We start from the raw sequence: 72,089 nt of genomic DNA, 5'->3' as shown, positions 1-72,089 counted from the left end.
AAAAACACGGTAAGGGACCAATGCCTAAACAGCCATACTCCTGCTTTACTGATCACAGCCAGAGGACTCAAGAAGAATTGAAATGTTTGTGCACAATGACAAACAGGAAAATCCGAAGTACTTCATAAAACCTCAGAGTTATATTTTATGGCACCCTGCATTAATCTATTCTATATGGATTAGTAATATTAAAGCACTATACTTTGGCTGTATCAAGAAATACCACTTACTTTTATCAGCACCAACAGAAATACTGTTAAAATTGTTTAAAATCGCTAAAACTGGCAAACTGGACCATTCATTCAGAGAGACATAGCCACTGTGTTTAACATTTGTTATCAAAGTTAACTGAATTTTTCTGTGGATTTAAAAATGAATCACTTGCAAAATTGCAATATGCACCTGTATGTGCCCAAAACAGTTTTACAAACCTCAACTCCAAGAACATTAGGTTAAATGCAAATAAAAACAAAATCAGAAAGCAGTAATCACACTTTGTCCTATAATTAAATAAAAGCAGTATGAAGAAAATATATTAAACTACTTATTGCCTCCATTTATTTTGTAAATACATGCTCATTCAAAACTTTGAGACTAATGAAATAATTCAATGGTTTAAGCACAGTGTTCTTCATCAAATAAATGTAAAAATGTAGTTCTTTCATCAAATAAAGCCCAAGGATGAAAACCATTGAATCCCTCTGACCTTCAGTCCCTGAGAATGCACTGCATTGAAACCTGGCATTCTACTCTGATCAGCATTCACCATACGGAGTACTCTGACAAACCACTGACAGTAAACATTATTTGTCCCGCATCAAAAAAATTGGAGAGTCTACTGTGCAAAGTGGAAGCTATATATGAACAAAACCTACTCACCAATTTTACAAATGAACACTCGTATAATGGCAACACATTCCCCCTTTAAACCTGGATTGTTGTCTTACATCCTCATTAACAAGTGCTGTTTAAAAGAAAGGTGATCAATCTTAAATAAGCATGTATTTACAAAATGACCCCAAAAAGTTTGTAAGATAAAACAACGTATATGACGTTTCTAAATTTAATAAACATTTTATATATTGTCCCAGCTTTATTGAAAACGAAGCTAGTACTTCAGTCTTTATCAGTTATCACAGCTTAGGCTCATATACATCTAAAACCTGGTACATCGCCACACCACAAACACACAGATGAGCAAACTGTGAGATAGCTACAACTATAATGCCACATCACTAATGTTTTTGCAAGGTTATGAGATATTATCAATGCTGTTGCATGAAGCATGCACAATTATTGATGAGCGAAATGCAGAATCACGTTAGCAGTTACCACAGGAACAGCTTTGACCAGATCAGTCTTGTTACTAGTTCACTAAAAAGCCATGCTTGAAGATGAGATTATCGCACTGTGTGATGATTTTTTACTGTATTCCGACAAGAACAAAGATTAATAACAACACAGTGAGAAGGAAGCGTTGTTTTAACTAAGCTGGAATCCAGAGGAATGTGGCATGTCTCAGAGCTGTTTTTACCTGCACTAGGAAGCCGTACTCCAGAGTGGGGATATTCTTGCAGTGTCCGCCCGCCTGGGATGAGAAAAACAATTCAATCAGCTGCCGCGTTGTAATCTGCGCAGGGGCCCTGCCCGCCGGGACTGCCACAGTCTGATGGGTCAATGGAGACAAAGCATTATGGGAAAGGGCGCCAGCCAGCCACCACAGGCAGAGGGAGACGAGGGGGAGATAGAGGCTGGGAACAGGCTGAAGGGAGGTCTTCAAATTGAAGAGTGAAGGTGCTCTGCAATGTTTTGTCATTTATTCCCTGAGGTTTTGACTACAGAGCTATAGTTCTGCAATGTAGAAATATATACAGTCCTCATGGCTTTCTCTTTCGGTATAAAAGATGTGTTGAACTACACCATTTTATCAGATTTACTCTGCAGATTTACAATTATTAACTGTAGTCAGTTTTTATCTGCTCAGTTTAACAGCATCCATCAGTGGAAAACAATCAATCTCAGCACTGCAGAAATACTAGCATTGTAGAGCTGCGCAGGCAGGAGTGTATCAGGGGAGCGTAATTATATACCAACAAAGGGCACCTACACTCATCAGATAAAAGGGTACTGTACTGGTACATTTTAGTTCCCCAAGGTACAAACAATGTAATCGTACTCTCAAAAGGTATAACATGGTCAATAAAGCCAAGCTGTGTACATTAAATGAGTTTTCAAGGTACACTACATTCAGTTTCCCACGGGACAAGGACTATTCCAGAAAAAAGTAAAGTAAAAAGCCTAAAAAGTCAAAAAAGGGTGTATGGAGTCTATTGCAATACAAAATATTACCATGACACTCCCTAATATTCCTGAGAATGTCTAAGGCTGTCTACCTCTAAAATGAGATGCAAACACATCTTTTATGTGTAAATTAGAATATGTACTAAAATAAAAACAAAATGAGGTCATGCTTTCTTTTATACTCCCTTAAATTCTTATTATAATACAGTTAAGTTCCAAAGTATTAAGTAACTGTCCTGGTTAACATTTCCAGCTAAATTACTCTAATACAGGCTCCAGCTATAAACTAGGCAACTGTGTAGACCTAGTCCCGAAATGCTGTGTAACCACTGTGGGAATAAAAGAGGCCAGGGGTCAGGGGTCAGGGCAGTCTGACTAAATAATAAAATGCACAAAGCAGAAAAAGACAGCAATATATCCTACAATTGGATCAGAGCTTGGAGTTACAAGATGGAAAGCACAAACATACTTGCACTACATTTCACATTAATGTGTTTAAGGAAAGGAAATGAAATATCTCTCCTATAGAGTAGGGACCCTGTAACACTACACTCCTGTTTATACATAAGGCACTTTGTGTGTAAGACTTGGGGTTTATACCTACTTTTAACCCCACATAATGTCTCTTGGACATGTTTCCAGTCTAAACATGTGACATTCCAGGGAGTGTGTTTGCATTTACAGCCTTGCAAATCAAAGTATTTATTAAAATATTAGATATATTACTACATCCTTTATCTGCTTTATAGCTGTAAACTGAATTTCAAAGGCACTACTATGGGATGGTGTTCCTGCCTTGTGCCAAATGGTTCTGGGTGGACTCTGGACCCACCATGACCCTAAACAGGAAGAAACCATGAATGAATTATAGTGTCACTCCCACATTACTGTAAACAAGTTTGGAGTTTGGTTTGTACCACACCAGTTAAATGCTAAGGTTTATAAAAACTGTAAAATAAGGCATCTTCAACAGAGAAATGATCAGTTGTGAATTTAGATTCAATCTAAATGACTTCATTCTAAACTTGTCAAGGACGATATCAGACTTGAGGCATATCTGACCTGGTCTGGGGTCATACCATGTTTAAACATCATGCTGTTCTTCAGTACTCACATCTAACAAACCTTCTGTGAGGAATGCTGAGAGAACTGATCTATAATTAAGAGCACTTATCGGAGGGCCCCAGAGTGAGCAGTTGAGCTAAGAGAGGAGCTAAACAGGAGTGGAGAGGCAGGCAGGATAGAGCTGTATGTGAGAGGCGAGGGCTTTAAAAAAATAGCTTGCCGTCTGACCTGGCTGTTGGGGGGATAGCTAAACAGCTCCCCCTTGGGGTTCTTCATGGTGCACGAGATGGAGCGGTTCATGAGCCTGCTGACTCGCAGCTCAGGCACAGTCAGTTTGCCCTTCAGCATTGTGTCCTGGATCAGAGGAAAACTGGGAGATCTGAAAACAAGATAGAGCCCATGGTCAAGGTACGTTTACACAAACCCATTTATATGCTCACACAGCAGTGATTAAAAACATACACTTGCTAAAGTTTTAAATTAACAGGGGTACAAGCTTTATAGCTGTATATAAGCTTTATTTGTACATTGAATACAATCATGATTTTCTATGCTTATTCATGCATATTTAAATAATTAATCGGTACATAAAAGACATCCAGAAAAGCTGGTTATGACATGAGACATTCTAGTGGAACGTATTGTGTCAAAAGGTGGTGGGGGTGGGGGGACCAGATATCTGAAGGTTGAAGCTTTATAAATAACAAATAAAAATTGGCATATTTATATTTAAGATAATGGCAGCCTCTGGCTCTTTTCACTGTATAATAATCCAAGTCAATAAGTTTTATTAAAATGATCTATTATTTATCCAACCACTCTGTTTACATTACAGCGACTGACATTTTGATTAATCTGAGAGGTAACAATTTTACTGATAAATAAACTGAAATTAATGTCATTCTGAAATAATATAATTCTACATTCAATTATAAGATATATAGCCATTTCTCAAGTGTCAGTTTTCAGAAAAAGAAATTTGTTAAAAAAGCTTACAAAATAATGTCAGGAGGGAAAAAAATAAATGTGGAAATGACATTTCAGTTTTTGTAATATGTGCCTTTTAACACACCACAAAATTCATTGTGTTAAATGCCTGTATAAACATTTGTTATTGTAGCTGCAGCCTGATGAGCGAAAAAAAAAAACCATACACAACAGCAGGCCCGTGAATGAAGGACCTTCAGATCCAATTTGTGTGAGTGGAAATGTGGCTGAAGGCAGTAAGGATGTAGTAGAAATGACTGTCGTACTTGGGGATGGGGGAGAAGATGCTGAGGCCTGCACGGAACTTCTTAATGGTCCCTCCAGCCTTAAACCAGCTGTGTCTCTTCTCCTGCTGGGCTTTAAGGAACTCATTACTCAGATGTTTCCACTGCTGGGAGGTGAACGTGCTCAGGATCCTGGCGGGAAAGACACACTTACAGCAACTGAAAAACAGCTCACTATTTCAGCAAGAGCTTTTAAGTTTAAAAAAAAAAAAGGCATGGGGGCGGGGGAAGCTGATGCTGCAATTTTAAGAGTCACAAAGCAGAAAGATGCTATTTATGTTGCCTTTGTACTGTCATATAAGCACCAAAAATAAATCACAAGCGCCAGAAATACTCACTTTTTCAGCTGAAGTCCGAGGCTGAATCCGTCTTTATTGGAGGGTTGAAATACTTCCACTGAGGGTTCTGTGACAGATAATAATGATTAAATTAACACTATAATATTACCGCAGTTATGCAGATACAGGTTTGTTTTTATATAATATCAGTACTCCTATGTAATAATATATACCATACACTCACTGTTCTATCTGTTGCACTGTTTATCTTCTAGATAAGACCTATACTGTACCATGCACTACACTTGTCTGCAAATACTTTATACAAGTATATAAAGAAAAAACTCATTCATGCCATAAACACTCATTGTTGTAATCTTGACAAACAATATACAGTTTGTGTATTTATTTTAAAATAATATGACTTCTCATCTACATCCACTACATGGCCATAGTTAATGGGTGATTTACTACAAAACAAACTGTATAGATCTACACACACACACACACACACACAAATACACACACACTCCTGATTACCAGGTCCATCCAGGTACTGTGAGAGGGAGAATCGGAGTCTGAGGATGATGGGTTCTGTTCTAATGACCTTCCAGGCTGTGGCCACTTCCTCCTGCAAACGTAGTAGACATTTACTTCTACAACCAAACACAAGGCCCCCCCAGTGCCTAGGACCATGGACATTTTGACTAAATTCAGAGCAAAGAAAGACTACGCACATCCAAAAAACTGATGTTAATATGAAGGTCAATATCCACATCATCGATTGTTCCGTACTCTCTGTTAAAAAACAAAACAAAAAAATAAATAAAACAAAAAAGAACAGATGGTAGAACACAATTCAAATTTAGATCTTACAATAGGTGACCGACACAAAAAGCTATTTTTAACTGGAACATGAGCACAACCTTTTAAAACCTCCAAAACACCAGCAGCACTGCTGTTTCCAATACACTCATACCAGCCCAACCCACACAAACACACCACCACGACATCAGTGTCACTGCAGTGCTGAGATTGATCCAGCACCCAAATATAATCTGCTATGTGGTAGTCCTGTAGAGCTCCTAACAAGTGTGCAGAAACTAGGATGTCATTGTAATCTTTTAGCTGATCTGTGTATACACAAAAAGAGGTTTCACCTAAATAATGATGAATAACTATTTTCTTTTTTAATACTATGTTTAAACGCACATACACTATCACTACAGTACCTGATAGACACCGCACTTTCTGTGTAAATGTCTTTCACAGCCTCGATGTCGGCATCCAGTTGGGGATGGCGATACAGATCAGCAGCACAGCTGCCCTGCAGCAGAAGAGGAGGACACAGGATATATGGAACATACGCTGTTACATGTGAAGGGTGCATTCTAGTGCCATATGTAAAACTGTGAAGTGGGAATGTTTGCAGTCTACATTATCACAGTTCTTATTAAATAAGTTTAACAATTGTTAAACGTGTAATTAGTATTTGAATAAATACTTTCAAAAGTATCATACAACACAAGCTCAGAAGCACAACAAGACTTTTTGTAAATACAAGTAATATTTAACACAGCAGCATAATGTGCTTTTAACATGGATCACATAAATGTTGACATATAAAGGACATAAACACATCTGTACATATTCCACAACCAAAACCTCAGTCTTTATCATGGTATTCTGCCGAATCTGTGAGAGACTAGTTTTAAACCCAAACCAGATTTACTGGTGCCTTTTAGGCATCTCTGACTGAGAGATTAAGAGTTATCATCCTGTATGTTATAATGGGATTTCAAATCACATGAGCACCACTCCAGGGAAATCTGAGGAGCATCTAATCATCTTACTGCTGATATTTAAATTAATACATGTGTATGATGCACTGGACGTACGATGCATCTACTGCCGCTGACATTCTCCTTACTCTAATGTGTGCTCAGTCCAGTCCAGTTCAGAACAGAGAACTGGTGATGTGACGATCACAATCACACTTTAAAACATAACATGCCTTTTGAAAATTTGTCACAAATGTTCAAAATTAATAAAACTTATATGGGTTCTAATTATCTGTTAAAGAATATACAGCATATTCAAACACCAATCAATCAAACAATATTAAATGAGCATGATTAGCAGAGATGAAACATAGTGTAAATGTTTTTATTAAATCATTTATTAATACAACCACACCACAGCATTAAGGCTTTTGTATTAGCGTGGTTTATTGTGAATTGCATTTTTTTATTATTGTATTAATATACTTATTTAATTATCTAAAATAAATATGCAATATTACACTTAAACTGTTGGATTAAAAAACCAACAATGCTTTGTATTAAAAGTTAGGGTGTTATTAGTATTATATTTAAATATTCAATTATTATTTTTAGCATTGGTGCTAATCTTATTTCATATTTAACACATTTATGTTATAACATATATTATAAATATATTTCATGTTACATTCACAACATGGGCATTAAAATAACATAATTTATAATTTTCCATAGTAAATATGGCCTAATTTTCTAATTCTGCAATTTTGTTTCGTTTATTTACCTGAATTCCATACACGAACTGCTCCGGCTCATTCTCACCGTCCGATTCCTCATCTGTCCAACACTGGCCTTTGATGTCCTGAGGAAAACACCCAGCCATTTTAAAGACGAGTCTCAGATGCCCTCATTAGCCACCTTAACATTTTAATCCTCCTAAACGGCCTCTTGTTAAGAATGAAATTTTATGTGAGTCAAGAGACCCAGGCTGAGAGAGCTACGTGTCTGAATAACAGGAGAGGAGCTGGAGAAGCCGCCTTTTTGTTGCCTCCAGAACTGTCAGCTGCAGTTATTTCCTCCAGACAACACAGTCACACATTTCTCACTTTAAAGGAGTCCTCTGAAGAGTTTGTCTGGGATTTCAAAGGCAACAGACAGCACATTTATATACTTAACCACAAAGCAGCTATCACCTAGCACAGACAACTGCAGCTCGTTTTATGCCTCATGAAGTGCCAGAGTTCACTCTGTACTCTGTGTCTAATTGAAGATGCAGTCTTACCATTGGATCAGTCATTTATAGAGGCAGCTCTGTTCCACTGTTTCCATCCATTTCACATTAAAACCCAAGGCCAAAGATAGCTCTGCTAAGGTGGGGCTTGGAACTCTGTGCCTCCTGCTTCTCTCTGGATGACTGCAGACAAAGAGAAATACACAGAACCGAAATATTCATTTTTCACAGAATTACCGTCATCACGTTTATTTAATATCATCATGTTCATGAGTTATAATAAGTCAGAACATTTGAGGTTATTGAGGTTTGAAAGCTGCCATTCACAGGGGTTGGACAATGAAACTGAAACACCTGGTTTTAGACCACAATAATTTATTAGTATGGTGTAGGGCCTCCTTTTGTGGACAATACAGCGTCAATTCATCTTGGGAATGACATATACAAGTCCTGCACAGTGGTCAGAGGGATTTAAAGTCGTTCTTCTTGCAGGATAGTGGCCAGGTCACTACGTGATGCTGGTGGAGGAAAACGTTTCCTGACTCGCTCCTCCAAAACACCCCAAAGTGGCTCAATAATATTTAGATCTGGTGACTGTGCAGGCCATGGGAGATGTTCAACTTCACTTTCATGTTCATCAAACCAATCTTTCACCAGTCTTGCTGTGTGTATTGGTGCATTGTGGTCCTGATACATGGCACCACCTTCAGGATACAATGTTTGAACCATTGGATGCACATGGTCTTACTGGTGCAATGTACAATTAATGAAGATTGGCCACCAGGCTGCTCCAATTTAGCCATGAAACCTCCCACACTACAATGACAGGTGTTTCAGTTTCATTGTCTAACCCCTGTAAGTGTGGTTTAGATACATTTTTCAGCTTTATGAACATCTCTTTTTCTGAGGTCCTCATAAATCTCCTTTGTTTTCGCCAATATACAAATCCACTAACGTGTTCTGAAGATCTGAATTTGATAGAGCCCTGTCACACTCCACGACACGGTACCCACTCACAGTTCAATGTTATCCTATTAAATGAAAACACCTCACTATAATATCACCTTCAAATGAACAGCTAATCTGCCAGGTTCACACACGTGTGCTACTCACAGATCTATAATATTAAATAATTTTCTTCAATAAATGTGACCAAGTATAATATTTTTGTCTCATTTGTTTTCCATTGTGTTCTCTTTACTTTCTTTTAAGGCCTTGTGCGAAAATCTAAATATGGAAAATTTTAAACAGTTTAAACTTTAAATTGTGTGAAGATGCTATAACCTCTAAAAAAAAGTCACACTCAAACATTGCATCGCATTTAAAAAAGGGTGATTTAAAAAACATCCACAACAAGATCATTTAAGCATCCAAAACTATATTTTATAGCACTGCTGCAAAAACATCTCTTCTGGCACCATTTTAAGACTTCAAACTGAGACACTGGATGCTCATGATGATGAGGGGAAAAGGGTCTGACCTCAATTTAAATATGATTTAAGCTGATGGTAAGCTAACCGAGCCCTCCATTTTCATTTTAAATCAGTATTTCAGCACCCAAAGCATTTGTCTCTCCTTTCCCTAATCACACCACTTTATAATCGCTCTCTTTCTCCATCCTCTTAATCACTGACTCTCCACCTTGTGGAGATGTATCCTAGCAACAGACATCGCTGGCTTGTGTCACTGTTTCATGAATCATGCTGAAGTGTGTGGGGGAGTATGTTTGTGTGTGTGTGTTTGTTCTAACTGAGTTTTAATGGTCTATAGGCCTACTGCTGAAACTGAATATTATTCAGTCCTCATAAGCTTATTAAAAACTTCCGAATAATATCAGATACAACACATAATAGATTATTTTAGCAGGAATTATGGATTTAAACATATTATGTTCTTTCTTCTATAAAATTCACTCAATTTTTTAGTTATAAATAACAAAATATATTTTATAAAATGAGTGTATATGTTAAGTAGTTGGACAGGAAATTAAAAATGGTACACATATAGCCTCCTTTCATGTTTCAAATGTACCTTTTTGCTAGAATAGCTCAAGGTTGTTGTAAGAAAATAAAATCAGTTCTGATGATAAATCAATATTGTTGGAGACTGCTATCAGGGTAATATTTTATATTTTTGGCTGGATCCATTTCTGGCAGATGCTGATATTAACAGAAAAAGGTATCAGACCAGACTAGGTCCTGAAACTGAAATCTGTAAGTAGTATACCATTGTCAAACTTAACTCCCCTTATTAATTAATTAATTATCTGTAAGCGCTTATCCAATTCAGGGTCGCAGTGGGTCCAGAGCCTACAAGGAGTCATTGGGCGCAAGGCAGGAATACACCCTGGTGGGGCGCCAGTCCTTCACAGGGCAACTCACACACACACGCACACACCCCTACGGATACTTTTGAGTCGCCAATCCACCTACCAACGTGTGTTTTTGGACTGTGGGAGGAAACCGGAGCACCCGGAGGAAACCCACGTGGACACAGGGAGAACACACCAACTCCTCACAGACAATCACCCGGAGCGGGAATCGAACCCACAACCTCCAGGTCCCTGGAACTGTGTGACTGCGACACTACCTGCGGCGCCACCTTTATTAAAATAGTGCTCAATATTGTAAATAACAATAATAAATTCAGTGCTATTTTTTGCAACATGACTTAATTAATGAAACATTTGTCAAGTGAACTATTTCCACAAAACAACATGCTGAAATCAAAAGTACTGATTCAGATTGGCTGGCTTTTTAAAGGAGGATTAACCCAAAGTGGCCAATTATACAGAGATAATTTACATTCAGCAATCTTAACAGTCCAGTAACATAGCTGCTTTTCTAGATGGAAGCTAAAGAGATGGAAAATGATTACCTCCACCATGCCACCACATGCCCCAGAGAAAAAAATAAAAATAAAAAGGGTACAAATGTTTCTCACGGGAATAAGTGAAATATAAATATGTAATGAGAACACTTTCATAATATATTTGTGACTAAAAGGCAAAAGCATTCTCTTCATCTCCCAATTTCCCCATTATCCTTGTCCTCCCTCTTTTTTCTCCATCCTTCACCCTTGGCCTCTCATCCTGTCCTTCATCTCTCTCCATGTTAGAGCCATCTTGCTGCATCCATACAGTACCTTTACAGCTGTTTTCATGTAACATCGCCAAAGCCTCATTTTAAATTCATCATGCTACACTTGTTTACATGCTGAGGATCAGTGTTAATCCTGTTCTCCTGTGTAATGTGCTGCTGGTTAGTGTTGCATCAAAGGCCTGAAGAATGGTATTTGTTCCAGTGTATATGAGTTACAATGAGGAATGACAATAAAGGCCCTTCAGGTGACCTGACTCTGTAATCCTGTTTTTTTTTTCTACAAAAATAATGTCTTGCAATATACAGAAACACATTATATATCCAAATGTTTGTATACACTTCACATTCACAGTTACTACTCGCATTGTAAGGTTTAACACAAGCTGCTGAGATTTGATTGCATACAGCCACAAGAGAAATAGATGATCAGTTCTAAATCACAAATGCCACGGCAACTAATCTCAAAGTTATTAGATGGAGCTACTTCACTCCGAGGAGGCACCTCCAGTGCGATCAGGGTGATGTTTTGCATTGGGCATGGTGACCTTAGGCTTGTGTGAGGCTGCTTCAGAGTCTTATCTGATCTATTCCACTGACAAGGCATTTCTAATAACGTTACACGCGCTGAATGTCTCTGGATCACTCCATTTGGTGTGTGGATATTTTTAGACATTTAATAGATGATGCAGAATTTCAGCACAAGCAGCACAGGTTTCATAACCTAATGCCAACCCAGAGCCCCATGATGATCACAGTCTCTCCATCATTTCACCCCCACCCCTTCTGGGGCACTGCTATGATTTAACACAACCCCTCCCCCATTCCTCCTGCACATACCAATACAGTCCCATACTTGACCTTTCTCTCATTACAACTCCAGCTTTAAAAACTGAGACAATCGCATCCACCCCTCCCCCACCTCCTCTCCTCCTCCACAATGCCTTCCTCTCTTACCTTGGATGAAGATGGAGAAGGAGCCTCAATCCTTCGTTATTTCTCACTTTCCCTCTGTCCGTAACAACGCCTCCTTATCCTTCTCTCTCTTGGTCCACGATGATTATCAGTCGCCCAGAATAAGGACGTACGCGATTCACATTTCACATAGACATTATAAAAATAAAGCAAGGGCACTAAAATGATTTAAAGCGTACGCTGAAGCTGAAGCTGGAGCTGTACATCTCTCTCCCTCTCTCTGTCTCCCTGTGTTTATCTGTTGCAGATCCACCACCTCTCAGCGCTCCCTTTATTTGCCTGACAACACAGAGCGAAACGCGCATGCGTAGTGACAAGCAGCAGTCGGCATCACGTGACCGCCAGCTGACTGAATTGCCTCACTGACAGCAGACTGTAAAATATCAGAAAATATTATTGACGAATTACTTCGAGCATGCGACTATTGTCCTGATCATTTTTCCAAGACATATCCATAAGCAAATCTGCAGCACTTCCACATCTTTATATATTAATCCGAGTTCATTATAGTTTATTTTACATGAAAACAATACAGCTTATATATAAAGTAATAATAATAATAATTATTATTATTATTATTATTATTATTATTATTTATTTTTTAAAAAATCTTCACTTGACAGTTTCCTCAAAATGTTTCCTTCCTTGTACATTTTTATATGCAGCTCACCTGAGAAGTTGTTTTTGGATATTGCTTTACAGGAGCAATACATGTAACCTCCTCCATGCATTTTTAATTGCTTTTTTTGGGGCAGAAACCGTTCCTTTAAAATAATAATAATTATTTATTAATTTATTAATAATAAAAAACTATCTACAAACTTATTTTTAGGTGTTCCAACAGGTCTAATTTGCATAAACCCTTCTAATAAATCTTGTGAAAATATTAAGACAAAATATAAAGACAAAAAAAAAAAAAACAAAGAAGCTGGTCATAACGACATGTCATTTACTGACTGTTCTCATTCTAATTGGAGTTTACCCTGGATACTGTCTGATCTGCCTAACCAGGTAGGTGACCTCAACCTCAGTGACACAGAGAGAGAGAGAGAGAGAGAGAGAGAGAGAGAGAGAGAGAGAGAAGCCTCTGGCCAATGTAGTTCCTGCCTCAGATATGACTCATAAGTGTTATGTGCCATATGCTTCTTCATTTCCTCATACACTGCAAAATGGAAATAAATGGCACCTTTTGTCCATTATGCACAAACCTACCAGAAGAGCACTAATCTTGCTACTCTTCTGAAATCAGGTAATGATGTTGGAGATTACTTCACAAAGGCCACTCCAACTCACACCACAGATAATGATCATGCCAGAAATCATAGCAGAGCCAGAGTTTCCTGTTCATGTGGCAATGCTTCAGTTCAAACTGCAAACTGGAAAGCGGGGCATAGAATGTATTTATTAAAAATATCTGATTGTGACATTTTGATTATTGATCATTATCATTTATGTAGTTTCTTTATTTCTCAAATAAAATATTCACAAAATAATTGTATCAAAAAACACTACATTTATATTGATATGCTACTATATGGAATCTAAGATCAGTCATTTGGATAGATAAAAGTAGTCAAATTGTATTAATAAACATTTTGGAACATTTATATTCTTGCCCTTTTTTCATAGTAATGTGACGTAATATAAAGGGTAGAAGAAAAGAAAAGATGCAAATACAAAGCTTCCTTGTGATATATATATATATAAACATACATTCATACTTGCACAGTAGCATTACTTGTATATTATATTAAGTGTACTGAAATACTCCAGAGCTCGAGATGCTTTAAAACTGTTCTTATAGGAGAAGAACACACAGATCAGATTGATGCAAAGGCCAGTGTGGAGTTTCCATACCCTAAGGATTTGCGCTGGGATTGGCTGGTGGATTATAATGTGGAGTGACATGAAGGGTTTGTTCTGACGGTATGGGCTGATTGGATTGTAGCTTTGTCCCTCACCTTTAGAGGTGGGAGTGAAAGATAGGGTGTGAAGGATCATAGTAGTTTAGAAGTAGAGTTGACGATAGATAAGGACAAGGCAACATGGGCAGTGGGAGCAGTAGCACCAGTGTTGTACAGGGCGGGTGAGTAAGACCATAAAATGTTACCTGAGCATAGAAGGTTTATATAAAGGGTAGACACTATTACAGTGTTAACATGTGATTTTGGGTGATAGCAAGGGTCTGTTACACAAAAACATTGTAATATTACTCCATGTAGTTATCTCATCAATAAAAATGCACCTAGAGGTACAAATATGAGTGCATGAGTGTATCATACTGATATTACCCAAAGCAGGCGGTGTATGACATTTCTTTATCTGATTATAACTATGCCAGTGGCACGAAATCTGAGTCCACTTCATTTGGAATACAAAACATCATTTGTAAAAAATATTTAAATGTTGTATAATACAAGTCACCTTTTGTAACTGCTGATTCACTCTTAATCAGGGAGACCAGGAAAGAGAAAATATTTTAATGGAATCTATTACCTTTCATTGTTTAAATATTAGTAGTATTTTTCTGTATAACCAGGAGGGGGCGATGTAGTATGTGAAAAGATGTAAATCCAAGCTAATGATGCATGTGTTAAAGACACAGCCAGTTTGTTTCAAATATGGACAATGTTTCTTTTACTATCATAGAAAATAGTGCATATGTTTTAACTGCGTTCAGTTCTTGTGAAGAAAAAAAATTAAAAACCCAAAATATTATATGTATTGTCGTTTATACATATCATACATTTCAGTCACCACTTGTGCTCTGAAAGACACCTCTTTCAGCAGAAGAGGCATTGTGAACAAGTGGAAAAAAACCAAGCCCCCCCCCCCCCCCCCCCCCCACACACACACACACACACTAAATAAAGCTAGTGGACATCCACAATGTAGGGGTCAAACATTTAGACCTGAATTGTTCTCTCGGTGTATACCACACACGCATGCTCCCATTTGTGAAGAACACTGTGAATCATGCTGACCATCTCTTTTTCATCCACACATTTCTACAGAACAGCGCATAGTTTACACACAGTGTAGTTGCTGTGTGATTTTGTGTTCGGCTTTACAACTATCTGGGGACATATGCTATTAATTCGGGTGACCAGACGTCCTCTTTTACCCGGACATGTCCTCTTTTTTAGACTTAAAAAAAGGTCCGGCCGGAATTTCACAAACGTCCGGGATTTTGTTTTTCTAGAACTTACATAGAACTTCGCGAAGCTCTTCGTTAAAAAACTAGTCCCGCCCTCCCCTACTCCGATTGGTTTCGCTTGAGAAGGGGGCGTGGTGAAGTAGCTTAAAATCTTCTGATTGGACGGTCTGACTGTAAAGCTGCCGTTATTGGTCGATAACCTTCTCTGTAAACATTTAATTGGTCAGTCTGCACGTCAGTAGTCCTTGTTTACCTCAGGCAAAGCTCCTGTACCTACCCTCATCTCGAGCAGCTATGCCGAAACGTAAATGTAAGTTCTCGGATGAATTAAAAAAGAAATTCCTATGTTTTTCCATGTGTAGCAAATAAAGGTGTAAAGGACCTAAAAGCACACATAGGTTCAACCAAGCACACAACGGCAGCGAGGGGCGAGAGCTCATTTCTCTCATGTACAACTGTAACTGTCAACTTCTGTGGCCTTCTGCCATTAGGGTTAATTTATTATAAAAAGCTTCCTTGGCATACAGTAACATGCAGAGTAGATTTTTTTTTGACTGACTGTCAGAAAATATATGTAGTAATTTATGTTCTTGAGCAGGCCCAGGACCTTATTTGTCAGAGGATTTATGATGTGCCAAATAACTTTGCAGGGTGATAATACGTCTTCAGCTGACAGAACTAAAATGGCTGCTTGTTTACCACAGTGCTGGCATTTAACACTAGAGGGAGCTGTTGGAGCAAAAATGATTGGAGTACGTGCAAACAAGGAAAGGGAGGAAAAGAACATCTTAAACGCGGAGTAGCCGTTTTGTATGAACCGAGTATGAGACTTGTATCAATTCTGGACATTTCTACAGCGCATAACTTTACACATTTCGACTATATTATCGGCATATAGTTTAGGAACCTTCCTGCTATAAAGTCCACAACTCTGGGCTAAATTTAGTTAGCTAAAATCATGAATTCTGGTTTGTGGAACAGATCCTTCAACGGCACATATTAGGTCATTTTCAACTAATGCCATAGACCATACATAGAAGGCTATGACCTGTCTGTATAAACTTTACCATCACATACTGAAGAGTCTAACTGCAATTTATCTGTTTAGTCTGCTTACGGAAAGAGCAAACACGGAGCAAACTGAAGGTGCGCATACCACGAATGCCTGGCTAAGTCCCCTCCACCTCGAGTATTTTAACGTGAGCCGAAGTGGAAGAGATGACTGGGCGGAATGATAATGGACCCACAATGGAGAGCTTTACGCATGTGCGCGTGTACGTGCCTCCTGCTGCGTCTCACGCAGTGAGGAGGGTTTACATAGAGACGCATTTAATCCTATTCAGTTCGATATGATGACTAGTGTAGCACTTTTCACAACGTTTTTTAATAACATAGCTTAAGAACAATCTACCAAAAACCAGTGCAACTTGTCCACAAACTTGACAAACAAGACCATAGTATAATTTAATGATATTATATCGTAGAATGAAATGAACACCATTCATCTCTTATATATAGATAATATTTGTTTAGTATAAGATATTTATTAATTCTTCTAGACTTTTCTAAGAATGCTTAATGTTTTTGTACCCCATCCCTGCCAACACATCCACGTGGGGTGTATAAGGGCATCCCAAATATGTACCAGCACGTTGTACATGGGCTGAATGTTGGTCCCACGTAAGACTCCGTCCTAAAAACATACATTGTACTTTATTTCATACAACATACACGATTATATCATATGAATATATTAGCCCAGACGCACAGTAGGCATATTAACACAATGTAGCTGTGTCTTTTGTTATTTTTACCTTATTTTATTTTATGGGCCCACATCATCACCTAATCCCCAGTCCTGCTGCAGCGCATCACTCTGTTCACGCTTTCTGATTGGTTAAGGACCGCGTTACCCCATTTTGTACTCCCACAAGTATTATTCCACTGGTTGAAGCAGAGCAGACTGTGATGTTTTAATTGTCGTTTAGTATATTTAGCTCAAAACACTTAGTTAAAGAGCCATGTTTTATAACTAATAGTATATGTTTAATCAAGTGCGTTAATTGTAAAAATGTAAAAAATGAACATCTGGCTCTACATTTCCGCTGCGCACGAATACCGTAAAAAGTAGTGCCGGTCAGTTTGGAAATCACCTCAGGCACATGCGCGGCAGCAGCAGCGCATCATTCACTTCTTCTCGGTAACTTGGTGGAGGTAAGACGTGAAGAGCTTCTTAATTATCGCTCTCAGCTTTAAAGTTATATTTTCAGGCGTGTGGCACTGTGGCTAATTGTATCTTAATGTATATAAATGTTTTTTGTTTAATTAGTGGAATGGAATTGATTAGGTGAAAAAGGGCGTGTTTGACCCCTGGCGTATGACTTTCAGATTATGGTGAATTAATGTCTGATATTTATCCATGGCTCCGCTCCAGGAACCTCCACCAAGATTGGTGATATTCTGCAGCAGGTCTACGGCTCTCTGGTCTGAGGTTTGAGAGCGTAGAGAAGCCAGCTGCATCCAGAAGACCGTTTCCTGGTCTGTGTGCTAACATTAGCCTCATCTCACTGCAGCGGTGTGGCCTGTTTGCGCAGAGACGTGAACTGAGCGCTGTTTTACGAAGCATTTTCGGCAAAATGCCCCACTTCGGTTCAGCTTATTAAGATGTGGCCAGCTCGCTGATCACTATGTTCCTTTCCTTTTGGATGCTGTCCACTTGCCTTTCTGTCTGTTTGTCTTAAATATTTCTCTTGCTCTCCACTGGGGGGAAAAGTGGCGTAAAGTGAACGTGACTTCCAGCGCATCCGTCGCACGGCGTTTGCGCCACCGGCGTTGTTCTGCGCCACAGACAAACGTTATGCGACAGAGACATTGAGACATTATAAAGTCACGATTTTGGGGTAAGCAGGCAATTCCTGCTTTAATGAGCCTTCAAATATAATCCTGCTCATCCTAATTATTTATGTAAGCTTCGTATTGTAATGTGTGTATAACTATATATTAATAATTATGCATTTCCTATTGCAGTTACATTTGTTTCCTCATTGGTGCATTGTGCTACGGCAGCATTGCGGCGAAGAAAGAAGCCTGCTGTCCTCTCAGTGAAGATACACTGCCGTGTACTGGTCGTTAGAAAACCAGCCGGTTACAGCTTGTTCCACACACAGTTCGTTAACATCCTCAGCCATCTTTACCTGGCTACAAATTCATTCTTTTTAGCTTAAAATGGGTGTATGTTCTAAGTGTCTAAGACCAAATAATCATTGAATGTTCTAGAAAGGAAATAAGCCTAGTTCTAGATAACGCATCTTTCTGAATAGATCTTCTCCATTGAAAAAGCCAAGCTTAATTCCTCTCTGTAAAACTAACCAGAAATGATTGCTATTATTAGCCTATGTAGCTGTGCTTTTTGATTTTTGAGTGTATTTTATGTAATGTTGTGAATATTGGGCTTATAATACACAGTAGTTTGGCCCTGTTGATTTGTATGGACGATGGGGAAACGAGACCCTAAAGCTTTGCATGTATACGTCTCAGTTTTACTATTTCTAACAAATGATATTTTTGTTAATGTGACTTTTCTAAGTTGAAATCAGAGCTCTGAGGCCTGGATTACACTCCTGACATTAGATCAGAGTTAAGCACTGCTGTAGTTTTGTCTGTGGGCAGGGAAGGTACGTTATTATGTAATTGGCTCTGTTGGCTCTACACAGCGCGAGGGAGGAAGAGGAAGTTTGTGTTGCCCAAACACACACTCGGGTTTATTAGAGGTTTTGTGTGCTATTTAAACAGGGATATGGCTTCTGCTAATTGTAGGTGTTACTGCTTTGAAACATTTTCAAAAGGGCAGCAAATTTAAGGTTATATTTAGTTAGACACAAGTGGTTTTCCTCTTGGACACTTAAAAAAGGCACTTTAGTTCAGTGTGGAAAAAATTCTCAATCACTGAATGCAGCTTTTCAAAAAAGCCTTTCATTTAAGCGAACCCAGAAAGTATGAGTCAGCTTCTTAGAGGAAATATAGCATACCCTTGCGGTGACTCAAATGAGTCAATTGAACTCAAGGTGGAGATTGTCATTTGCCAGGTGTTAGTCATCCTGATAAATAGTAGAACTAGTAATGAATAACTACTGCAAGGGAATAATTATTCCAACTTTCCCTTAATGCTCGCCAGTACGTTTGTTTCTAGAGCTAACTGCAATGCTGTAGAGTCTAATATACCTCAGTCATACACCAACATTGTGTAAATTATTTGCAAATATTTCAGTCTTTGCTCTAGAAGGGGTTATGAAGTTTCACCATGGGCAAATATGGATCCGTCACTAATTACTTGATCCATGTAAAAAAGCCTACTGTCAGGAACTGAATGTATTCGTGAGGCTGAGGCATTATTTTCTGCCACCACTCAATACTTATGACCTTGAGCTTAACATGGGCGTACTCTTTGCTGCACCCATGCCTATCGCCATAGCAGCAGCAGCGATTCAGCAGTGGATCGGCATTTCAGCTTTTGATACCATGTCAGTTTTAATGATTTAGGGATATGTTATTAAAATTGACTGTCTTAATCACTTATGTACATCGGTATAATTTCAGCACAGGTATCGGTGTGTTATATCTCTAATTCATTATAATTTAACACATTTTGAGAAGCATAAAATTAGTGGTAGGTTAATCCTAGCTGTTGAGATTGGTTAAGTGTGTTTTTCTGTTTAATACCCACCCTGTCTTTAGTCCCCTCCCCACTGCATCACCAGGATGAAAAGCACTCGGCTACTCCCGTGACATTATCATCTGCAGTGTAGTATGAAAGATGATGCAGTGGATCAGGAGTATAGTCCTGGCTTTAGAGTGGACATGAAGCCAGAGATGCATTTATTTGCTTTTCTTTATTATAAATATTAATTTATTATCATTTATGTATATATTTTTTAATGTTGAGATAACAGGAAAACTCAAACTGCTTTAATGGATCGTCTTATCTATCTCGCCCTGAAGGTAGTAAAGCATTATAAACTCTAAAGCCAGGACGTAAATGGAAGCCTGTTACTAATATTAGTGCAATATGATCTTCTTGTGGTGGTCGTGCTTAGCTGCGATGGTCAGCACTAAACAAGTTCATGTTTACATTGACTCATGTTGGTCCAGGTTGTTAGGAAAGGCCGGCTCATCAAAACAAGTCCATGTGTGTTCGGCTTGTGTGGTTTATCCTCTCTTAAGAGAAGAGGATTTAGTTATCAGGCCTTCCCACAGTATGGAGGCGGCAAGTTTATTTCAGCAGAACTCCCAGTCGGGGGCCGTCTGACCTGGGAAAGGACACCGATTACGCTGGGGCTGCTTGAGAGGTCTGTACTAGCTGCCAGATTTGTTTATGGGTTTCAGAGTGGCAGGAAGATCTGCAGGTATGTGGTTTTAATCTCTGTAGTTGTAGTTATTGTTCATTGTGGTCTTTTCTGATTGAATGCATTTGACCTTAGTAACAAGGGAAACACAGCATGCCATATAAAGTCATGCCTTTCCTCTGCCCGTCATTGTTTTTGATATCCTTAGTCTTTTGCCTTGATTTCCACCCAGCAGAACCACTTGCTGAACAAGCTAGAATTGGGTGTTTTGTAACTGTGGTTTGTTCAGATTTATGTTGCACCAATCCATTAACCATAGATTATAAACCTGCGGTGAGTAGGGTTTTTGAGGCATGTGGCATGCTCCCAAGCTGCTACAGTTGGTAATTAAATGGCACCAGATCCAGGCTTAATTGTGGAGCACATGACTGATGAAATTAAAACTAGTTTGTGTCGAAAGCAACAAAGCTTTCATTCATATGGTATACTTTTTGGAGATCTATCAGCTGTGGGATTTGCTAGGATTGCTTTCAAGCTCCTAATGGACATTGCCCATTGAGAAACAATATTGCTGTCATAGCAACAGGTTTTTTTAATTAATGCTCTTGTCGCCTAGGTCTTTTTGAAAGTCTTTTGACATCAGGAATGGGCAGGTCATTGTGGACAAACTCTACATGTGCGTTGAAGTCATAACTCAGGCATTTATTACTGTATTTCCTGTCAGAATGGGCATTTCGACAAGCCTACTATGACTGTAGTTCATGTGCACCAGTGTATAGATATTCATCCTTGTCTTAGTCAGGGGTGTGTGTGTTCATTTTGATGTGAGATTCCTCACGTAGAGCAGCTCACTGACTCAGCCCCTCACCCCATCAGTTTAAACCACATGAACCATGGTTGCCGTTGGTAACCACAGGCCATCATGGAAAATTCTCTGAATAAGAGTGGCTTTTTAAGTCAGATGAGCATTTGAATTCACAAAAGTTTACCAGATGTATCCAAATCTGCCTACTTTGGTGCTTTCTCTTATTTTTAGGACCTCTCCCTAACCACCAAAGCTTTTCTTGAGTTGAGTCAGTGTTCTAGCAGAGGGAACCTGTCTGCTGTACATGAATATCTACAGCTATTGTAGATGGAAATCTACAATTTAACCACTTTTGGGTATTTGGACACTGGGCATTATTGCACAAATAAAATGAGTATCCAGTAAAAATTTCTTATTTTGTAATCTTCGTCAAGAGAATTTTTTATTAAAATTGCATGTAGCTGGTCAGGTGGTGATGTTAGGAAGCCCCCCCCCCTTTTTTTTTTTTTCCTTTATCAATATCACTCAAATTCTCTGCATTGTTGGTGCTATTTTAGGCTACATTTCATTACAAACTTTGAGGTTCTCTTCTGTATCAGCAGCAATTTGGGACACGATCCACTTGTTTACTTTACACATAAATCCAAATATGCCTTATTTGAGTATCAGAATACTGAGATGTTTGTTTGGTAGCGCACAGAACACATGTTCATGTGAAGTCTGGCTTTTTATGTCCAAATATATACCTGGTTAGTTAGTTAGAAGACTTCTGGGTTAAGTCATCACTGGCGTGTCTCTGGGATCAGAGCTAATTGTGGTTTGTGCGTGTCACGGGTAATCTCTCATGTTAGTCCTGTTTAAGGAGATGAATTCAGGTGAGTGTGTGTGTGTGTGCGCATCTCTTAACTAATTCACACATTAAAAAAGAAGGGGGGAAAAAGGTGCCTTATATCATGCCAAATGTGAAAAACTAAACTGTACTCACTGCCTTGTTGGCTGCTCTTTGGACTTTTTTTCCTCAGCCTCTGTACATTGGAGTGTTCTATGTGTGTAACCTTTTTCCACATGATAAGATGGTCTCACCAGTTGGAGTGGTTAAATTTTCCAGGGTATCCAGTGTGTATACGAGCTCATACTTTAGATACTGATGTCACTTCACACTGCTGTGTGCCTTTATCTGTGTTATGCATGTGTACATGAATCCTATAAAGACTTGCTTATCAGGAGTTTGATGGTATTTTATCTATAAGGATGTGTCATAGGAGCAGAACACTGCAGCTTTATCTGCATTTTTGTTTTAGTCTCCTTTTTATGAAATATACATTTTTCAATTATTAATGGTTTGCCACAATGCAAAGCAATGTAAAATATTCAATTTAATCAAAGCTCTTTACCACTGCTGCCCCAAAATGTTCTGCTGTTTTTTGTGCTTGTTAGTGACTATTGTCCATGAACTTGGTGTGTTCCTTTTCATGCCCAAAAGGTTTATACAGTGTAGCTGATGTATCTTCATTAGCACTAATTTCTTGCTCTCTCTGTGTTTTAGGACATTACCTGCCTGTTCTTCTTTCGCCATGCCTCACTCAAAGCCTCAGGATATGGGCACTGCCTTCATTCAGACGCAGCAGCTCAATGCTGCCATGGCTGACACTTTCCTGGAGCACATGTGCCTGTTGGACATTGATTCGGAACCCACTACTGCCCGCAACACAGGCATCATCTGCACCATAGGTCGGTAGTTCAAAGGCTTAAATAGCTCCCTGTTTTTTTTTTTTGTTTTTTTTTATTAGTAGGTTTTAAAAATAAGAGCAGTATTTCAAACGAGTGCCACAGGAAGGCAGTGTGTACCTGCAGCGCTTTGTCTCCTCTCCTTCCCTTAATGATTTTGTTGCTAGTTTTAGTGACTTTTCAGACCTAGTGAGTTATTTAAAAAACAAATAACCTGACTAGCAATTTGAGGCATTCAGCTTTGTTCAAACAGTAAATGGGTCTTATGAATGTATGACATGGGGCCAAAGGCATGATTGGACCCAGAAACGGTGAAACGTCACGTGTGGCATCACACTTAACAAGCAGATACCAGTGATTTTACCAACCTCCCTCAGCTTGTAGAGAAAGTACATTTCCTGGTGTTAAGTTTTGCCCTAGTATTGTATCAGTATCGAGATGTTTAGGCAGGTATCTAATCAAAAGTCATAGTTTTGGTATCGTGACACTAGTAGTAGTAGATTATTTAAGTTTTTAGTAACTTATCAGCATTAACAATCAATACCAATTCTACCAGTAATATTAGTATCTTACAATAAGTCATATGGTTTCAAATTTGTATTTGCTTCTAGCACAAAATTCTCTGCCTGTACCTACATGTATGGTGTCATTTTGTTTAATTGCTTCAGGGCCGGCCTCTCGTTCTGTTGACATGCTGAAGGAGATGATCAAATCTGGAATGAACATCGCTCGCTTGAACTTCTCTCACGGGTCACATGAGGTTTGAGCTTTTCTTTTGTTAAAGTGATAACACAAAACTGTATTTACGATGTGCAGTTGGAGGACTTAACCTCAGTCCTATTTTATATACTTTTCTCGGCCAAGGATTTATCTGCTTCAAATGATCTGTTGTGTAAAGAGTGGGCCAGAATGACCTCTGTCTTGGTTGTGGTGTGAAGTCTTATCTGTTCTGAACCCATACTCGCCACTTTGATGTTGTACATTCAAGCCAGTTTAGAAACATCTAGAACACAGGGAGAATGGTAGGATATGATTAATATTAAGTTTATGGACCAGATGCCTTGATTAATTAAATAAGACTTCAAACAGCTTAGTTCTCCAGCTACAATAAACAGCTCCAACAGGGTTTGTGGTAAATAGAAGAAACGTCTGCCAGTTATCAATTACAGAACAAAGATCATATTTCTTTTGTAATAAATAATATTTACATTTTTAATTACTTTTTTTTTTTGGTCAGGGTTAGGAAATGTAATGGGCAGAACCATTACTTGAGCTAATTCATGTATACCACCAGACTGTGATGTTACCTTGAAGCTCAAATATTGGGGACCTACTCATTACTCAAATAAAAACTGATATTTCATTATTTTTTTTTAAAATTGTGGTCCCTTGTAGTCCTCATTTAAACATTAAAAGTATAGAAATATATCCCTGACCCATTTATCAGTGTCATATTTTTAAACAGAGCTCTGATCGTCTGTCAGTAAGTAGAGGGCCGCATCCCAAAGTAATGCCATACTTCCTACAGAGTGCACAAGAGGATGATAAAGCTAATACGGACAGTAATTTAATGTGAAACATGAACACTACAGCTCAAATTTTCGACATGCACTTTATGAATGTAGAAACTGTTTGACAGACTGTGCCCTACACTCCGCCCACAAATTGATGGAGTGTGATACTTTGTGTGTTTCCTTGGCCTCACTGTCAGTATTCTGCTAGCTGCATTATGCATGGCTATCTGACGCCTCCTACGTGCCATGCCAAAGTGGCCAACTTGTGATTGGTCCTTGCGCGTCTAGGTCAATTTCCTTTTACTGCAGTAGTAGGCGGTTCTTGGCCATGTTGATTTCTGAAAGGTACCGGACTCTCTGTAGAGTTTAGTAATGCGAGACTAGGTGTTGGGTGACATTTGGGATTCGGCCTTGGCTTCACTGTGGCATGGAAACCTCTCACTGATCTCTCTTTATTAAACTTTAAACAAAACCAGAGATACTGTTTATGATGAAGGTTGCCATTAAACATTTTGAAAGAATCTGTTCCACAGATCAACGTCGCTAACAGATTAAGTCTGTTATGTACACAGAAGGGTGGGCTTCTAGTTGATGTAAGACTCTTTCCAGCACAGAGAGATGGAGCTGTCTATGAAATACATTTATCTATCTTTCCTGTTAGTTTACATTAGTGTTGAACTCTGAAACCAGAAAAACAGTTGCCAAAATGGTGCCAACTCCCCAAAAAAAAAAAAAATCATGTGACTGTTACACATGAATACATGCACTTTTAATTACTGCTCCAAATTGGAACGGCCTTTTATTGAACTCTTTCAACAGTAATTATATAGCCATGTTTGACCTAGTTGTAATGCCTAGACTATAGCCTTGGCTTGGTTTATGATGACATCGGCTTGAAAGCCAGTCCCCAGTAATGACCTGATTATGGCATGACATTCTGAACGCACACCCAGGTGCCTGTGACCTAAGCCAAATGTTTCACTGCTGATATGCAAAGACTTTGACCTCCAGATGAAGTGTTGTTTACATTGGCAAATTGAGTTTTCTAACGTAAGATGGGTATAAGTCTGAGAAATTTATGAGAACTGATGTGCGTTTAAGTAATCGTCTTTAAAATTCTCACCTCTTTCTACTCTAAGAAATAGATTCTAACTGTTGTATGGACTTTGACAAAAAGTTCGGATATGAGATGGGCTGATCTAACTAATTTTCTATAAATACTGTAATTTTTATGTAAGATCTTTTAAAATGTGCACAAGAAAATATGGAAGACGAGCTCATTTTTAAACTCTAATAATTACAAATATTAGGTATAGCAAAAACAAGGTAAATGAAGCATTATGTAATACCTCAGCATTGCCTGATATTACTGTTCCACTTGTACATAACATTTATAAAAAATTACAAGTTTGGTTCTTGAAATTCCTGACTGTGGCAAATGTTTAAAAACCTAAAGTCTATTATTTCATACTCATAGAATTATTCAACAATATGAAAGCATCAGCACTCCTAAAATTTCTGTCAGTAAAGAAACTTAAGCAATACACATGACGGACTTAAACTGATGGCAGCCTCAACCTTTCTAAAATAAAAGTGTATTAGTAAATCAATTACATCTTACTGCCTTGGCATGAATGTGCCCTTATGGGTAGATATGGCGTTAAATACTAACTAATTATTTCACACTCATTCATGAATATTCCTATACTCCTTTCAGTAATGTGTTTTTGATAATTTTATTTATTTTTATTTATTTTATTTTTTTTAAAACAGTACCATGGAGAGACCATTAAGAATGTCCGTGAGGCATGTGAGAGCTTTGAGCCGGGAAGCATCCACTACCGCCCTATTGGCATTGCTCTGGACACCAAGGGCCCAGAGATTAGAACTGGCCTTATCAAGGGGGTAAGAACATTTACAGTTCTGTGCTTTAGGATTTATCAAAATTGTTTGGGAATTGTATTATAGTTTAATGTAGTTGGTCATTTATATATGACACTTTTTTGCCTGTTGTGTTCATATACTGTATGCAGCATTTGCCTTTGTATGGTTAAATAAAGAAAAAAATTCTTTGCAGCTATATATTAGATTTCTGTGCTTTTCATTCTAGTCTCAATCATCTCCCAAACAAAAGTCTAGAAAGCATAAACATAGTAACAGCATGCAAATTTTTAATAAGCAAAAGTGAAGTAAATCCAGTTCGTAAGAATTCAAAAGTTTGTGAACTATGTTAGAACCATTATTACATTACCAGTAAAGGATGGTGAAAGTTTAGGGAAGAAAGATGCTATATATATATATATATATATATATATATATATATATATATATATATATATATATATATATATATATATATATATATAATATGGACCAATTAAAGTGGTCCATATATATAAATTTTTTTTTTTTTTTTTTTTTTTTTTTTTTTTTTTTTTTTTTTCCCCCCACGATTGGTTTTTATATGAATTATAGCCCAAAGTTCATCACTAACCTCGCTTTATCTGCAGAGTGGCACTGCTGAGGTTGAACTGAAGAAGGGAAATGTAATCAAGTTGACCCTGGATGATTCCTTCATGGAGAACTGCGATGAGAGCACTCTGTGGCTGGACTACAAAAACATCACTAAGGTGGTGGAGATAGGCAGCAAAGTCTACATCGACGACGGACTGATCTCTCTCCAAGTTCAAGAAATTGGTGAGCATTATATATACACTTGCAGTTATGACAATAAATATATTGAATATTACTGAAATTTAATGTTAATGCATTTATTAAAATGTTATTTTTAAACTTTGGAAATTAACAATGAATAGTGTGTATTTATAGTTGAAAAAAACATAAATCCAAATTGTATAAATAAAACTGGATTTCACGGGGCCCTACATTTATTTTGAAACTCTTCTTGGAATCTTCTTGCCTTGGCTAAAAAAAATGCCTCATGTTTCTCCCAGGTTCTGACTATTTGCTGTGTGAAATTGAGAATGGAGGTATGCTGGGCAGTAAGAAGGGCGTAAATCTGCCTGGAGCAGCTGTTGATCTGCCAGCTGTGTCTGAGAAGGATGTCAAGGACCTGCAGTTTGGTGTGGATATGGGAGTTGACATGGTCTTTGCTTCATTCATCCGCAAAGCAGCTGATGTTCATGCGGTCAGGAAGGTGCTAGGAGAGAGGGGCAAGAACATAAAAATCATCAGCAAGCTGGAGAATCATGAGGGAGTCCGTAGGTAAGAGTCGCAACACTGCCTGCGCAGCACATTTAAACTGTTTTGGAGTGGAGGAATGGTCAAAACGTCTTTGAATAAATTTGAATCTGACAGAACTCTTACTGAGTGATATCATTATGACCACCTCCTTTTTCGGCACTCGCTGTCCATTCTCTGTCACACTGCACATAGACTTTGTAGTTCAAATTGCAGACAGTGATCCATTTGTTGCTGTGCATATTGTTTGCCCCCTTTCAAAGGTGAGGACCACCACAGAACAGGTATACACTGGGTGGTGGAACATTTGTTGCTGCACAGTTTGTGTTGATTGTCCTCTAGATCTTCAACAGTGGTCACAGGACATGGGTGACTGAATATTTTTTTGGGAGGGGGGGGCTTTTCTCTGTCCAGCTGTGACACTGAGGGTTTTTAAACTCCAGCAGCACTGCTGTGTCTGATCCACTCATGCTAGTGCAACACACCACCACCACCACCACATTGATGTTACTGCTGCCCTGAGGATGATCCATAGCTAAATCATATCTGCTCTGTGGTGCCCTTGTGTGGGTCCTGATCTTTTGAAGAACAAGGTGAAAGTAGGTTAACAAGCTATGCAGTGCAATAGATGGATGAACAGTGAGTCTAGAACCAAGGAGGTGGCCATATTATGGCTGATTAGTGTATGTTGCTAAAGATTTTAGAATGAGGCATAATGTTGTACATGTCACAGTGGTCACTTTTCATTTGCATAAACATTAGAAACGTTTCCTTCCTTTTGTACACCAAGTTTATTCAAATGTGCAAATTTGATTGAATATTACAGTTAATGGATATTAGTTGTAAACCTATTAGTCTTTCATTTGCAAGGATATTTACGGTGTCATCACTTGTCATTCTTGCAGATTCGATGAGATCATGGAGGCCAGTGATGGTATCATGGTTGCCCGTGGTGACTTGGGCATTGAGATCCCAACAGAGAAGGTCTTCCTTGCTCAGAAGATGATGATTGGACGCTGTAATAGAGCTGGCAAGCCGATCACCTGCGCAACACAGGTCAGTGAGACTTGGGAAGGTATTGGAGAACTGTCTAAACTCTGGTAATGTGTGGCTGTTACTGACTATCAAGAAGGCTTTTGTGAACATTTTTCCATTCAGGTTTAACTTGGAAAAACTTGGTGGATGGGGAAGCCCACTCTAATTCCATAACTTTATGATTCCATCACTTTATTTTGTGAATTTGAATAGGAATTAAATATTTAGAAAAATACATTATTAAACTATTTTGTAAACCTTTATTTTAATGGGATTTTTGCTTGTGATAACTCTCCATTGTACATGCATTTTGCTCCATCTAGTGTTTCCTTTTCTTGGCATGACGGATATTACAGATGTGTTCAAAGCTTGTGTTCTGTTCACGCAGATGTTGGAGAGCATGATTAAGAAGCCCCGGCCCACACGTGCAGAGGGCAGTGATGTGGCTAATGCAGTTTTGGATGGTGCTGACTGCATCATGCTAAGTGGAGAGACAGCCAAGGGGGACTACCCTCTAGAAGCAGTGCGCACACAGCATATGGTGAGAGCGCCCCCTATTGACGATTATTATATATATTTTTTAATAATATCATTTAAATCTGTACCTAATCTCTATCTTTGCTTCAGTATATGCTCATGCATTACTAAATTATTGAACTTTCTGTTCTTAATTAGTAAAAGACCTGATAAAATAATCTGGGCTGCAGATAGATATTAGGTATAATTTCAAAGGAACATTCCACAGAAAAAGAATAATTAAATCATTAAGATATACATACACTTCTATAGTGGGGAATATCCTTTGTTTTTGACGAATGTACTCTTTAAGAGACACTTCACAGAAGATGTTTAATAAAATGGCTACGAATACAAAGCCAGAGACCTTTATACTCCCAATAGCTCTTTAATTAGTTTATAACATAAAATAACTTATTAGTATTTTGCTTTGTGTGAAAAATGCAGGGTGTTTGTCAATATATTACCCTGAGGCAGGGGTTGGGGATCTGAATAAATAATGAAGTTAATCTAAATATCACAAAAAGATTCAATCTTATCCTTGCACCAATCAGGTCGACTGTACTTTTGACATGACGTTACTAACACTGCATTGGCAAACAGTCTCTCACTTGCAAATGAACTAGCTAGCAAAAGCAGATAGCTGTATACACAATTCAGTTTAAGTTGACAAACCACACTCCCTGCGCGCGCACCGACACACACAGTACTGCTTAGTCTACATAGCGGTCCATGAGGTAGAACCACTTAAAGCCCTGCCCTGAACTTTCTCCCCAATTAACTGTTATTAATCTTTATCAGCGTTCCATATATTACCCAAAGGATCGTAGTAGGTCCATCTGATGGATTTAGATACCAAATAAAGCTGGTATTTTGGCTTTTAGACAATGTCTGATTTCCTGCCACCTACAAAGGATCACCCAGAATCACATTGTGTACATCAAAAGAATGTTCAAAAATACTTCAGTGGAATACCCCTTTTTCGCTCTTTTTGTTTTAATGGCTGTTTCCAGATGTTTTTGCATCCAAGCATGGTGTGCTATTCTTTATTTTATTAATGTTTTATGTGCTTTGTTAATTTTTCAACACAGACTAGGGCCAGCAACAGAACAGCATGCTAGGTTAAGAAACAAAATAAAAAAATTGGTAAAAGAAATGGGGTTGTGCAGCAGAATGGCTTTTTCCTCTTTCGCTGTAACAGCACCAACCCTGCTATGAATAAATGTTCTTGCTAGACTTCTAATCTTGTTCCGTATTTTCTCAAATTCCTTACTCCTCTTGAGCTATGCTCCCACAAACTGCTGAATCACCCCGACAGTCCAAAGTGAAATGGCAAAAAGGAGTTCTGTGCATGGAGAGCATGACCTTGACCTTGAACACAGTGACTTCTTGAACATTTATCTCAGACAAAGCTCTTTGCTTTCCTCTTTTACGGTCTTCTAACAACTATTCTATATTGTGTGCTTTTCTAAGCTTTGCTTTTGTCTTGTGTTTTCCTCTTTAATGTTTTATGACATTTTGGTGAAATAATTTTTCAAGGAATATTCCACTCAACTTTGAATTTACACATTTCCCCTGGCTGCAAACACATGTAATTGGCTAAGGCATGTACAGAACTAGAAGTTAAATCACTACCTTCCACACAGCAGATTGGGACTTATTTTGCAGCTCTGGCAGGGACACCGTACTTCACTAGTATGAGTCTTTGTCCAAGATTATATTGGCCTTTGTAACATAATTAAAAAATATGTTGCGCTAGATAAAGTTGGGGACAACTGTGTGAATTAAATTTAAGTGTGAATTAAAATTCCTTTAATGCCCCGTCATTAAAATATCAGACCTGGTGCTGTTTCTACCGTAATGCTACATCAGTGCGTTACATTATTTAAAGATAATATACATTTAGAAAAGGTTTAAATTTTGTATATACATTTTGTACATACCATCTCAAAATATTAAAGTGGTGTATGGGGAGGTTGTGCTCTGTCAGACTGCGTTGTCTGTGAGCACAAAGTCGAGTGAATTTAGCTAAACAGAGCCTGACGGTGCACACCGACACACGTGTTGACATTAAAACACTGTTTCTGAGAGAGAGCAAATTTCAGTGACTGGTGCTGAAGGAACAGAAAAGTTTGAATATAAGCTAAATGGCTTGTGTTGAAGCCAGCTGTGCTTCTACACTGTTTAGTAGCACAGCTGGCGCTAACAAGTACTTGTGGTTTAGCACACCACAGCAGATTTTCCAGCAAATTGAGGCTCAAAACACACTTGGAGCATAAAGCCACATACCTGTGAGCACAAAGTCAAGTGAAGGATTTTGAGAATTTTGTCTGTTTACTGCTTTCTTCCTCTCTTTTAACACAAACTCAACGCTAGACTTACAATTGCAGTGGGCTACTGGGCTTGTGCTTTTCTCCACCCATTTTCAGACCGTTACATCAACAGTCAATGAGCTCCCACATTGAATATTTCACATTATTTTAGTTACTGATATAAGTATGAATTAAAATGAAAATAGCAGCTTAATTTGCTTTAAGACTGACAATTTTATTAAATTGACGGAAAAACCCGAGCTCGCTACGGAAATTCTTGAACGCAACCGCGACGTCACTGGTGGACAACAGCTGAACAACGCCACGGTAAAACACCGTTATGACTGACTTGGACTGCAAATTTTCTAGTGCTGGTTCTTCAGATTCCGATGATATTCAGACACTATAAACCTCCATAATGCAGCTACGTAGCCGAGTATAATCCGAGCCACCGAGTTAGCAAGTCAAGCTAATGTTAACTAACACCAACTAAAACAGGCGAAGTAAGTGTCCTTACCCTGTTTACCTCCAACCAACAATCTTTTAAACCTTATTCTTTGAATTAGTAAGAAATAACATGTTTTCTGACTATCAATAAACACAAGTTAGGAACTCAAATTCCACTGTATTTATTTGTTTGACACTTTCATATCGCTGGTGCTTAAAGACACAGCACAGAAATTTGACACCACACACGTCATAAATGCCACCCTCATTTGGAAATACGGTCCACATTTTTAAATGTTATACCGCTCAACCCTAATACGTACATGTTTTTAAAACCAAACAATTAAAAAAAAATGCAGGTTCTGTTTTACTGACTGGGGCTTTAACTTTATTTTTTATTTATTTATTTTATTTTTTTAAACATGCATGTGTTCAATTCCATTTACTTTAAAGTAACCCTCAGTGTCTGAAGAGGTTGTTTAAATTATTTGCACATGAAGTAATCAAGGATAATGATTTGCTGGTGATGGGCACAAATTATAAAGCCTAGGAAAAAAAATCAGTTCTTTAATGCTGACATAAAGTGAATCTGGGCTGATTTTTAACATGTGCATTGTTTTTTGTTTTGCTTATTATTGTGATCTAACACTTGCACTAATTCCTTCCTTTCCTTCTTCCTGTCTTTTTGCCCAACACCGCTCTCCCTCATTGCCTCACCACACTGCTCCTCTCTACCTCGTTTGATCCTCTCACCTGCTTTGTCTCTACAACTGCGATTGGCTTTGTTACTTTCTTTTTATATTCACCCCTCTCTCTCACATTTCAATCTCTCATTCTTGCATATTCCCTTTATTGCTTGTTTCCCCTCTTTGCTCATCTTTCCCCTCTCTCTTGCTTTATCCTGTTTTTCTGGTTTTGTGCCACTGTGTGGTGGGATCAGATTGCTCGGGAGGCGGAAGCAGCCATCTTTCACCGGCAGGTGTTTGAGGACCTGCGTCGATGCACCCCTCACTCCACCGAACCTGCAGAGGCTATCGCCATCGGGGCTGTGGAGGCCTCCTTTAAAATCCTCGCTTCCGCTTTCATAGTACTCACGGGCTCTGGCAGGTAGGCAGGCCACTCTAGAACACAGGCCATGTTTCAAGGGATCGATAAATAGGACGGCAGAAAAGATCAGGGACAGAGAGACAGGCAGCGAGACACAGAGAGAGATGGGGCTCACGTTAAACCAGGTAACAGTCCAAAAGTGATAGTGAACATCACTTGTCCTGCAATTGCACATTTGGTTTGGACGTTTAACAGTTTTGACCATATGCTTCAGGCACATACAATTTGGAACTGCAAGTTGCTTCAAGAAGTCATCCATGTTTATAAATGTAATTGATTATAATTATAAAGGCTTGGTAGAACATTTGCTTTCTCTCTCTCTCTGTTGTACTCAAATTTGGTCATGTAAAAAGTTTGGCTTAATATAACCCCTGCCTTCCCCAATTCCACCTTGCTCCACTGGGTGGCACTGTTCCCTCACATGCACTCAGATTGCCAGAGAGGCAGAGGCAGCCACGTACCATCGCCAGCTGTTTGAGGAGCTGAGGCGCTCCTCTAAACTCACCTGTGACCCATCTGAGGCTGTGGCCATCGGCGCTGTTGAGTCTTCCTTCAAGTGCTGTGCTAGCGCTATAATCATTCTCACCAAGACTGGCAGGTAAGAGCAGGACAGACTCTGGAGGAACACGACAGAATTAAACAGGTGAAGTATGAGTAGGATGGTCATTCAAGACTGGAGATGCAAGCAAATTGACATGTTTCACCTGTAGAAAGTCTTTTAGGGTAAGTTAGTTTAACTGCCATTTTAGAAGTTACCAGATATACACAGATTGCATTTTATTTTTATGTAATAAAAGGGGTTCTGTATGGAAAGTTCTAGAAATGTTTGGTTTCTCTAATGCAGCTCATGTAATTTCACGTAGACTTTTAGTAAAATGTTTAATGAGTTTTAAGCAAGAAAACTGACCAATCCATAAGCAATCTCCTGTTTAAACTTTATAAATGTTTGTTTAATTTTACAAAATATGGCATATTTGCATATGACTGGCTTTTAGAAATTAAGATCTGACCTTGAAAGGAGCATTTTAGGCCAGACTCATTTTTTAATGAGTTGAAACAGAAGGCATCCCATCCATAAAGAAAACAAGGTTTTCTCCCCCCCCCCCCCCCCCCCCATTTTCTGAAATGTAAATGGCCTAATACAGCTGTAAAAAGCGTACACTTGTGGGAGGTTAATTTTGTTGTTGGTCAAAGCAGTGACTTCTCCCCTCTCTCTGTTCCCTGTGTTGGAGTATAAATCATGCATGGTTTATTAGGAGAGAACATGTTAGTAGCTGGACAAACTGGTTTTACTGTTCTAACTGCCAACATTTTTGATGGTTTGCATTGGTATTTGTGTGTATAACCTTTATGGGCTGACCCTGATTTCAGCCCCCCTCCACCTTCTTTTAGATTTAGTAACGGCAACATACACTAGTTACTTGTAAATGCTATGTGGAATTACATTGCTGTCCAATAGTAATTTTAGAGCAGAAGGAAAAAAAACCTTTCAGTGGATGTCAATGTTAAAAAAAATAAATAAATAAATTATTAATAATTAATAATGAGAATTTCACACAAGGACAAGTGTTGTGGTAAAATAATGTAGACATAAAATTGACAAAAAATGAAGATGCATTTTTTTCTTTGAGCAGCGACGATAAACTACTCTAGAAGCCATTTATATCTGCTTTGTCTGTTCTGAGTTTTAAAAATGATTAGAGGTTATTTGCCCTGAAACCCCCCTTCCAGGTCTGCACATTTGATCTCCCGATACCGCCCCCGTGCACCCATTATTGCAGTGACCCGTAGTGGACAGACGGCTCGCCAGGCCCACCTGTATCGCGGCATCTTCCCTGTGCTCTACAACAATCCTGCTCATGATGTATGGGCAGAGGATGTGGACCTCAGAGTCAACTTTGCCATGGAAGTCGGTAAGAGGACAAAGCCCGTCATAATCCATAACGTTAGCAAGGAAATCATTTATTACTGGGATTATAAAGCCTTAATATCAATATTGCCCAGTCCTAGTCCTGGAAATTGATTACCTTGTAATTTTTTTATTGTGTTATATGTCCGTTTAACCCCTTTTTAATACCTGCATTTTAGGCAAGGCCCGAGGATTCTTTAAGACTGGTGATGTGGTCATCGTGCTGACTGGCTGGCGTCCAGGCTCCGGTTTCACCAACACCATGCGTGTGGTTCCAGTGCCCTAGACATCAGACCACTCCTCAACTCATCTGTCTGTCATTCCCCGATTTCCTTTAATCCCTTTTCCTTCATGCAGCAGGGTTACTGCAAAAGGCCAGTTTCGGCAACACATTCTTTCAACACAAGTTCTCACATTTTTTGCAGTGGTTCTCACTTGCTGCATTTTCCAGTCTCTTTTGGCCCTTGTGCCAATCTTCATGCTTCACACCTTACATCAGCCAGGCAGTAGAGCTAGAAGTCTGGGCTGTGTTTCTGCAAGCCTGCATAAATATGCAGATTTAGAGAGCTGTGCGACTGAGCTACTGTCCTTGTCCTGCCTTCGATATCATTCCCCTAGAACACTCCAACGGCCATAGAACAATCAGTCACTCCTCTTCCAGCTCTTGCTTCTCTTATTTCATGACTGACTAGAGGGACCCAGTTGCAACCATAGCTGTGTCTGTGTGCATTTATTATTGTGTGCTATTTTTCTGCACTGTGCTAGTGTTTGCACTCCTACATCTACTGTAGACAATGTTACATCATGTATTATACTTGACATTTTGAATTGTGTGAAACGTTTGGGTTCTTGGCAAGCAATGACAAAATATATATATACGTATATTTTTCGTAACCTAAGAGAAATGTTGTTTGCACCCGGTAGTTCTGTTTTTGTTTTGCATTTGGGTCAAACTTAAATTGCAATAAAGAGATGACCGTTGCAGATTTGCTGAAAGAAAGAGTTGTTTAAGCTTGAGAGAATGGCGAGATGTTAGCAGGTAAAAACTCCACCACATGTCCTCCCTTTCTTTCTCCTGTTTTCTCCTCTTGTGCTCACACTCTTGTTCATCTGTATCTGTAAGCTCCAGTGTAAGTGGTGTGTGTGCAGCCTTATATCCACCTGCTTCTCTGATTGTGATGCTAGGACATAGGGATTAAGGGTATGTTGAGAATAAAGTGTATTAACTGTGTTGTATCGTCCCAGACTGGATCAATCTATTAAAGAGAAGAGCACTTATAAAGACTGATTGTGTCACATCCTTTAATTACCTTTTAATTGAAATGGAGCTACAAGAATATACAGTAGGTCTCACATTTGATCTTGAGTCTATAATGTATTATGAATATTACTGAGTGTGTCATGTATGAATGCCTTGGTGAGTAGAGCAGCATCAAAATAGCACATCACTGACAAATCTTCAGCCTGCTTAACACGGGTTACTAGCCAGGTCCATGTGACGCTTCTATTAAGTTTTTAGAGATATGGAATGCTGCAGCTCAAAAGTAAGTTTTCTTGCTAACGTACTATACATTTGCAATGTGAAGTGTTTTGCAACAGTTTTAAAAAAGCTGATGTATGTAGTCTTAAATAGCTTTTGTTCTATTAACATTTTTATTTCTCAATAGCAATCATTAAGTGAAGTTCAAGATTTAAAAGGAAAAAAAAAACAAAACACAAACTTAACCATTTGCGAGCTCGAGTCTGTTTGCGCACTGGAAACCAGTCTGTGTTTAGGAAGCCCCACTGCTTCTTTTTCATGCTAGGCTTTTTCCTCAGTCTTAGAGAAACAGTTTAGACAACGGTGATGTTGAAAAGCAGGAAGTGAGATGAGGATATTGCTCCATGTGTGAGTAATGTTGACTAGTTTTTGCTGTTTCAGATTACTTTAAGGAGGAACTAACTACAAACCCAGAAAACTATGAAAGTAAACGCAGTGCTACAAAACTAAAACTCGAGTTACAAAGGAGCGTGATAATTTAAACTGGACTAAAACTCAAGTCAAGCTGCAGCCACATGGTTGTTTCTTCACACAGCATTCCACCTTTAAAAGACTGCTGAATGTAAAACAACCAGACTGAGCAGCAGTTCCTTGCTGGCTTTAAATCACATTCTGATTCATTTTTAACAGTCAACAGGACTGTAAAAATTCTACTCATTACTCAGGCTGAGCAATATCTATCACTCTGCTGCCCATGGATGCAGAATATAGCCTGGAGGCAGAGGGGGCTGCAGATGCTAAACAAAGAAAAGGTATTTTCAATCTGTGGTATGTGTGTTTTAGAGGAGTGCTTTTGGAATGAAGGCAGAATGCAGGGTGTGAGGAGTCACCTACTCCCTACTACTATATAAAGTGCTTTACTGTGCTGTACCTCACTTACACAAAGACATAAGGCACAACAAAGTGCATAATTATATAAACACTTCATTTTGATTTGATTCATTTCATTCATTATCTGTAACCCTTATCAAGTTCAGGGTCACGGTGGGTCCAGAGCCTACCTGGAATCATTGGGTGCAAGGCGGGAATACACCCTGGAGGGGGCTCCAGTCCTTCACGGGGCAACACACACATTCACACCTACAGACACTTTTGAGTCACCAATCCACCTACCAACGTGTGTTTTTGGACTGTGGGAGAAAACCCACACAGACACAGGGAGAACACCCCAACTCTTCTCAGACAGTCACCCAGAGCATGAATCAAACCCACAACCTGCAGGTTCCTGGAGCTGTGTGACTGCGACACCTACCTGCTGCGCCACCGTGCCGCCCCATTTTGATTTGATTCCACTGTTAAATGGTAAACCTTCATATTTTAACAATTATAAAATAACAGATGATAGTAAAACTCAGAGGCAAGAAACAAAGTGATGTTTTGATGAAGTGATGAGTGTTTTATTGGCATTAAGTAAACAAGTGACATCTTTAAACTGATGAAGCGGAGGATCAGTGGTGGTCCTGGCTGTAGACCACCCCCACCTGTCTCCTAGCTTCATCCATAATCTCAGCCAGCAGAGAGGAGTCAGCATGGGACATTCTGGAACTTTCCTTCAGTCCTGAATAAACAAACATGCCTTGATTAAAATAGTTTTAATTTATTAGAAGTCCTGATTTGTTAAGATCTTGTGACTTGCAGAATATCAAATGTACAGAGAAGTAAAGCACACATCTTATACACGTTATTACAGCAGAAACAAATTAAGATCTATTAACTTCTTATGAAAACATATATGTCTGAGATGTATAATATAAATAGGCTTAAATGAGTAAACAGTGGGATTTGTCATCCTTGCAAATACTTTCCATGTCATAAAAATGCTTCTTACTGCCATCTAGTGGTTGTTATTTCCTTTGCTGATAATGTCACCATTGAGCATCTGTGGATCTATTTAGCAATTTAGAGTTGAATAGCTGTAAAATAATAAATGCAACTCACAAATGCCTTTTTAATAAGCTGTTGTGCTGAATGGATAACACATAAATGGGAGCAGCACAGACACCGTTTTACAGGACATTATTTGAGTTTGGTTTAGAGTGGAATGTTGTGGACAATGGGAAATTCGCCCAGTGATTAACCGTAGGCTCGTGACAATGTGACAGCTTTCATACCGCCTCATGCCTCAGCAGTTCCAAAATGACAGTTTGCCTGCACATCACATAAGAATAATGTGTCACTTAATTGTCTCACCTTTGAGCAGACACTGTCTCACTTCCTCTGCCTCGTATCTCATGCCAGTGCTATTGATGAAGTTGAGAGGCAGATACGGCTCTGGTACAGGATACTGTGTCTCTTTACCATTTACTATCAGTGATGTTGGACACCACATATGAGCAGGAACCTGTTCAGAAACAATGAGCCTCTGTTTATTGTTTTGAAATGTTTAAAAACACATGCACCTCCACACACACACATATATATATATATATATATAAATCATTCTCAGCAATATATGTTTTTGTATACATGCGAAGTTAACACAGAGATCCTTCATCATTCATTTAAAAGTATTTGTTTGATCATTTACCCTGATAGACCCTTTAGTTCCATTGATAATGGCATCGTTTGGAAGCTCCACAGCCACAGTGCAGGTGCACACTGCCAGCCTACCCCCCGAGAACTTCAGAGTGATCACCATGCTCTCATCCACTCCTTCAACACACACAAACACATTACAATTACTGTTCAAACATGTGACTACAGCATGAGTCCTGATAAGGTACTGGAGGACCTTAGTGCACAACATTTTAAAGATGTACCTGCTCAATAACAATTGATTCAGTGTCACACATTAGTATTCATATTGTGGGGTGCTCCAAGTATGCAGTGGTTTGTACCTATCCAAAGCAGTCTCAAGGAAGAAATGACATAAGCGCTCAAGATTTACGGATGCACGAGGGGAGAGAAGGCTAGCATGCCTGGCCCAATCCCAGAGAAGAGCTACTGTTGCACAAACTGCTGAAAAAGGTATAGCTAGCGATAAGAGTGTTGTTAGAGCACACAGTGTGTGTTCACTCCCTCAGGCATCAGTGAACCTTGGGCACTCATGAACCTGTAATCATGTTCACCAACCACAGCATAAAGAGAACACACCATAAGAGCTGTGGTTTTTGAGATGCTCTGGCATTTAAGAACATAACAAATCTGCACCATTTCAAAGTTGCTCTTACCCTTAAGCTTGCCCATTTTTTTCCTGTTTCCAACACATCAACTTCAAGATGTTCACTTGTCTCTTAACATATGCATTGATCTGTGTATACCATATTTTTGCCAACATTTAGTACATTTAAATGATGTGATTCATATCTGAATCAAATAGACAATGCATTTTTGAGAGCAGCTACTCTGAAAGCAGTATGCAGGTACCTCATAAGGGAATGATTTAGAGAGCACTATATTTAGCGTGGCCTAAACAGCCCAAAAAAAAAGAGGCCAAAGACAAAACGTGTCTCAAACAGCAGCGTTATTAGCTGGTCTTAAATGTGTCGTTTTAACTTGAATCTGTTAATAGGGCGATAACTACAGGGTGTTTTCATTTCAGGATCCAGCAATTTGAACAGGAAAATGTCCATTAGGGTCTGCTGTATACAGAACAGAGAGTCTATGTGTCAAAGTCTTGGAGTTGGATTTCAGGGTAGAAGAAGTTCAAATGCATTAATTCACAGTGAAGTTTTCATCGATTAGGGGTTAGCACCTACCTGTTTCAAGACAGACGCCAGTGGCTTGGACACACTCTGGTTTCTCTCCTCCATACACCATCAAGACAAACTGCAAGCAGTAGATGCCTATATCTAGCAGCGCTCCACCTCCCAGCTCCTTCTCCACAGAGCGAGGGGTGTTTAAGAGGGGCACACCAAAGTCAGCTCGCACCATCTTCACTTCCCCCATGGCCTCCTGGGACAGCAGCCTGGAGATCTCCAGTGAAGCAGGAAAGAACCGTGTCCACACAGCCTGGAAAACAGAGGAAATTTGGGAAAAACCAACACTAAAATATTTGTAATACTATAAGTCAAATCTGTAACACATAAAAGCCAATATGAGGTTTAAAAAGAATTCTAATAATTGTGGATCAGTTATTCCCTTCTTTACAAATCAAGCACAGTAATGCATGCAGTATAAAGTTATTAAACATACTTCCATCAGGAAAACATTATTCATCTTTGCTGTGGCCACTAGCTCCTGCACTTCCCTCAGGTTCATAGCCAGAGGTTTTTCACACAGAACATTCTTCTTGGCATTCATGAGTAAAACTCCTACTGGAAGGTGATGAGGATGAATCGTGCCCACATACACCACATCTACAAATGAGGACACAGCTGTTGTTAATGCTCTGTCACTCCAGAGAATTCAGCTTCACAGCTTCACAACTTAAAGTAAATAATTTAATGATTACATAATCTAAGAAATGTCCCATTCCAATAGCTTGTTGCACTACATAGAAAAATAAATAAAGCGGCTACGGGCCTTACCAATGTTGGGATCTCTGGCCAGTTCTTCGTAGCTGCCGTACACCGTGGGAATGTTGTGCCTCTGAGCGAATTCTTCAGCTCGCTGCAGGTTCCTCGCTGCCACAGCCACTACCTGCACAACATGACATCTTACAATTTACACTTAACACCGTCCTGAAGAAAATGGTACTACTTTTATATTCATATGTGACCTCTCAGATTGTTTTATTAGATTTTATCTAGGTTTAGGTTTGTATTGTTTTTTGTAATAACTGAATTCATGAATTGAATATACAAGTTATGATTTTACTTTAAGCACACAGTATTACTTAGGAATATCACCAGTGTGTGAAAGATAAAATATCTCTGCTGAACACCTTTGCTAAAAATATGTAATAATTTAATAAACATAGATAGAAAGATAGATTTTTCGAAATAAACGTTTCCTGTTTTTTTTTTTTTGTTTGTTTTAGTAAAAACATTTTTTCAAATTTCATTTCTCCGTGGATTCAAATGGTTAATTTGATTGTATATAATTAATTGTGTATTAAATTACTAACATTAACCGAATTTGGTTCCGCGACTTTCCCATGTTGTAGTTTCAATAGTCAACCATTTCTACGTAAAATGCCCTTCATCGCAGGCACAACAACTACATTTCCCAAGATGCCTTGTGAGAGCAGTAGGTTTGTTCACACTGTAACAGGGCGCTTATCCAGCGTCGAGCTTTGAGGCGAAGCTAACGTTACTCGAGAAACAATGTACACAATACAGGTAAACAGCATTGAAATAGTAACTCAATATTTTTAAAACACTTGTCTTAATCTCAAAATGACCCAATGCGTAGCGTGCTAATTTATTTTAATGCCATAAACACACAAATATTGCATTATGTTCATTTGTATTCATCTTTTTTAGAGTAAATTTTAGCGCTCATTTTTTTCTGTTGTAGAAGCGACTTTTTCATGATTTATGAAATGCAGGGGCTATTTGGGACGCAGCTCTTGTCTGTGTATTTATCTGTGAATATGGGCCAGAGTGAGCGCTGTGCAGCATATAAATAAATCCTACAAGCATTCAGTCTCTTTGTGACAATAATTCTCTAGGACACATTGACACACTCTGCTCTCTCTATATAAATAAACCCGGGCGCTGAAAATACAACCTCATATGCGAAATTCGCACCCAGTCCACACTGTGAGAAAGGTTTCTAAAAAGTTACAGAAACTCTGAGGACTGCCATAAAACAAATTATTCATATTAATAACGTTTAGCTATCATTCTTACGTCTTAGCTATCATTTGAGTTTTAGCCAACGCTTCACACTGTGAATACACAGACACTGCATTAACACGCTGTCTAATTAGGTCACTTTCTGCGTGAACTACTTTTTAAACGTTGCTAGTTTGCCCTGCAGTACTAAACCAAACAGTTCCTGGAGTCACCGGAGACGCGCAGGGTTAGAGAAAATGCATGGGCTGGTCCAGGTGTGTGTTACCTGGTGGTCCTCCTGAGGGAGGGTCTTCAGAGCCACCGTGAAGTCATGGCTGATTTTCCCAGCGCTGCAGATCCCCCACCTGAATGCCATGATGGCGACTAGGCTCACACTGAAGTGAAAGGGAGACCTTCACTGGATTTATGTGTTCTGGGAAGCAAATCTGGGCGAGTGCCACTAGAGGGCGACACACTACAGTTTTTTTTTTTTGACGAAACGATCCTGTAAGAAAAAAAATGATTCACTCTTTATAAGGGGTGCACTCCTGGAGGATGTATATAGAAGCAAATCTGTCTCATCAGACTTTGAAATATTACCACCTTTGAATTTGTAGCACTGAATTATTTTTTTGCACTGAAATTGTGCGTCTGAATATAATTGCTCTTGAAAAGAACTCGTGAATTTTCAAGAACACGTTTTCACTGTCATTATTCAACGTTAATGGCATAAGTATGAGTAATCGATTCATTAGGATTTTCTCTTTCACCTTAAATGCTGCAGTAGTTGCATTCTGTCGCCGCTAGATGGCGAAATACGAACACAACTTCCACACCGTGGAAAAGTTACACGTTTAGCTTCCTTCCGCGGATATTATCTCTTTATTTTCAGTGTCTCAAAAAATTGAAAGGCTCCCTAAAGACACAATATCACAGACTATTGATATCCTGAAGATGAAGAACTTTTACTGTGGAGATGTTTTGTAACGGCCCTGTGAACATAGAAAGTGACATGATGAATATGTGGAAACATGAACTGTGGAGTAAATGTCCTATGGCATTTTTATTTTTTAATTGTCAGATTATCAAGAATCTGAAATTGATTTTACAGAAGGTGTAGTACAAATATAATAACCCAAAGTGCAGAGTTTAATTCATAAAGTTGTGTTTGTTTAAACACTGAATGTCGGTGTGTGTGTATATTAACAATGTCTGGTTATTTCTGATATAATTATAAACATTTATATAGAAATGTGTGTTTTTAGATTATTTCTTTGTTGTAACAATGCTTCCTGGCAGTAAATCTTATACCGTTGAAAAGCCTGTTAATTTCACTTTTCAATGGTGCCACATGAGTGTGTGGGTTGCACCCATGAAAAGTTTGCCAAATCCTCTCTGCCAAAGTCAATGACATTGTACAACCTATGTTTATAAGTAATTTCTTCAGTTTTATTTGTATAAGCTCCATCTCTCAGTGCTGTTCAAATCAAAGTCAAATGTACATATGTTTAAATATGTTTAAAAAGACAAAGGCTTTCATGGGTAATTTTCACAGACTGTATCCCCACAGTTCATGTTTCCCCATTCTGTCATATCACACGCTGTGTTCACAGGGCCGTTACAAAACATTTCCACAGTAAAAGTTCTTCATCTTCAGGACATCAATAGTCTGTTATATTGTGTCTTTAGGGAGCCTTTCAGATTTTTGAGACACTGAAAATAAAGAGATAATATCCGCGGAAGGAAGCTAAACGTGTAGTTTTTCCACGGTGTGGAAGTTGTGTTCGTATTTCGCCATCTAGCGGCGACAGAATGCAACTACTGCAGCATTTAAGGTGAAAGAGAAAATCCTAATGAATCGATTACTCATACTTGGTGACCCGGATGTGTATCTGAATTTTTTGTAACTCGTATTTTGGTCTCTGAATTTCGTCTACAGAGTTTGAGCAACTTCGAAATATATTGTTTGTTTGTTTTTTTAGCTTTCATTTTTTTTATCTGAATTTATTAACAGTGAAAACGTGTTCTTGAAAATTCACGAGTTCTATTCAAGAGCAATTATATTCAGACGCACAATTTCAGTGCAAAAAAAATAATCAATGCTACAAATTCAAAGGTGGTAATATTTCAGAGTCTGCTGAGACAGATTTGCTTCTATAGCTGTAGACCATTGCAACTCATTGAAATCATGCTATATTACTTTTGAAAAGTGATTAATTATAAAGCATTTCTTTAAGCTGCATGTGTTGGTATGTCATAGAGTTTAATCAAAGCAAGTGTGAAAAGAGATATATCATTGCTTATTTTTCAGGGATAATCTTTAGTGGCTCAGACATATTTGCTGGTATCCTTAGTTTAAGTTACATGGATTATAGTACTATGTCAAATTTACTAACTTTTCATTAGCCATGTAGCCTGCTGTTTAAATGGAGGATAGTAGTCATTCTAATGTTGGGTACCACACTGAACATGGACCTTGGGAAGCAAAGGAGAGTTTTTTTTTGCAATTCACAGACAAAGGAAAATAAAAAATACAACATACCTACTGTGAGACATGATTGGGGCACAGATATGCTTTGTGGCTACTTTGCTGCATCTGGCATGGAGTGCCTTTTAATAAATTAAAAATCCACAATAAACCTCAAGATGATCAAACCATATCTGGTGTGAAAGGTTTTAACCCTCCTGTTATGTTGCGGGTCAAATTGACCTGTTTTAAGCGCTTAGAGACTGTGATGTGCTATGAGAAGGTTATGTAGTTACCAGTCATAACCTGCTGACAGGGTCAGGTGTTATTAAGTTTGCCCACAAAACTCTAGCCCATCTCAGTCTTCAGAATAGACTTCAGTGATCTTCAGCTCCCTACCTGAGGTGTTTCATTTCTGTGGAATAGACAGACTCTGATGTCTGAACACCAGGAGGACAAACCGCTGACAGTATACTCTGATGTCAAGCAGAGCACCTCATCCTCCTCGCTCTCTCTCTCTCCACAGGGCAGAAGATAGGCTTTGTCTCTCCCCATCATCCTTCCTGTAAACACCAGAAAACACCTGGGCCACTGAGAATTCTTTTTAAATGAAGGTGGGAGTTAATCCCAGGAAGTTCCATGGAAGTTAATCTAATCTAGTTATTTGGACTTGTCTGTATTGTGAGCTTTGGGCATGTCATTTCCCAGTATTGTTTATTAACTGTAAATATGGTTTAAAAAATTAGGAGAAATGCTGTTGTACCCAGCAGAACAGTAAGCTGCATATATTCTGACTATATGCTCTGAGATTCCTTTCATGCACTTGAGTGATGGCAAATGTTCAGTAATGATATCAATCGTGTTACTGTATGTGAGCATCACTGCCAATAAAGAACAAGTGAGTAAAAGCCATCTGGACCCTGCTCTCTTGATGTCTGTCCTGTATTTGGACCGTGGTAACAGGGATCTATCAGTTTAAAGGAAAAAATGGTCGTCTAGTGCTTCAGGGCATTCTGAGAGCACTAATTAAGGCCAGTGTCTGTCCATCCAATTAATGTACTTTCCTGTTTAATTTTGCGGTACATGACACTAATGTTTTTTCTCATAAACTTTATGGATGTTCTTATCCAAAGGCTTAACTGTGCTGTGGAACTACGCTAAAATGTGATAAACCTTGAAAACCTGATGATTGTTTCAGATAAAATAAAATTGAACGTCCTGCTAAATACTATTGTTGAGCCATTTGTTTACAAAAATATAATTGAGCACAGGCCACTGTTTATTTTTCTCCAATGATGCTGAGTCACATCATTAAACAGCCATTATACTAACATCTGGTGGCCTGGATGTATCATTCATTCATTATCTGTAACCATTTATCCATTTCAGGGTCGCGGTGGGTCCGGTGCCTACCCGGAATCATTGGGCGCAAGGCAGGAACACACACTGGAGGGGGCGCCACACGCACATTCACTCACACACTCACACCTATGGGCACTCTCTGAGTCAGCAACCAGAGCACCTGGAGGAAACCCATGCAGACACAGGGAGAACACACCACATTCCTCACAGACAGTCACCCGGAGGAAACCCACGCAGACACAGGGAGAACACACCACACTCCTCACAGACAGTCACCTGGAGGAAATCCATGTAGACACAGGGAGAACACACCACACTCCTCACAGACAGTCACCCGGAGGAAACCCACGCAGACAAAGGGAGAACACACCAAACTTCTCACAGACAGGAAACTGGAGTGGGACTTGAACCCACAACCTCCAGGTCCCCCCCATGTGGGTTACCTGCTTTATGGAGCACAAACTGGTTTATTCAGGAAGTTTAATGATAATTGCACTTAAAATAAAAATGTAATAAGAAAAGTAAAATAATAAAATAAATGCTGTAGTGTTGCTGTCACACAGCTCCAGGGTCCTGGGAATGTGGGTTTGAATCCCACGCCGGGTGACTCAGAGTTTGGTGTGTTCAACCTGTGAGTGTGTGTGTGTGAGTCAGATGTAACCCACACTTACAAACTTAAACATTTCAGTGCACTTTATGTGACCTCACCAGCATCTCTCTTTTCTGCACAGCTCTGGAATAATGCTTGATTTTGCAGTTGCTTATTTGTTTGTATTGGGGGAGCAAACATAGTGCAAGTACTGTTGTAACTATCAGGAAAAGCCACTGCAAAATCAAGTATTTAAACCCTCAAACATTACAAATGAATACAGAGAGAATCTGCTGAAGATGTATTGTGCAGCTCTACTGTGTAGGATATTTGAACAAATAATGTGCTCCTGCAAGCTGTAGGTGAACACACAAAGAATAAACAAACAAACAAACAAATACACACACACACACACACACACACACGATTAAAGCTGTTCAATAACTGAGCTACATTCATTGTCTGCCAAGTAGAGTCTGTTTACAGATATCTGGGTCATCAGCAAGCTCCTGGTATTAAGCCTTGGGAATCTCATGAGTCTCAGCAAACTTTCCCTGCTCTCTCACAGCCATGGCAGTTATCTGAAACAGACTCTTGCAGTCCTGTAATCAGCGTAGGACTGTGTCATGTTGGTATGCTGTAGTGAAACATAAAGGAAAACCAATGAAGCAATCTTTCCCTTGACAACAATGGCATGTCTACCATTAGAAAGGCTGTCCCAGTAATCAGTGAAACAAGTTGAGGAAGGTGAAATAAAATGTCTTTCCAAAATTGCAGCATGCTGTAAGATTAGCAGGAAGTCTCTAAATAATGCATCCTCCCTAATTTGCATATTCATTGCTTTAATAACATTATTTGCATGTCCAAATATGGTACACATAAAGGAGTTCTTTCTGAATAAATCTTTATATTAATTTTCTGTTTTCTGCAGTAGGGTTTATAGCCCTTGAATCATTACACATGCAGAGAATCAAATTATTCATGCTCAGACTCTTGTCTGAATTGATCCAGTTCAGGGTCACGGTGGGTCCAGAGCCTACCCGGAATCACTGAGTGCAAGGCAGGGACACACCCTGGAGGGGGCACCAGTCCTTCGCAGGGTGACACACACTCACACCTATAGCCAATCCACCGACCTGGGAATAAACATGGACACAGGGAGAACACACCAAACTTCTTACAGACAGTCACCCGGAGCGGGACTTGAACCCACAACCTCTAGGTCCCTGGAGCTGTGTGACTGTGACACCTACCTGCTGCTCCACCATTCTGCCCTTAATTGGGAATGTGATTTACTGATTTCCTAGTATAAAGCACTGTGCACATTTTTAGAAACCTAAGATTATTATTTTTATTATTGTTGTTTAAAATAATGTGTCTTCTCAATAAGCATGGTGGTTGTACACAATAAAATATGATTACAATAAAAAAACATAACTACAGTAAAAGTTAAAAGATGTGTTTGCACTGTGCTCTATCTCCAAGCCGTAATCTACACCCAGGAGGACGCAAGAAAAAGTGTGTTTTTAACATTTGTTCGTTTATTAATAGATATGTAATTGAAATAAAAAATATATATATATATATTGGGGTCAGCAAAACTGTTTCTCACTCCTCATCTCTCCCCAGCCCTTTATACCTAACTTAGCACATTTGCAAGCCTTTTTTTCCCCACAGAGCTCGTGCCAATAGCTAGTCAGGGTTAGAAACAAGTGATTTAGTCATGTGACCACTTCACCATCTCAGTCCATGTGGCTTGGCTAGACCTGGATTTCTGGTTATCCAACTGCTCCTCGGGCTAGCTAGTTTTCCACCTGAGTGGCCACTTGGCCTTCTAGCTGTCCAGCTGTCATTCTGGCTGTCTGCATATCTGGCCACATCTTTCACTGTCCAGTAGCCCTTCTGACTGGCCACCTTGGCTTTCACCTGGCCTCTGTCTTTCAGTTGCCCACATGTTTGACAACGCTGCTTTCTGCAAGGCCAGGTGTTTTTCCAGCCTTTTGGCAGGTGGGTATTTGGTTGTAGATCTGTCCACCTGGCTTTCTGACTAGCCACCTTTGCTTTTCCCTGACCATTTGGTATTTTCCTTGACTTTCTGGCTTTTAAATGGGTGACCTGGCATTCTGGCTGACCACCTTGGTTTCTGGCTAACCACTAGGCTTTATGGCTGGACACCAACCCAGCCAGGCCTGGTGGATTGGTGGCTTGGCTGGTTTAGATTACTTGCCTAGCCTTGCTTGGCCACATTGGCTTCTGACTGGGCATCTGGCTACCTGCCTGGCCTTCTGCCTCGACACCTGGCCTTCTGGCCTTATGCCTGGACACCCAGCCAGCCAAGGGACCCAATCTTGGCTGGCTTGGCTTGGTTATCTGGTCATCTGGTTGGCCAGCTTGTTACCTGCCTGACCATACAGAAGCCACCCGCAATCTCAAAAATGTGTTTTTTGACCAATGCCATAGAAGAACCACTTTTTTCTCCAAAAGAACATTCTACAATTTTCATGGCAGTGTATTTTGCACACATACTTGTAGTTAGACCAGGTTTATGCTATTTCCTCTGAACAATCAAACAAACACACAGACAAACACACAAAAACCCCACTAACTATTATAACTGTAATAATAATTGTTTTGGTTTGTTTTTAAATGGGGTGATGGCTGGTAATTGGTTATTTGTCACAGGATTCAATCTCCTTTTCAAATGGGTTTCATTTATCATACATTAAACACTAGATGGCAGTGTGCTACCAGAGTAAAACTACATATTGCTGAACCTTATTTCTCTTACAGTAAAAAGGTTCAAGGAAGTCGACCAAACAATAGCCTGTTACAAAAACAAAATCCAAAACCAATGATTACTCTGAACAAGAATTAGGTCAGTTGTTTGATAGACAGATGGCCCTCAGTCTATTCACATTACCTCCGCATTATCTACTACCAATAACATAAAACAATTATGATTTCTTTCCATCCTTAGCCAAAAGACAAACTGGACTGAACTTAGCAGTGTGCCAAATATTATCCATTAGTCCCTGAACCCCTGCATTAGCTTTTAATACTGCAAACCTGTAGCTGCAAACAATTAATAACTCCAGAGGGAACACATTAAAACACATCCGTTCAGAATAATGCTGTGTATATTATATTTATATTTGTAAACAATGCCCTGCAGAGTGCAAATGGGAATATGCTCACAAGTTGGTGGCTCTTCACTTCCTCTTTTGTCTCTTTGCCTGATGCATTCTGGGAGATGTGTGCTGTTGTCATAGCGACAAGGTAGCAGCTGGGCAATTTACATGTAAATGAGCTGGAGGCTCAGGCCCACAGCAGCACCTGGTTGCCATGGAGATGGCTACTATTCCACATTTATTTATTTAATTGTTTATTGTTTATTTATTTATTGTGTGTGTATATATTTAAGATGGGGTGATGTCACAGATGAGGGTAGATGATGAAGTGTGGATGGGAGGCCTCAAGCTGAGTGTGTGATGATACAGTCTCTGTCCCAGCTAGGATTGCAGAAACCACACTATGTAACTTTTGAAGGCAGACAGGGACCCCTGCCCAACCCGTCTTGGTTTCAGGACCGTGCTGTAAAAATGGAACCCAGGAGAAAAAATACCAGATCTTTTGCTTTTAATAAATGTTCTCAGTGTAACCAGACCATGTAATTAAATCAAGTATGCCGTATGAATTCTGCAATAAAGTAAATAATCCAATAACACGGTAGGTGGCCACTCTCCTAACAGTTTCTTAGTCATTACACACCTTAGTCCTGTAAATCAGGTAGACTACATGGTGAGTCTTACTGGACTGAGTAAGTCATTGAGACTGCTACAGTGATTCAAATCCAGTATTAGAATGCAGGGGTATGTGCAGTACTGTTAAATACTGATGGTCTAGAAGTGACAAAAGTAAGGTTTTTGTGTGGAATGCTGTTTCACAGGCTGCTATACAGGTTAAAAGAGCAGGAAGCATCCAAGACCAATGAGATCTGAGGAGCCAGATCACTGACAGAGCCTGTAACAATGATCGGCATATAATGAAGTTTGATAGGACCACTGACAAGACCAGGGACGGGAAAAGGGGAGGGAACAAAATGAGAAATGAAACTGGACCCCCTCAAGGCATGAATACAAGAGCTGAAAAAGGAATGGACGCAGAGGACTCCTAAGGGATGGACACAACCAGAGACACTCGAGACCCAGTCACCAGGGAAGGCCATGGCATGCACTCAGGGAATAAACCAGCTAACAGGAACACAATCTGGGTCTGTAGTGAGAAGAGAGTCTGACACTGGCACTGGGAGCTGAAAGATATTAACCCTGGAACAAGGACTTGTGAGACAGGAAGTGGACCACTGAGACAACGAGCGAATCTGGGAGAGGACATGTGACCAGCACTGGGGCAAGTGCTACAATAAAGTATCAGAGTATGAAAAGGGAATTCAGGAGCTCAGCAGAATCTGGACCAGAGTCAGGAGCAATTCATTTGGGGTATAGAGACTGGCATCGTGTCCAAATGGACAACAGAGGTCTCAGGCACAGAGAGCTAGGTGTTGGCTTGAGGCCTGGTGAGCAGAGAGAATGAGGGCATTATATTATGTCTCAGTGAGGAGCAGACGAAGTGTGTGAGGCCATTACCTGAGTGTTGTATGAGATTAAAAACTCCTGAAACTGCCACAAGGCTATAGTGGCTGGATGTGTACAACATAGCACATTACTGTAGGGCTTGGGCTTGGCCACATTTAATGTGTTAACGCCACAGTAAAAAGCTTTCCCTGAGAGACACCTTAGAGTCTATTTTCACTTCCTCAGTTAGAGGTGGTCCCTTTTGATATCGGTAAAAAAAATTACACTGCAGGAGAAAACCACTGCACTCATGGGTTCCACTGTCCTCCAGGGGTTTGCACATTAAGGAGTTCAGTGGAAACTACTGGGACTGCAACCCCAGGGAATCCACAGCAACAGCAAATGACAGACTTCCTGAACCCCTTTCATCTGTAATGTGTAATACAAGACAGCGGGATACAAGTGTGTAGGCTGTTTATAAATGTAACGGTAAGGATACAGAAAGCCAGAGGCAGGTGTCAAGGCAAAGGCACATATCCTGACACACATTGTAGATATATCCATACTAGAAACTGACAAATGGAGACTTTAATCAGAACCAGAACAGGAAAGAGAGGACAAGGGATCATAAGACTTATGGAAAGTTTGTAGAAAACTGTGCTCTGGTCTACTAACAATAGAACATACAAACTGTGACTGTTTGTACAGTCTCAGTACATTGGGGCACATTGTGGATGTAATAAAAATATATTTAGCAAAAGCTAACCTGCAAATTTAAGTACAGTGCCTTGCGAAAGTATTCGGCCTCTTTTCAACCTTTTGCCACATTTCAGGCTTCAAACATAAAGATATACAATTTTTATTTTTTTGTACAGAATCAACAAAAAGTGGGACACAATTGTGAAGTGGAATGAAATTTGTTGGATGTGTCAAACTTTAACAAATAAAAAACTGAAAAGTGGGGTGTGCAATATTATTCGGCCCCTTTACTTTCAGTGCAGCAAACTCACTCCAGAAATTCAGTGAGGATCTCTGAATGATCCAATGTTGTCCCAAATCACTGATGATGATAAATAGAATCCACCTGTGTGTAATCAAGTCTCCGTATAAACACGCCTGCTCTGTGATAGTCTCAGGGTTACTGTTGTGGAGAAGTTTAAAACTGGATTTGGATACAAAAAGATTTCCCAAGCTTTAAACATCCCAAGGAGCACTGTGCAAGCAATCATATTGAAATGGAAGGAGTATCAGACCACTGCAAATTTACCAAAACCCTGCCGTCCCTCTAAACTTTCATCTCGAACAAGAAGACTGATCAGAAATGCAGCCAAGAGGCCTATGATCACTCTCTATGAACTGCAGAGATCTACAGCTGAGGTGGGAGAGTCTGTTCATAGGACAACAATCAGTCGTACACTGAACAAATCTGGCCTTTATGGAAGAGTGGCAAGAAGAAAGCCATTTCTCAAAGATATCCATAAAAAGTCTTGTTTTAAGTTTGCCACAAGCCTCCTGGGAGACACACCAAACATGTGGAAGAAGGTGCTCTGGTCAGATGAGACTAAAATTGAACTGTTTGGCCTCAATGCAAAACAATATGTTTGGCGTAAAACCAACACAGCTCATCACCCTGAACACACCATCCCCACTGTCAAACATGGTGGTGGCAGCCTCATGGTTTGGGCCTGATTTTCATAAGCAGGGACAGGGAAGATGGTCAAAATTGATGGGAAGATGGATGGGGCCCAAATACAGGACCATTCTGGAAGAAAACCTGTTGGAGTCTGCAAGAGACCTGAGACTGGGATGGAGATTTATCTTCCAACAAGACAATGATCCAAAACATAAAGCCAAATCTACAATCACAAACGTATCCAGGTGTTGGAATGGCCAAGTCAACGTCCAGACCTGAATCCAATCGAGAATCTGTGGAAAGAGCTGAAGACTGCTGTTCACAAACGCTCTCCATCCAACCTCAGAGCTTGAGCTGTTTTGCAAGAAAGAATGGGCAAGAATTTCAGTCTCTCGATGTGCAAAACTCGATGTGCAAGACATACCCCAAGTGACTTGCAGCTGTAATTGCAGCAAAAGGTGTTGCTACAAAGTATTAACGCAAGGGGGCTGAATAATACTGTATGCCCCACTTTTCAGGTTTTTTTTGACACATCCAATAAATTTCATTCCACTTCACGATTGTGTCCCACTTGTTGTTGATTCTTCACAAAAAATTAATTTTATATCTTTGTTTGAAGCCTGAAATGTGGCAAAACGTTGAAAAGTTCAAGGGGGCTGAATACTTTCGCAAGGCACTGTAGATATGAGTGATAACTAATAATCGTGATGTCTTGACATATAAACATTTGAAATAATAACAAGCCAGGCCCATGAATGTTAATGAGTGGGTGGAGTCATCATGGGCTCATAACGCTCCATAATATGATCCCAAAATTGTGTCAGGGTTTGTATGGAAGATTCAAGATTCTAATTTAAAGTTATTAAGTGACATGAGTTAGTGACAGGTACAATCTCTTTGTCATTTCTGTTCAGCTCTGGTCAAAGCTGTGGAGATTTAAAGGCAACGTGATCATTGTAATAAAAAAACATTTTAAAATTCAGAAGATGTTTCCTCACCATTTGCTAGCTCTCAGGTCTGTGTGCATGTTCCAAACATATCTAATGTGTTTACGAAACTCCAGTGTCAGTAAATGGTCCGGTATTCTAGGTTTTCTCTTTCTCTGCTCATGCCAGTGAAAAGGCATCTGGAGTTTATCTAAACAAAAGAGAGAGCTCCAAACGCTGAAAAGCACAAACCAAGATGAGGATATGGCTCTATTCCAGCTCCATAGGTGGGTAATGCTTATTTATTTTTGCTGCTTCAGATTATTATAGGTGGAAATATCTCCAAACTGCACGGAAGTAAACAGATCAAAATCAGGTTATAAATGAGTTTCTGTGGTAGCTCAAACAATGAATAAAAACGTACAGACTGGTTAAACTTCAGCCACCTGCATCCCCTCAAATATACCATTCCACCTTAAAAATAAACAAACTAAAGAGAACAATGTCCCCTTTAAAGGCTAAGCTATTTGCTACTTTCTATATGAAAGTGTCAAACAAATAAATACAGTGGAATTTGAGTTCCTAACTTGTGTTTATTGATCATCAGAAAACATGTTATTTCTTACTAATTCAAGGAATAAGGTTTAAAAGACCCCCCCCCCCCTCCAACGGTGTTCGGAAACTCTAATAGGCGTCTTGCCTGTGACGTAGATGGTGGACAACAACTCTAGAAGTTGCACTTAATTTAATGCAAAATGACGAAAAAGGTGTGTTGTTTTTGGCTGCAATCATTCAATGTACAGTGGGACATCTGTGCACAAATGGCCCAAAGATCCCAAAATATCCAGAAAATGGACTAAACTTGTCAACTTTAAACGGGCACTTTGGAAAGGACCCTCCGCTCACTCCGTTATCTGTAGCTCATTTCACTGGCGCTTTTCCAACAATATGGGCATGTAAGGACACCAACGAAAGGTGTTCAAGAGCCTCTGTAACATGGAGGTAAACAGGGTAAGGACACTCACTTCGCCTGTTTTAGTTGGTGTTAGTTAACGTTAGCTTGACTCGCTAAACTCGGTGGCTCAGATTATACTCGGCTACGTAGCTGCATTACGGAGGTTTATAGTGTCGGATGAATTCGAGTTCAACTTCGATCACATTTACAAGAATAACGGTACCTCTACATTAGAGTTTAGCTTATTGTCATGAATAATGTTGGTTATTTAGCTAGATACTGTCATAACAGTCAGTCATAACGGTGTTTTACCGCGGCGTTGTTCAGCTGTTGTCCACCAGTGACGTCATGGTTGCGTTCAAGAATTTCCGTAGCGAGCTCGGGTTTTCAATTAATAAAATTGTCAGTCTTAAAGCAAATTAAGCTGCTATTTTCATTTTAATTCATACTTATATCTGTCAGTAACTAAAATAATGTGAAATATTCATGGAGGTCCATTAAGTGGTGCTTAGCCTTTAATGGTGATTATCTTAAAAACCCTTAGAAGCAAAAGCATAAGACAAAAAAAAGACATGAAATATGCTAGTTCTTATGATATATGATATGATAAATGAAATTATAAATGGAGTTATGAGTCAAGTGGCCAAACCACTCCTCCGTCACATTCCACAATTTACAGCATAAAAATCAAGAAAGCTCTGTGTCTTGTTTGGGTCCAGTGCATTATTTAGTACGAAGCTGACTGCACAGAATGTGATGAGGCTGAGTTTACTGAAGCACTGAGAGATGTTTAGTATAGAGCTGACGGTCCTGATCACAGTGAAGCAGATCAGACTCCAGAGCTGAACGACAGACAGGAATTTCAGGTGCAGGGAAAACTAGATGCCACATGAGTACAGTTCATATTTAAATTTATACTTAATAATGCTTTTAAAAAATGGACATAACAATCCCATAAATACAGTATTACATTGTGCAGTCGTATGTGTTTATATAAGCAACAGATTTCAGAACTGGAAATATCAGTTTTATAATTAAAGGTTTGCAGTGGTGTGTACGTGAAAGTGGGTGGTGTAGGCAGGGTATTGGCCAGTGGGGCTCTTTCTGGCAGTTCTCTCTCTGTCGTTCTCTCTCTCACACTCACTACACTTGGGCTTCTTTATTAAAACTGCATGGACCATCACTGTCTATGTTCCTTTGTCACAGCCAGATGAGCTGAAGCATTTGTGGCACTATGTGACCTTTGCTCTCTATAATGCTGCCGTGAATGCAAGTGTGAGGGTGGCTAGTCACTCTCTCTCTCTCTCTCTCTCTCTCTCTCTCTCTCTCTCTCTCTCTCTTTCTCTCTCTCACACACACACACACACACACGCACAGAAATGGTAAACATTTTACTTTTCGTCATACACTCTCTGTCTCTTAAATTCTCTGAAAACTACATACTTTATGTATTTGTACTATTCTCAGACCATACATCCTGGGATCCTTAGCAGGAACCTTTCACACTGAAATGATGGAGACTGTGTTTATTGCAGACAGATTTAAAGTGTTATTGGAATAAAATATTGGAATAAATTAGTTCAACACTGAGCCTGTCAGAAAAAGGATAATTTAATTTAGTTTATAATCAGTTTATTACATTTCAGTGTACGTAATTGTTTAATATTTCTATGGGTCATTTCATTTAGATTATTTTAAACATAAAGAACAACAAGTGAACACAATTAAATGTATAATATTTTGTAGTGTGTGTGTGTGTGTGTGTGTTCGTATGGTATCAACACTGTTCTGTAGTGTTTCAGCTTTCAGCATTGGCATGTGTGGAAGGTGAGATGCTGTTTTTCAGTGGGACTGAATTTCATGCGACAACTTCACCACTGCCTCAAGGTCACCACAACGACAGATTTGACAGGGGAGCAGAGGAGGTGAATCTATTGTGGATGGGTGTGTGTGTGTGTGTGTGTGTGTGAGAGAGAGAGAGAGAGAGAGAGACTGAAAGATGATTAATGGGTTGTAGAAAGAGAAAAAAAAAGGGTGGAATAAGTCATTTAATCTCAGACCCAGAATATACCACTTTACAGATGGACTGCATTTGTGCATTTTACAAACCCAATTTTCAGAAATGCTGGAACATCTTGTAAAATGCAATAAAAGCAAGAAGCAAGATAGTGTTCTGAAAGAGAAGATTAAACAGCTGGAAATGTGCAATTGGAGCTTAGAGAAAGGCAGAGTTCAGACTCGCTGTTAAAAGCTCAGGGTACATGCATTAATTAAAGTTGTAAAAAGTTATATATATATAATTATATAATTACATTGGCACCACTTTAAATTGGACTACAATTATAAAGGTTTATAAATGATTAAACACCTTAATTTATAATTTAAATATGTATAATTAAGATAAAAATATAAGCTCAGACCTGAGAATGTGAATTTAGTCATTTGATATATTAAGGTACACCACATTATCGGTAATGTATAAAAAACTGTTGGTGAATAATTCATTAGATGGTTAAACTAATTAACAAAATAAATGGATTAATAAGATAATTTATAACTATTAACAAACATTTTTTAACCATTTATGATCCTTTATAAGTGTAGTCTTATTCATATTCTACATGTAATGAATTGAACCATATTCCGAGTCCATCATACATTTTTATATAAAATATTTAATTCCAAACACATTAACCATGTAATGATTGGCCAATTCGTGTTAGTTTTTTTGGACTCAAATCAGTTTTGATATAGTTCGAGTCGAGTCATGTTTGTACAGGTCTTGCCCATAGACTTGGATTAGTTCTGGGTCAGAAACTGTACCACAGTCTGCTATATGGGGAACATTGGTGTTTCCTACAACACTATCCCAACCATTTGAAGGATTAGACCAAAGTTTCTGAAGCGAATACACTGTTGTCTGCACAAACATGTAATATTGCGGGTCAGTGTGTGCTTTCCTCCCTTCCTCCACTGATAAAACTTGGAAGAAGAAGCAATGGGAGAAGAGAGAGAAGGGTAACAGCTCTTTGGCTGTGTTTGGGTGAGTTTCTGCTATCTGTGTGTGTGCAGAAAGGCCAAGTAGAGCTGCTGACTTAGCGGCTAAAGTTCACCCTGCCAACACACACTGGCTTTAACAGGGCCTTGGCTGCTGTGAGTTTGCGTCTAACATCACGACTTTATGATTTCTACAAAATTTCTGATCTCCAGCTCAGCTGCTTAAACCTGCAGCCGGCTGTTTATCAGCTGCGTTTAGAACTGTAATCAGTGGCACATTTTACAGTCTTGGTTTTGGTAAAATAATTTTTTTTTTCTTGATTTTCAAATCATAACAAACAATTATACTGCATTGCTGTCAAACCCAGTGTCTCTTCTACTGTCAATGTCTTTTTGATAATAAAACACAGACTCTCTCTCTCTCTCTCTCTCTCTCTCTCTCTCTCTCTCTCTCTCTCTCTCTCTCTCTCTCACACACTCACACACACACACATTCACAGTACTGCAAACAGATAGGGAGCGTTGTCACTCCATGTTGCAATCAGAAGTGGACTGGCAATAGAGCAAGGCAGATCCTTAGAGGGTTCCAGACACTTTCCTTTGCCTTCCCAACTTTGTGTGTGTGTGTGTGTGTGTGTGTGTGTGTGTGTGAGAGAGAGAGAGAGAGAGAGAGAGAGTGTGTGTGTCTGTATGTTTGATACACTATGTGAGACTTCAAAAGGGCAATGTGTTTTCTTTAATAATAATTTTCAGGATAAAAACCTTGTTGGGTTGGGGACTATTTAGGGAATCATGTTTTTTTTTTTTTTTAATTTCCGATTTAACTGTTCTCCCATGTTCAGTCATAGAATGCATTCCAGCAACCGAACATGCTTGGAAGACAATTTTAAGTAGAAACAGCATTATGCTGTGAGAGATATATAGATAGAAAGAAAGAGAGGGAGAGATAGAGAGAGAATTGAAGAGTGTAAGGCATATATTTGCTTTAGAATATTCTCATTTGTATTTACAGTTTTGCCTTTTAAAAAACAATTCTTTAACATTGTTTATTGTAAAATGCAAGGGTGATGTGTCCCCACCAATATCCAACAATTATTGACTTGTCCCCACTAATAATTTGATCCTCTCAAAAAAAAACACTCTGTCAACATCTCATTACTTTAGAGGTGCAGAAAGGTTTAAATCACGTTCTCTACTTGAGTCCTACCTCCCCCTAACACACATGGCCAGTGTGACTGGCTGTGCCTTTCCCTGCCTGTGAGTCTCTGTAGTTTGGTTAGCAGCCCCAAAACTGGAAGGAAAACTTTCCAGTCATAAGCGGGTACTACTCTGCAAGACTCAGGTGCATCGTGGGTAACACATGGGTGTCAAAAGCGAGTGAGGGTGGTTCTCTGTTAGTTCTCTTACATTGTCTTTTTATCAAGGAGCAAAGAAATAATAAAATAAAAGCAGGCAATAGGGGGTGGGGGGTGGGGATGGGGCATGTAGATTCATTAGTCCCCACCAATGTCAAGAGCAAATCTATGCCATTGGTAAAATGTATATGTAACTCTTAAATATACACTGAAGTATTTTGTGTGTATACTTGTATATGGGTGTGTGTGTGTGTGTGTGTGTGTGTGTAAAAAACAGTAAGAGGACACTGTATAAACCTTTGACAGATACACTGTGCAGACGCCCATAATGATGATATAATGGTCTCCTAATGGTGCTCTGCTACTGCTCTTCAGATGAACATGTCAGAGCAGTGTCTGCACCACTACACATTTAACCACCCCCTCCCCTATCTTTCCAACACACACTCAGACACACTTTTAATGATGGAGATGGCACTTAACAGACAGAGACAGGCATATCTGCATCATTGTTTTTAACCTGATAGAAACCACTTCTGTCTGCTAGAACCTCAACACAACACAGAGATGAGTGAGAGACGGAGTGACAGAGAAAAAGAGAGTGAGAGAGACAGAGAGCAAAAACAATGTTTGACAGTCACAGTATAGTCCTTTGAGAACTGATCTTCATACTAAACTTGTGATATTAAAATATATGATTAGAGCATGTTCACATACCTTCTATAACTTTTAGGTGATAATATTTAAATTTAAGGAAATATGGTAAGGTTACATTTTAAAATCAGTAGTTAAAAATGTGCAGAGAATTCTATTTATCATTTTAATATGTTAATGATATATTATGTTTATGATATATTATGATAATACAGAGGGTGGCACGGTGTTGCAGCAGCTAGTGTCGCAGTCACACTGCTCCGGAGACCTGGAGGTTGTGGGTTCGATTCCCGCTCCGGGTGACTGTCTGTGAGGAGTGTGGTGTGTTCTCCCTGTGTCTGCGTGGGTTTCCTCCGGGTGACTGTCTGTGAGGAGTGTGGTGTGTTCTCCCTGTGTCTGCGTGGGTTTCCTCTGGGTGCTCCAGTTTCCTCCCACAGTCCAAAAACACACGTTGGTAGGTGGATTGGCGACTCAAAAGTGTTGGTAGGTGTGAGTGTGTGAGTGAACGTGTGAGTGTGTGTAGCCCTGTGAAGGACTGGCGCCCCCTCCAGGGTGTATTCCCGCCTTGCGCCCAATGACTCCTGGTAAGCTCTGGACCCACCGCGACCCTGAACTGGATAAGGGTTACAGATAATGAATGAATGATAATACAATTAATATTTTTCAAATAATTAATTAAAATGGAATTCCTTTTATTTAAAGTGATTACATCTCAGAGAGATCCTGTTTCAAAACATTTTAATACATAAGCAATATATAAAGAATTTATCTTCCTAAAATTCCATTTCCACTGATTCTATACTTTTGTTATTTACTCCTTTACTTTTATTCCTCTGGAGAAATAATACTGAGTCTAAAACAAAAACATGTAAGATTTCAAAGTATTGGTACCGATGAAGCGAAAATCTGTGTATTCCTAAAGTAAGTGTGCATGCCATAACAGAGGAGTTGGTGAACTACGACATATTAGAAACCATTTAAAACCTTTATGGAAGTTTGCTACCCACCTAAATACATATAAAATCAGTTTCACTGTTTCCTCTTGCTCTTTAATCCACGCTCTGACAGATATATTAACTGTGCCGAGATCAGTAGATATGCTATCACAGAGCACACGGTTGTGCAAGGCATTTTACTTCTGCAGCCATCTGTGAGCAAGTTTAATTGTGCAACGTGGATGCTGATATTTTATCTTTCTTCCTTTGGAAAAACATGCCTCTGGCAGTAAAGATGTGTGTGTGTGTGTGTGTGTGTGCTATCTTGTTACACCAGTGAAAAATTGTGCATCATATACTTTTTTACTACCTTACACAAAGCATTTCTTTTTGATGTTAGAGTTTATCACATAGTATTCTTCTTAATTGGTTGAAATTCTTCTGCTTATTGTTGTTATAATATTTTGTATTATTATTCTTTAATGGCTTCAACTGTTTAACTAAGGGAACCATTCTATGTTATATTTTTCCTTTATGAATGGTGGAACATGTGGCCAAATGTTTGCTAACACTCCTTTTTTCATCATGGTGCAAAAACACTAGCTAATCCATAGCAAGCAAAAAGACACCATCTTAAATACCACAGCAACTACACAGCAAAACCCAAGAAACCACTTGGAATAGCATATAAACCACTTAGGAACACCACGTAACTAGCAAAAAAAAAAAACAATTATCTGGCAACCCAGATGTCCAAGCTGCTCCAAGGAGATTGAAACCCTGTGACAGCAGGTTCTTCATGTGAAGGCAGAAGTCGCGGTGGGTCCAGGGCCTACCTTGAATTATTGGGTGCAAGGCAGGAATACATCCTAGAGTGGGTGTCACACACACACACACACACATTCACTCACACCTACCAACACTTTTGAGTCACCAATCCACCTACCAACGTGTGTTTTTGGACTGTGGGAGGAAACCGGAGCACCCGGAAGAAACCCATGCAGACACAGTGAGAACACACCAACTCCTCACAGACAGTCACCCAGAGCAGGACTCGAACCCACAACCTCCAGGCCCCTGGAGCTGTGTGACTGCGACACCTATCTGCTACGCCACCTTGCTGCCAAATAGCTCATTTTAAAAAATTCCAGCATTATAATTACATTGGCATGCACTATAGGTGTACCAACATATTGAAATATTGCTGCTTTTAAAGCCTGTCTCTAATGCAACACAGTTACAAACACCTTAGTTTCAAAATACTGCTATTTTGGACACTGACTTGAGAGACACCAAGAAATGTACTGCCTTCTGTTTCAGACACAACAGCCTTCTCTCTCTCTCTCTCTCTCTCTCTCTCTCTCTCTCTCTCTCTCTCTCTCTCTCTCTCTGTGTGTGTGTGTGTGTGTGTGTGTGTGTGTGTGCGTATGTTCCCCCATTTAATGGAGCATCAAATTTTTTATGCATTTAATGAAGGACGAGATATAAATATTTCAGACGGGAATGAATTTCTCACGCCTGCCTTTGTGTGAGACAATATTTACAGCACTTCATTCACTTCAAAGCTGTCCAGTTTTACACTTCTCTGAAAGCATAAATGAAGGAAGAAAGAAAGATAGAGATTAACATGATAATTTCTTTAAACTGAAACTGAAAATAATTGAAATTGAGAATGAAATAGTATAAAATCACTTTATTTAAAGTCTGTGTTGTTGACTGATGATATTCATAAAAAATGTAGTTAAAAAATTATTTTTACTGTCTGTGTGTAATCCCAATGGTTGTTCTAAGATTATAAAAACCACAACACGTGCAGCTCTCTCTCTCTCTCTCTCTCTCTCTCTCTCTCTCTCTCTCTCTCGCTGATACATTATGTATTACTAAACAAACATGCTCCACTCCAACACTTAAGGCAAGAACATCAAAGCTTCTTGTTCTGGTGGAGCTTCTTCCCAGGGTTAAATGAAGAGGGAGAATGCAGGTCATGTGCTGAAATGTCCCAGTGCAGCTGCAGGCTGAGCTGATGACTGTGAATGGTTTCGCTCCACTTCTTGCTGTAACTGTACTACAGTAGAATAGATGAAGGATGTAAAACAGTACAAAGATGCCAGTAGTGGAGGCCCAGGAGGGAACTTTTAAAAACATGTTTCTGATTACTTTTGCCATGGTTTGAAACTGGAAATAAGTATAAATTTACAAGTGTAGTTTGTTTTTTCCTCACTCTTTAGTGTAGTGCTACATATTTTAAGAAATTGTAGCTATGTTGCTAAGCTATTTAAAAAGTAAAGGAAATACACATCACCATTAGCTTTGGCTAAATCACACATATGCCCCAAACCACACTGAGATATTAAATCAAGCTTACTTTCCTGCACATTGGACTGGTGCTGCATAAAGTCAGGAGAGTGCTATACATATACAAAAATAGCTAGCACACTTAGCTTCTTAGCTTGCTGGGTGGGACTGGGTGTATATATATATACATAATTAGTACCACTTTACAATAGACAATTTTAAAGGTTTATAAATGGTTTAAAAATCTGATTACTAGGATAATTCACTTCACTTCACTTCTCTTGTCTTGTTTGGTTTCATAGTAATAGTTATTTTGTTTCTCTGAGTCTCTCTGCTGTTCCATAGCTATTTCTGACTCTATCGCCAGCCACCACCTAGAAGGATCCAAATAAAGACATGTTGGGAAATCTCACATCTGTGATCTCTCTCTCTCTCTCTCTCTCTCTCTCTCTCTCTCTCTCTCTCTCTCTCTCTCCCTCTCTCTCTCTGCTCTGACAGGGTCTTGAAGTTTTAAGGAAGCTGTAAATAACACATCAAATATTCAGAAGTCCCACTCTGAGATGGTATGCTGAAACATTCAGCCCAGAATTTACTGTTTACTTACACTTTGTCTGCACTTCATCTGTAAATTGGGTTCAAAATGGAGCACTCTTTGGGCCTGTCATGGGTTTGCCACTGAAGTTTAATTATAGTAGATAAATCCTGCGCTTCCATTTACTTACCCAACATTTAAAGAATATTTTCACATATTGACCAATAGGCTCAGAGTTAATTGGATGAGTGTGACCAGAGAGGATTAAAGGAATGAATGTTTAAACTTCACAAGATATTTTTTAAAAGCAGCAAATAATTTCAGACTCTGTAACCTGATAATGTGTTTATCAGCATTATAACTTGTATTTATTTTGAGCTTGATGAATGAGCCTGTAAACACATGCGCACACACACATACAACAGGTACATTATCAAATGTTCTAAATCTTATATACGATACTGGGCCTCAGACCTCAGAATGTGTTCAGAATCACACAAAGGTGGTTGTAATTTATGCTTCTCAAAAGCTAAGACTGCACTAGGGAGACAAGGTTTGTCATAGAGATGGTCTTATTTCATTATCTAAACGTTTACGTCTACCAAGTGAAAATCATTCCCAAAATTCAGTTTCAGCCGCCCTGGCCCCACTGCGTCTGGTTTGAGAAGATTAGAGAAGCCAGGCGGTTGGAAAGGAAAGAGGATTTTCACTTTTACTTTTTTTTTATTCACTTTCCTACCTCTCCTTGTCACTTAAACATGTCTCAGGTCTCTCACATAGCTGCCCCTTGCATGCTTCAAATGATTCTCTCCAAGGAGACATTTTTCTGACTGAGAAGAGAAAAATTTGTCCTCGTTTCTGTCACTGTTTTGATGAATATGAGGAGCCATGATCCTTCAAAAGTCAAGGGGCAAAAGAAAAATAGTTTTTGAGTGATGCCACTGGCCCTTAGAATGTGGCCCTTAAAGAACACTGACAACTTTACACTTCTGTCTGAACCATCATTAAGAAGAATGGATAAAGTTCCCCACAAGTGAATTCACAAAGCCACCCCTAGCATGTACTTTCCAGCCCGGTATCCTGAGGGGTTTGTCTTGGTCCAGATTTTACAGGCCCATTTCTCCTTTGTGTGGTCACTCTGTTAAATCCTCTGTGTGAATCTCAGCTTCACCAATCAGTCATAAAAAAGCCAATGGAATAGTTTTTTTTTTAAAACAACTATGCTTCTTTTGAACGTTTTGAACAGTTCTCTATTCACTTTGATGAATTAGTTTAGAAATGTGGTGAATTGGAATGTGATTCAAGGACCTATGCATTCTTAACAAACTCTAACTGTGGTAGAAGAATACCCTGTCAAATGTTTTGAGCTATTAGGTGTTAAATTAGGCAGATTATACATTAACCTTAATGTTAATTTTTGATTGTTTACAATTTTTGTAAGTTTTTATGTGGCAGTCTGAGGAAAGGACTGGTTATATCAGTGCCTGTACTCTGTTAGCTTTTGGGACATCATGTATTTTCGAAAGTGCCCTGCATGTAATTTTGAGTAGTAGCAAAAAATCCCTTTGTCCTTATCTTCACTCAGGCCTTTATAATCCATAGAAGTAGGGTAGCATGCCTTCAACCTCCTTTTAACCAATGTCATCGACCCATATGCCAGCAGCGTCCCAGGAGCGTTAACAATGATGGAAATAATAATGCAACGCAAACGTGTGTTAGCAAAAAAAAAAAACAACCGCTGGCACACACACGGCATTTGCGAGTGGCAGATGTCAGAAGGCTTTGGTGGCAGGATTTCACAGCGAGCTGAAAGCTCTAATACGGATGTGTGGTAGTTACTGAATGTCAGAGTGCACTACTGCAGCTCCTGCCAAAAAACACAACAACCCAGACCGGACCGTACCAGTAAGTTCCGTATCCAATTATTTATCTGATTTCTGAGTTCAGATTCGTGTAAATCAGAATAATACCAACCATCAGGCAACTTAGACTCTTGAGCCCATGAGGACTGACATCTAACTATCGACTTCCTCATTCATGTCATCATATTGTCGTTATTCTGCTTTCTGCCTTGCGTTAGTATACTTTCATCCCTCAACATGGCCAAAATCCATCCTAATCCTATGTCCCCAGAAACACCACTATGAAAACATTTTAATTTGTGTTTTTGCCTCTTTCCTCTCCATAACCAGACATCATTCTCACAGAACAAGGATTCTGGGTAAAAAGGAGAGTGACGGGGTGAGAGATGACAAGGCTGTGGCCAGCAGTTCACATGGCAGTGAGGGGAGATCCATTACTGTATCACTCCACCCAAACAAGCCCACAGCAGATTAGCACTGCAGCTCCAGAGTAGATGACAGCATCCTCGCGTAGTCCATAAGCATAGAGCAAGTGCGTTTTGGTAATATGGAAACAAGTATGTGTGATGTGATTAATGCAGAGCATTGAATAATGCCCTTAGTGGAGCGGTTCATTAAATGTGAGTAAGAGGGCAAATTGAAAGTTCAAAATATGCTAATTATTTTTTAATTTGCAAACTCTAGATATTGGTATTGATGTTCCGGAGAGAGCTGGGCTTTTAGAACAAGGGTATTTATATAGTTACTAGGTGTGATGTCAAATGTTCCGAAATACATAACATCTTCTCAGCCTCACTGAAAATCAACAATCTTAACTACTACTAAAAATGTATATTGGCATTTTCATTTACAGGGTACTGTTTAAATCATTTAATTAATAATAACCTTTTAAAAATGAAGTACATTATGAAGTACATAATTAATAGTCATGACAAACACGAGGACTACAGATATAAGTATGGTGGGAGGAGGTGGAAAGAACAATAATGGCATTTCTGTAGAACATCTCTATACCGTCTACAGATATTTTAAATATTAAGATATTTTTCCAATTCTGCTCCGTCATCGTGCCTCAGCTCTGCAATCATTGACCCAAAAGAAAGCAAGTTATCTACCTGGAGTACAAGCTCCAATCATTGAAGCTCACTGAAGCTATATTTGACTCAGGTCTGGAGGCCTTTGACTTGCTGGATCTTTTACCTTGTTGTAGTGCGGCACACTGTAAAGGCTGCCTTTGGAATTAGACTTCTCTCTCTCTCTCTCACTCACACACACACACACACAAACTACAGCTATATAAAACTATAGCATGTTCTATACGTATTACATGTAAATAAAGTTTGTTAAAACAGTAAGAAACTCTATTTTTGTAGAAACACTTGGAATATGCAGTTGTCTCTTTAATTTAATTAAAACAAAGATGTTAATTCTTTCTCATTTATAATGTTTTGTTCCTACAACAATTGTATTTATGTACCAATGGTAACATTTTCAGGAATTGCACTACACCCGGTTGTGGACTGTCACATATCAGATTACATATTAAGGGTACCTGATGAGTTTATGTATCTGAAATAAGTCCAGATCTAATACTAATTTTAATCACTGTAACTAAGTTTTTAATCAGAATTTTTTAAAAACAAAATAACATACAAGTCATGATAATTGTTTTGGCCCTGTTTTTATTTGATGGGGGTTCCAGTGGAGACACACACACACGGTCACAGACACACACTTCCCTCTGGTACTCTATTGTCATGTATTGAGAATCCTCAGTAATTATAATAGACAATCGAAAACAAAGACTACTGAGTGTGAATGAGTTGGTGTGGAGTAAAGGAAGGTTAGCTGAAGGGGGAATTCTAATTAGGCAGATGGTGAAGTGCTCTCCAGGGCAGAGCCAGACACTTCTGCTTCCACTGCTGCCAGTGCCAAACCCACTGTATAATCTAATTTCTTCTCTTACAATCACAAAAGAAAGTATGTGTGTGTTGGGGGTGGTGGGGTGAGGGCAGGTAAGTGTTGTGGAATGGCCATTTCTGAGTGAGAAGGAGAGCAAATAAATAAATAAATAAATAAAATAACAGGAAGGGTAACAGTAATTTCAATGAGAAAGAACTGAATCCTAATACTGAATATGACAGGGTTATAAGTTGTGTTTGTGTGTGTGTGTATATGTTCACTGCTGCAAATGGGTTAAATGTCATTGTACTTATGTGCCATGGGGGCAGCACGGTAGGTGTCGCAGTCACACAGCTCCAGGGACCTGGAGGTTGTGGGTTCAAGTCCCGCTCCAGGTGACTGTCTGTGAGGAGTTGGTGTGTTCTCCCCGTTTCCTCAGGTTGCTCCGGTTTCCTCCCATGGGCCAAAAACACACATTGGTAGGTGGATAGGCAACTAAAATGTATCCCTGGCAACCCCTGCACCCAGCGATTCCGGGTAGCCTCCGGACCCACCGTGACCCTGAACTGGATAAGCTGTTACAGAATATGAATGAATAATCTGCCATGACAATAAAAATGCATTTCATCAATTATTTAATATGGACAACATTTACCCATATATTTTAATTTTAGTTTGTGCTGAGAAAAGAAGACACGCAATTATTATTAATTATGTTTTATTTGATACCTTTTAATAATATCCAGTTTGTGTGCTTATCATCAGTCCTTTCTGCTGAAGCCCCCATCAGCAAAGCCAACCCCAGCCAGCAGTGGAATTGAGTGGACAGTCCCCAAAATATCTGCACTTTTATACCAGACTTATTGCTATTACCCACTGGGAAAACTGTGAATAACTTTTGTTTTTATCTTATAAATACATAAATAAATAATGATAATGAAATGCAGCATGTTTTCATACCATATATTCAATCATGAAAGAAGATTATACAGTGCTAACAATAAAGGTTTATGATAAATACTCTGAACACTGAAACAAATGGTGTTAGGAAACACCAATAATGTAAAATGAATGCAGATATATATATTTATATATCTGTTAACATAAATGCACATTAACATTGATAACTGACATAAGATCTAAAAAACGGTTGCTAAGGACAGCAACGTTGGAGCCCTCATTCGCCCACCTGTCACACACCACCCAAGGTCAGGAAGATTTCAGAGAGTGACAGTAAACTCAAATTCCTTTTTTAGGATTATTCCTACTGATACACAACAGCACTCTTTCAGCCAGCCTATAAATGGATCATAGCCAAAACAACTTAATCTTTTAATCTGGAGGTCTTGCAGTAGGCCTACCCAGTCAAATTGCCAATGTTGAATCAGACTTATCTAATCTTAGGAAGGTAAATGGAATCCAATTCAAGCCTGTGGGGGTACATTTAGCTCAGCAGGAGCATTTGAAGGGACTGGGTTTAGTGTGTGGAATCTTGCCAAGACATGACATTCCTCCCAGCATTTGGGAAAGGTAACCTGTACGTGTCCAATCAGCACTGGACTATCACCTACTTACACAAAGAGGTGTTTCAATTCCCCTTTAAACAGTTAAGGCCATTATGTTCAGTCTATACTCAAAGTTTTTCACGTTTATAACAATTACACTTACATAATAATTTGTAGTAGTTACTAAGAAAAAATTAAGGTAAATAACTGAATGAAGCATTCAGTTTATAGGGTTCCCTTTGAAAAGCATTATATTTAAATTACATGAAAAAAGGGTTAAAGCAGAGTTTAAAGCAGGGTAAGGCCAGTTCAAATTTTCCCTTTTGTTCCTATGCCTTTGAGATCTTAAACACATCCCTCAGTTTGTCTATTAATGCTACAACATACATTCACCTCCACATTTGCATGTATTTCCATGCATTATTTGTATATTTAAAAAAGAATAAAAGTATATCATTAAGTCAAATTACTTCTAGACAGGTAAAGTTCGGAAATATTATATTGAAGAGTATTATTCCATTGGCATCTACATTTTTTTTTAAACAAATAAAATGATCTGCCAATGGGGAAAAAAAGACACTTTCTCAAGATAGAATGACTGCAGACAAGCTAAAAATGTCTAGAAATTGGCTGAGTAATCTTAATCTTATATACTGATATTCTTACAACAATCTTATTAGAAGTATAAGAAATATTGACATTTATTATTTAACTTAATAAAATAGGATTTTTTTGCAGTGTAGTCACAGGTCTCCGTGTGAATCTGGTTTCACAAATCAGTGATAATTGTGTCATACAGCTCACGCCAGTCTCCAGCCACCTCTCATCTCTGAGAGTGAACCCTTTTATTATGAAATCTAATCCTCAATCACTGCCACTAATTTCATTACTGTCTGCACCAGCACCTCACCAGTGCTCCCTCACAACTCCAACCATGGCACAAAAGCAAGGCCAGATTAGGATCTCAAATTGGGAGCAGTCCCAAATGAAAAAGCAGGTGCTGTCAGGTGGATTTTGTCCAAAATGTGCACATGCATATTTATCTGTGTGTGTTTGTGTGTGTGTATGTTTGCTTTATTTGATTTTACCCAATGGCAGATATAATGTGAAAGTTGGAATTTAAATATCTGGGCACCTCATCTACAATCCTAGCTTATGGACAGACTTCTGAAATTTATTTGAGAATTCCATTTTTCCATAATGATGTTGTTTTGCTGCTGTGCCATTAATAATGATTGGAAGCGTGGGTGATTTTGTAGTAAGCATCTTTCCCACATTAGAATCTCAGATCTAAACTGGATTTGGTTTCTGTGAGTTAAATTAATTTTCTCTTTGACAATTGGTTTGTTGGTGATCGGTATTTGTGTTTTTAAATATTCCACTTACATTATAACTACAACTTTTACATATTAGTTATTTAGTAGAACATTTATTCTTCAAATTTAGAGAATCCACTACAAAAATACAATAGATTGTTGTATGTTGTTAATGTATTATATGACTTCCCCCCCAGAAGGGTCACGTTTGAATAGGCAGACATTTAAATGTGTTTCTGATGTCACGAATAAACAACAAGGATTTAGTTCTTGCAGTTTAGTTTTTATCTTTGGACCTAAGCTGAGGAGATGGCAGTATGTTCTGAAATGTTTATTTATTTCTTTATTTATAAGTTGGATAAAAATGAAGATGACCTGAAGCCTCTGACATTCCAGTGTCTGCACTGTCCCATGAAGAGGTGTTTCTTGGTCTGTTAGCCCTTTTTCATCAACGTGAAGTTGGTTTGGTTCCCGTTTGCAAACCCAATTTGGAGTAATTCGGTATGTTTCTGCCAACATAAATTGGTTTCGTAACACACACAAAAATGTGTTCTTGGCTGCAACCAAGGAATAGTAAATTCTACAACTCAGAGCCTCAAATAAAGCATGGATAAGTGTAAACTACCTGTTATCTGATTTATAATTTGGAAGGGAAACTGAGAAAATAAAAGGAAATAAAAACAGGAAAATGATCCATCTGTGTGTTTTCTGGGGATGTGGGCAGTGCAAGGCAAGGAACGCTGGATGATGTTACTTTTTGTCTACTATTCTCACTGTTTACAAGTTCAGCAGAACAGCTCAGAACCAGTATAGCACCAAGAAAAAAGGATCCATAATGCAACTGGTTCAAAAACCAGGGTGCCTTTGGTGGAAAAGGGCTAAGAGAGGTGTGAGCTGAAACGGAATCAAGGCCAGAGTGAAGGGACTGTTTGATTGACAGCTGCTGGATGATTTATTTTTTATTTTACGAACTGCAGTCTTTATCTCGGCTAATGACTAGATTTCTATGTTGGGTCAGATTACACTCTAATCAATCAATCTCTCTCTCTCAGATTTGAGTCCTCCACTGCAATGGACTCTTGAGGTCACACGCTAAGCTGTGTTGTGTTTTTCATTTGTTTTTTTCACAGCTGGAACAAAAACCTCTCTAACTGGCTCTGGAAAGCTTCCCAAGCTGTGTCTGGTAATGCAATCAATACCGGACCTCCTCATGAAATTTCCACAAGTGCTCCAAGACAATCATAACTTGGCATGGAGGCTCAAAAGGCCTCGCTGCTACAAGCTCATCATCCTGAGTAGCCCACAGGGTCCTGGTCTACATGTCAAGCCCCTGGCTGTCTGTCGCTACACATCACCCCCTCAATACATCAGTGTCTGCTTGCATTTGTGCCTCCCTCTCTGCAAGAGTCGCTCGCCACTCAAAAAGTTGAAAGGGTTTCACGACTTGTGAACTTGACTCATGTTGGGTTTTTTTTCAAATGCAGACCGTACTAGGGTTTCTTGGCTATGGTTCATCTTTGAACCAAATAGGGACAGAAGAATTTGCTTCTGGAGGAGGAAAAATGCTTAAGTTATTATTCATAATTACAGCTATCATTAACAATTACTATACAGCAACTTAAACAGTGTAGATCGACATATTCTAAACAAGACCACCTGATGGTTTATTCACATTTTAAAGGGTTGTTGGGACAGAAGATATAAAATGACCAACAAAACAACAAAGAAAGTAATACCAAGGGTAATTATCTAGTTATAGCATTCTGGATGCTATTATTATTTCATTTTTCAATTGGCTCCATGTCCTAAACATTATTGGAAACTTACTGAATATTAACATCATTTTAAAATTAGTTCTTAGATCTATCTCCAAAAATAAGTGATTCCTAATATTGTAATTCATTCATTCATTATCTGTAAGTGCTTATCCAGTTCAGGGTTGCGGTGGGTCCAGAGCCTA

The 72,089-nt window shown here is 39.0% G+C and overlaps 3 protein-coding genes across 8 annotated transcripts in view; 1 reads left to right on the top strand and 2 right to left on the bottom strand.

The window, feature by feature from the left end:
• LOC136709868 (protein mono-ADP-ribosyltransferase PARP6) overlaps positions 1–12,269 on the bottom strand; it is a 24,135-nt gene extending 11,866 nt beyond the window's left edge. For 2 of the 4 annotated variants that reach the window (XM_066685413.1, XM_066685414.1), the window contains exons 1-10: positions 11,983–12,269; positions 7,979–8,110; positions 7,481–7,558; positions 6,148–6,242; positions 5,653–5,713; positions 5,456–5,546; positions 4,976–5,042; positions 4,620–4,769; positions 3,595–3,745; positions 1,535–1,666 (exon numbers count right to left, since the gene is read on the bottom strand). In XM_066685413.1, coding sequence (XP_066541510.1) covers positions 1,535–1,666; positions 3,595–3,745; positions 4,620–4,769; positions 4,976–5,042; positions 5,456–5,546; positions 5,653–5,713; positions 6,148–6,242; positions 7,481–7,558; positions 7,979–7,993 — 840 coding nt within the window. In that variant the 5' untranslated portion in view covers positions 7,994–8,110; positions 11,983–12,269. Of the gene's footprint in view, positions 1–1,534; positions 1,667–3,594; positions 3,746–4,619; positions 4,770–4,975; positions 5,043–5,455; positions 5,547–5,652; positions 5,714–6,147; positions 6,243–7,480; positions 7,580–7,978; positions 8,111–11,982 lie in introns of those variants that run through there. The other 2 variants (XM_066685415.1, XM_066685412.1) reach the window with 2 other exon arrangements.
• Positions 12,270–17,277: 5,008 nt separating this feature from the next.
• Positions 17,278–36,352, top strand: pkma (pyruvate kinase M1/2a). 3 transcript variants are annotated; one of them, XM_066684373.1, is made up of 11 exons: positions 17,278–17,371; positions 22,851–23,035; positions 23,701–23,792; positions 26,320–26,451; positions 27,057–27,243; positions 27,501–27,771; positions 28,653–28,803; positions 29,171–29,323; positions 33,596–33,762; positions 34,896–35,077; positions 35,253–36,352. In XM_066684373.1, exons 2-11 carry the CDS (start codon positions 22,879–22,881, stop codon positions 35,357–35,359), a joined length of 1,599 nt encoding a protein of 532 aa, XP_066540470.1. In that variant the 5' UTR covers positions 17,278–17,371; positions 22,851–22,878; the 3' UTR covers positions 35,360–36,352. The 3 variants fall into 3 exon arrangements, with proteins under 3 accessions (XP_066540470.1, XP_066540471.1, XP_066540469.1); XM_066684374.1 differs by lacking the exon at positions 17,278–17,371 and adding an exon at positions 18,034–18,057; XM_066684372.1 differs by lacking the exons at positions 17,278–17,371; positions 33,596–33,762 and adding an exon at positions 32,998–33,164.
• A 1,631-nt stretch (positions 36,353–37,983) lies between these two features.
• On the bottom strand, positions 37,984–42,711 carry dhdh.2 (dihydrodiol dehydrogenase, tandem duplicate 2). The gene is made up of 7 exons (XM_066685462.1): positions 42,560–42,711; positions 41,083–41,194; positions 40,748–40,911; positions 40,312–40,564; positions 39,141–39,265; positions 38,804–38,954; positions 37,984–38,171 (listed from the first exon to the last, which is right to left on the bottom strand). Exons 1-7 carry the CDS (start codon positions 42,647–42,649, stop codon positions 38,062–38,064), a joined length of 1,005 nt encoding a protein of 334 aa, XP_066541559.1. The 5' UTR covers positions 42,650–42,711; the 3' UTR covers positions 37,984–38,061.
• Between the last annotated feature and the right edge of the window lie 29,378 nt (positions 42,712–72,089).

The sequence above is a fragment of the Hoplias malabaricus genome, chromosome 11 (assembly GCF_029633855.1).
Source record: "Hoplias malabaricus isolate fHopMal1 chromosome 11, fHopMal1.hap1, whole genome shotgun sequence".
Lineage (NCBI taxonomy): Eukaryota > Metazoa > Chordata > Actinopteri > Characiformes > Erythrinidae > Hoplias > Hoplias malabaricus.
Note: the sequence above shows the minus strand (reverse complement) of the source record. Positions and strands in the feature narration are given on the sequence as shown.

Bases quoted from the DNA above. Each gene is read 5' to 3' on its own strand.
- dhdh.2 (XM_066685462.1), bottom strand. From the start codon at position 42,649: ATGGCATTCAGGTGGGGGATCTGCAGCGCTGGGAAAATCAGCCATGAC. The intron at 40,912-41,082 runs GTAAGGCCCGTA...CCTCATTTGTAG, and splicing joins GGCCAGAGATCCCAACATTG to ATGTGGTGTATGTGGGCACG. The intron at 38,172-38,803 runs GTGAGACAATTA...TTGTTTATTCAG, and splicing joins GAGACAGTGTCTGCTCAAAG to GACTGAAGGAAAGTTCCAGA.
- pkma (XM_066684373.1), top strand. From the start codon at position 22,879: ATGCCTCACTCAAAGCCTCAGGATATGGGCACTGCCTTCATTCAGACG. The intron at 27,772-28,652 runs GTAAGAGTCGCA...TCATTCTTGCAG, and splicing joins AATCATGAGGGAGTCCGTAG to ATTCGATGAGATCATGGAGG. The intron at 35,078-35,252 runs GTAAGAGGACAA...CCTGCATTTTAG, and splicing joins CAACTTTGCCATGGAAGTCG to GCAAGGCCCGAGGATTCTTT.